The sequence below is a fragment of the Populus euphratica genome, unplaced genomic scaffold, assembly GCF_000495115.2.
Source record: "Populus euphratica unplaced genomic scaffold, PopEup_1.0 scaffold155.1, whole genome shotgun sequence".
In the NCBI taxonomy this organism is placed as follows: domain Eukaryota; kingdom Viridiplantae; phylum Streptophyta; class Magnoliopsida; order Malpighiales; family Salicaceae; genus Populus; species Populus euphratica.
The window spans coordinates 883,399-949,906 of NW_011499929.1; the positions used below are offsets into that span (position 1 = coordinate 883,399).

Below are 66,508 nucleotides of genomic sequence, written 5' to 3' on the forward strand. Positions count from 1 at the left end.
TCTCCTCCTTATGAGTGCATATTTGAGCCCTCGTCCCTCTTTAAGCTCTCATCTCTCAAATAGTGTACCTTCAAAGCCCTATATGTTTTTTCCTTTTAAATACTTTTTTGAGCTATAATCTCCTATATAATGCACCTTCGATCCCTATCTTATTGTTCCTTCAAGATATCTCTAGCCAAATCTTTTCGCCAATTAAGTTGTATTTTTCACCTAGATAAGTCGCCTAATACAATAGGATCATTTTGCAAAATTCTTGCATTTTTTTATCTAAATAAGTCACCCGTTACAATGAAACTACTTTAGAAAATCTTAATATTTTTTCCCCCAACCAGTGACCCATTACAATATGACCACTTTGAAAATTTTTATATTTTTCCATTTGGGCAAAAAATTCGTTACAATAAGACTACTTTGAAAATCTTAACAGCCAACTTTTTCAAGTCATGATAGCAACTTTAAACCAACGGCTGGATACTAGTAATGACAAGATATCCATCTTTCATCCCCTATAAATAGGGGTGGATTCATGCCCTAAGCATTAAGAAATCAAAGCCCAAATTTGATGAAGATAAACTTTTCTTCCGAGATCTTTTCTTCTTCTCCACTAACCATCTTTTTCCTCCTTTTTCATAGTGTCTTTGCCACCAGCACCGCTACCAATAACACATCAACCATCCTAGCATTGCTGACTAGCTATCCCCCATAATTGGCCACCTTTTTCTTCCCTTTTTTAAATGCAAATAGGGCAGCTATTTGAATGTAGAACATTGCTTCTATATGTAAAAATCAACCACTTCACATGGTCACTAGGTCATGGAAATGACCATGTAAAGATGGGTTATACCCTTTCTAACCCAGTCCATGAAGGCTTAACCAAGTTTAACCCAACAAAAAAAAAAATGAATGAAGGCTAGGTTTAACCAAGTTTAACCCAACAAAAAAAAAAAAAACGAATGAAGGCTAGGTCTGTTAGGCTACCTGGTGGCCTAACTTGGCTAGGTCTAACCCAGATGATTAGGTAGGGCCCAACCTAATATATATGATATTAAAAAAATCAAAAAAAAATTCAAAAGGCCTATTAAAAAATTTTGATTTTTTTGCATGTTTTTCTATCAGTTTTGCATAATATCAAACTATATAATTACATTATCTAATATAGATCTGATATTAAAATATTTGATTTTCTCTGAAAGATTTTTATATTAATTCTCTTCAAAAAAACAAAAAATATTTTGTTTTCATATATGCAACCAGATCTTAAAAGTTTTTCAAGCATGGTTTCATAAAAAAAAATTGTATTTTTCTCATGTTTTAAAATATAAAATGGCTATTATTACTAGTTTATGATTATACATTACAGTTTGGCCAAAATGTCTAAAACCTCCGCCAATCATTTTGTTCATTTTATATTATGGTTTATATGTAGACATTAATATTTAGGGGTGTAAAACTATACAGTAGAATACAACCTCAGCTATTAAAGATAAAATTTCAAAATAAATGCAATACTAAAATTTAAACTTGAGAATGGTTATGATTCAACCCTATAAGGTATACATTTCCTTACAAAGAAAAATCTACCTTAAACCTTAAACAATTCTAACAAATAGAAACTTAATTTAAAATAATAACCAAACAACAATATAGTTTAGCTAAGATAGGGTACACTGGGGATGATGTGTCTTTTCTTTGCACAACTAGCCCCTTACTCGAATTCTTACAAATCATAGGTTTTCTAGTAATTATAATATTAAGTGATGATTTCTGAACCGTAATTATAATTTTATAATTAAATCTAAAACTATATTTTTTATAACATCATCTAAAAGGCACTTCAAACATGTTGTTTGACATGACATGATCAATTAAACATGAAATAGTAATAAATAAGTAAAGAATATTGCAAATATCAAGTTTTAAAGGTTCATCTCCGGCAAAAAAAAAAAAAAAAAACAAGAAGAAGAAGAAAAATTCAGTCAAAAAAAAACAAGAAGAAGAAGAAGAAAAATTCAGTACTTAATTAAGTTTGTTTAAATCTCTAATTAAGACAACTATATGCCCATTATTTAATGTTTGACAAACAACACATGTAGAATAGGTGAAATCAAACCTATTGTACAATATTTGCATTTTTGTTGTGTATGGGAAAAAATAAATAAAATAAGAACATGGGCTGTCTCGGAAGGAGGAGGGAAATTGACCACTGTCGGTGCATTTGACGGGTGTTTTGAAATTACGACCACCATCTTTGGACCTTCGAGAAGTCAACCTTCATTTGATTTTCGACTTTATAAACACGGCTAGCCCACCGAATTTATTAGGGGAAAAGCCCATTCCGAAGATGCCAATGCCATTAGATTCTGACTGATGGCTCGCCTGTTTAATAATGTTTTAGCGGCTGACCAACCGATCCTCGACGCAGCGGATTGTGCGAAGAGTCAAATAACGACGCAGCAAAAGGTAATTAGAAGCATCTCAGGAAAGCAGAAACCAAATGGAAACTGGGTGCTCGCTACATTTCGGACTGCTCGTCAACTGTCTGTGTGCCCCTCCTTCACGTATAAATGAGCACAAGACCAACTTCTTATTCATCAACATCAAATCAGTTATCTCGAAAGCTTCTCTTTATTTCACAGAGCACATAACCAGCTCCTGATTCATCAAAATATCAAATTAGTTCTCTCTAAAGCTTCCCTTTAATTTACGGTTTTTAACCCTTTCTAGTTCTAGTTTGAGAGTAAATTGCGAGAGACCAAAAATGAGTGTGGAGATTTTGGATGGTGCCACCATTGTCAACTTTCTGGAGGACGAGGAAGCATTCAACGCTCATGTATGTGACCGCTTCGCCCACCTTTATTCAGACCATGATGGCCGGCTTTCCTACGGGGAAATGTTGAAGGAGCTGCAGTGTTTGAGGTTATTGGAAACCCACTTCGGCGTAGATGTGGAAACAGACCCGGACGAGCTTGCTCTCGTCTATGCTTCTCTTTTTGTCCAATTTGATCATGACTTGAATGGGGCAGTGGACTTAGAAGAGTTCAAGTCAGAGACCAAGCAAATGATGCTAGCCATGGCCAATGGTATGGGTTTCTTGCCTGTTCAGATGGTCCTGGAAGAAGACAGTTTCCTGAAGAAGGCTGTGGAGTGGGAAACTGCTAGACTGGTTGTCTGATTAATTCCACTTCCATTAACCCATACTATACTTGACAGGTTAATTGTCTTTGTTATTTCTTTCTTCTCCGAATGCATTCCAAGTTTAGCTGAATGTAGCAAATAAAATAAATGAAATGCTCTGTTATTGGTGCCATTTGGTATCTTAAAACTTGGTTCTCTCCTAATGCAATTTGGTCATGACCAGCCAGCCATAGTTAGTATAACAAAACGCTGACAGAAACACGAATATCTTTCCTCTTTCATGAGGGCTTCATCAACTTATAAATACATGGGTACAAGGATTGAGCTATACGCATCTCAGTCATCGTTCAAAATTTAGCTTCAAGGGAATGGAATTGGTAGAACAAAGTTGCATCAGAATGGAAAAAATACCTGCGTGTTCGGTCCAGGAGAACAGATAAAAATTAAAGAAATAACTATCCTAATATAAAGTCTAGCTAAATAAAAACTTCGAGTCAAATCTGTTGTGCAATTTAACTAGATTTTGCACTCTAAACATCTAATGCCATCATGATTTGTTTAGCATGCGAATGAAACATACTTCTCGCATTGGATCACAAAAACAGCTCAAACTGGAATACAAGAAGATGCCCATTGTTCAAGTCTTCGTTCAAACCTTATTGAGAATGTAATGCGGAACAATAAATAAATAAATTAATTAAAGCAATAAAGAACGAAGTTTTGAAGAAAAAAGTTAAAAATTAAAAGAAAAGAAAAGAAAAGAAAAGGCCAAGAAAACAAAAAAGAAAATACAAGAATAAAAGCCTGTCATTTTTATTTAATAATAAAACATTATTTCAAAAATTGAAAGAGAAACATATAAATAACAAAATCCTAAAACATCAAGCTATTAGGTTCTGAATTAAAATTTTCTAACATAAATAAATTACATAAAACAATAATATGAACCCAAATAAACTCAATCTCCCAATTAAAAAATAACTTGTTATGTCATCCTACCTATTTCTGTCTATATACTTGTATAATTTATGACATAGATCTAGTTTTCCACTAATACTACTGGTTTTTCTTAGAGATTTTCTATAAGCTTGTAGCATCCAGGGAGAATTGTTTAGAATATGTTTGGGAATACGGTAAAAATTAAGATTATATATAATTTGCATCAATAATTAATTTTTTTTTCATGTATATTTTTAAATAGATTCTAAGCATAAACTTCAACCTCTACCATGTTTTCATTCCCAGACAATCAAGATGCATCCATAATTATAATTCATTATCAGGGATAGAGATAGGTTTTCAGCAATTAAGTTTGGTGTATTAAAAAGAATCCACCATTTACGTGCCACCATGAAAACAAAATTTATTTATTTATAAGAACAGGAAAATTCCTAAACTCCTTTTTAACCATCTCGATGACAAGTTTTTCAACTACTTGTCTAGAGTATATTTGTAAACATTATATTTTAAAATATTTTTTATTTAAAAATATATTAAAATATTTTTTTCATTTTTTATTTTAATATGTAACATTATATTTTAAAATATTTTTTATTTTAATATGTTAAAACAATCTAAAAATATTAAAAAAGAATTAAATTTTAAATAAACAATGTTTTGGTCACACTGCGTACTATACGGATTTATGCAATTTTGAGGGCACTTGGTGCATGCCATGATTTTTATATATTTTAAAAAACAAAGTAAAATTGAATATTTAGAAAGGGTTTCCGAGATGATTAAAAATAGCCATTTTAGAGTGGTATTTGAATGTAAACGTCAAATCCTGAAATGAGTGGGTGAACAATGAGGGAAGGAAATTATTATACCTACTGGCTAATCATTGGATGCCATGCCCGTGGGATATCATGATCGAAGTAGTATTCTTAGCATTTTCATAATTTTTTTTTGAAAGAAATTATAAAAAAAAACTATACAAAAAAACACTAAACTGAATATTAAAAATAATTTATAGTATTTTATAAGAAAATTTATAATTATAATTTTTAACCAGCTCAATATTAAAAATAATAAAATCAATAAAGATAATTTTAAAAAAATCATAATAAAAACAAATCATGTAGGATAATATTTTAGCAATTTACAATGTATTTTTTAAAAAAAAAACTATGAATTTAAGTTCTTAATCAGCTCAATATAAAAATAAAAAATTCAACAAAGATACTTTTAGAAAAAAAAACTCATAATAAAAACCATGTGGGGAAACATTGTAGCAATTCATGGTGTTTAAAAAAAAACTAAAAAGCTAAATTCTCAACTAGGTCAATATTAAAAAAAATAAAATCAACAAAAACAATTCTAAAAAAATTTAAAAAAAATAAAAAAAGAAGAAGAAGAAGAAAATTTTGGAAAAGTTAAAGCTAGATTCTTAACCAATTCAATATTAAAAAAAAATTTAAAAAAAAACATTCAAGCGAACAATATAGCAAAATAAAAACTTTATGGGGATTCAAGCGAACAATATAGCAAAATAAAAAATTTATGGGAAACATTGTAATAATCTATAATGTTTTAAAGAAAAAAATACGAAGCAAAATTCTCAATCAACTCAATATAAAAAATATAAAATCGACAAAGATCACTTTGAAAAAAAAAATTCATAAAAAGAAAGAAAAAAAACTATATAGAAAAATATTATAGCAATCAATAATATTTTAAATAAAAAAACTATAAAATTAAATTATCAACCAGTTCAATATTAAAAAAAATAACAAAAAAAATTTGAAAAAAAAACATAAAAAAAAAAAGAAGACAATGTTGTAGGAAAAAAATGTACATGTAAAACTTAAAAAAAAAGGGGGGGGGGAGAAAATACAAAGGTGAGGAAAAGTTGAAAAAAATGTAAAACAAAAAAATAAAAATATATATAAAAAAAATTATAATATTTTCTCCATATTATTTAAAATATTATTAAAATGTAAAACAAAAAAATAAAAATATAAAAAAAAAATTATAATATTTTCTCCGCGCGATTTAAAATATTACTTAATAACAAAAGACTCACATAAACACGGATATTTTTCCTCTTTCAAGATGGCTTCATCAACTAATAGAGACATGGGCACAAGGATTGAGCTGGATACATCTCAGTCATCATTATTTTTAGCATCAAGGGAATGGAATTGGTAGAACAGAATTGCATCAGAATAGGAAAAGAACTTGCGTGTGTCAGGTCTAGGGGAATAGATAAAATTTAAAGAAATAATTGTCCTAATATAAAGTCTGGTTAAATAAAAACTTCGTGTCAAATATACGGTGTGATTTAACTAGATTTTGCATGCATATGAAACAAACTTCCCCTAGATATGCAGGAACGCAATGCAACTTAAGCAAAGAACCTGGATGCTTAAAAACAACACACTCGCGGGCTTGTAGTTCCTAATATTTTCAGTTTAGTGTGAAGATATGGACAATGATTATTGAAATTTTTTTATATTTTTTATGTGTAGATTAATTATTATAATAAGATTATTTTAAAAAAAAAATTGTTTTTTTTACTTAGATAAGTTATCCATTACAATAAAACCACTCAAAAAAAATTCTTTATATTTCTATATTTAGATAGATTATCTATTATAATAAAACTACTTTGGAAAGACGTTTAAGTTTTTTACTTTGATTGACCACCCATAAGAAATTGATTATTTCATAAATTTTGAATTCTATCAATATACAGGTTATCTAGTACTACTATATCACTTCTAAATTCTTTCATAAACATCATCTTTTTCTTTAAAAACTTTATCTGCTTTTCTTTTAAGTACACTTGCTAGCCCTTCGTTCTTCAAATAGTGTGTTTTTTATTTTTATTTATATTTTCTCTTAGTACACTTTTAATCTGTCATTGCTAATATTTTTCATAAGGATTGACTATTTCTTAATATAATGAATCCATAATCTCGTTCTTTTTCTTCTTCTTTACAAAGTTTATTGTCTAAAGTCTCTCATGAGACTTTCATTCTAAATATTATAAAGAGAAGGGTAATTGTCATAACTTATTTCTAGATTATTCTCTAAATTCACCTTTGACTTTTCAAAATAAAAGTCAAAAAAAAAAATAAAGAAAGTAAGAAAACTAGCGACTTGGAAAAGTATGCTACAGAGGATTTCAAACATATAGGAAGATCAAATTACAACTTTGAAAACCTAATTATATCTTATTCTATCCAAAACTAGAGAGACAAAGCAAATTCAAGGTCAAATTAAATTGTTATTGAATTAATCTATATAAAAATTAAACATGAGGATATAATTAAAATTTTAATTGATTAATTTAATTTAATCATTGATCAAATTGAAAATCTAATTATATTTAAGAATTAATTTGGGTTCAATTAAAAGATTTAATTAGATGCAAGGACTTAATTATATTTTAATAGGTCAAATTAATTTTATTAGAGGCTTAATTGGTGAAATCTAAAGTTTAGAAGCCCAATTTGAACTTAATTGAGAAAATTATAATTTTAGAAGACCAAATTTAATTTCTATAAAATCAATTGGTTCAAATTAGAGGTAAAATCATAAAAAAAAAAATCAAAGTTTAATGGTCAATTGATGGTCAAATTATATAAATCCAACACCAAAGATCAAATTGAAAAGGGCATTTAAATTTGGGACTCATATTGAAATTAGGAGTCAAATTGAAAGAAATCAAAAGCTGGAGGACCAAAATGAACTTTGAAAAAAAAACCCTAATTTAAGGTCCAAAATGGAGTTGTTTAGGAATAGTAAAAAAAAATGCAACCTGACGACGTGTCATCTAGTTACTGTTCATTATCTTTTAATTTTGACCCGAAAAAATTACATGGTGGTCATTTTTCAGGGACATTTAACACTTCATCTCTCAACCACACTAGATAAACCATGCACCACCATGATGACTGACATTATACTTCACCCCAAAGTAGATCTTGCCAGCTGATTGTCCCTATAGCCACCATAATGTCGCCTTAAATTGGTCAACCTAACCAACCTTTAGCAACTAATTTTTTCAAATCATGATTAGCAACTTTAAACCAATGGTTAAGATCTTTTTGTGTTCAATTAAGGGCCATGATTTAACACTAGTAAAGACAAGATGTTCATCTTTCATCATCTATAAATAGAGGTATTCCATACTCCAAGCATGAAGAAATCAGAACCCAAATTTGGTGAAAATCAGTTTTTCTTACCAAATATTTTCTTCTTCTTCAACAGCAATCTTCTTCCTCATCTTTCGCAACATCTTCACTATTAGCGATGTTGCTAACAACATGTCAGCCTTCCTAGCACTACCAATTAGCAATCCTCCATAGTTGGTAACCTTTTTCTTCACCTTTTTTTATGCAAATAAAGCAACCATTTGCAAGCGAAACATTGATTCTGCATGCAAAAATCAACCACTTCACAATGTCACTAAGTCGGGCTAATAGCCATGTGAAGATAGATTGGACCCATTCCATCCCAGTCTATGATAGTTTGGTCGAGTTTAGCCCATTAAAAAAAAAAACAAGATGAAGGCCAGGTTTGTTGGGCTGCATAGTGACCCGACCCAGCTAGGTTCGGCCTAGATGGCTAGGTAGGGCCCAGCCCAATATATATAATAATAATATATTAATAAATAATATTAATAAATTTCAAGAAAATTCAAAAGCCATATCAAAAAAAAATTATTTTCTCACATGTTTTTCTATCAATTTTGCATCATATTAGGCTATATAATTACACTATATGATACATATCCATCATTAAAATACCTAGTTTTTTCTAAAACATTTCAAAAGAAAATTTTTAAATTTTTAAATTAATTTCCTCTTTAAAAAAAAATATTTTATTTTTATGCATATAGTCAGATCCTCAAAGTTTTCCAAGTATGTTTTAATAAAAAATATATATATATTTTTATCATGTTTTAAAATGTAAAATAGATATCATAACTAATTTATAATTATCTGATAGGGTTTGGCTAAAATACCAAAAACCCTTCACCAAATTTTTTTTATTTTATATTATGGTTTAGAAGTAGAGTTAAATATTTAGGAGTGTAAAATTACACAGTAAAGTACACCCTTGGATATTAAAGATAAAAGTTCAATATAAAAGTAATACTAAAATTTAAACTTTAGAACGGTTAGGATTCAATCTTATAAGGTATAGATTTCCTCACGAAGAAAGATCTATCTTGAACATTAGACGATTCCAACAAATAAAAACTTAACTTAGAATAACAATCAAATAAAAATACATCTTATTTCAGGTAGAGTGTACTAGGAATAATGTGTTTTTTTCTTGTATATCCAGTTTTTTATTCAGACTCTTATAAACTATAGGTTTTCTAATAACTATTATATTAAGTATTAATTTCTAAATCTTAATTATAATTTTATAATTAAACTTAAAATCTTTTCTAATAATGCCTCTCAAGATCCATGTAAAACGTGTCATTTGACATCAATCGTGACATAATCCATTAAACATGAAATGGAAATAAATAAGTAAAGAATATTGCAAGTATTAAGTTCTAAAAGTCCATCTCTGAAAAAAAAAAAAAAAAAGAGCAATTCGAACCTCAATTAAGCTTGTTTAAATCTCTAAGACAACTATATGCCCATTATTTAATGTTTGACAAACAACATGTAGAATAGGTGAAATCAAACCTACAGTACAATATTTGCATTTTTGTTGTTCATTGTGGGAAAAAATAAAAAAAAAAAGAACACGGTCTGTCGCGCAAGGAGAAGGGAAATTGACCGCTGTCGGTGCTTCTTTGAAATTACCAGCGCAATCTTTGAACCTTCGAGTAAGTGAACTTTCGTTTGATTCTCGACTTTATAAACACCGCTAGCCCACGGAATTTTATTAGGGGAAAAGCCCGTTCCCAAGTTGCCGTTGCCATTGGATTACGACTTACGGCTCACCTTTTTAAGACAGCACTAATAATAATTTTTTAGTGGCTGACCGACGGATCCTCGAAGCAGCAGATTGTGCGAAGAGTTAAGTAACGATGCAGCAAAGGGTAATTAAAAGCATCTCAGGAAAGCAGAAACCAAATGGAAACTGGGTGCTAGCTATATTTCTTACTGCTCGTCACCTGTCTGTGTGCCCCTCCTTCACGTATAAATGAGCACAAGACCACCTTCTTATTCATCAACATCAAATCAGTTATCTCGAAAGCTTCTCTTTATTTCAGAGCACAGAACCAGCTCCTGATTCATCAAAATATCAAATTAGTTCTCTCTAAAGCTTCCCTTTAATTTACGGTTTTTAAACTTCTCTAGTTCTAGTTTGTGAGTAAATTGCGAGAGACCAAAAATGAGTGTGGAGATTTTGGATGGTGCCACCATTGTCAACTTTCTGGAGGACGAGGAAGCATTCAACGCGCAAATATGTGACCGCTTCGCCTACCTTGATTCAGACCATGATGGCCGGCTTTCCTACGGGGAAATGTTGAAGGAGCTGCAGTGTTTGAGGTTATTGGAAACCCACTTCGGCGTAGATGTGGAAACAGACCCGGATGAGCTTGCTCTCGTCTATGGTTCTCTTTTTGTCCAATTTGATCATGACTTGAATGGGGCAGTGGACTTAGAAGAGTTCAAGTCAGAGACCAAGCAAATGATGCTAGCCATGGCCAATGGTATGGGTTTCTTGCCTGTTCAGATGGTCCTGGAAGAAGACAGTTTCCTGAAGAAGGCTGTGGAGTGGGAATCTGCTAAATTGGTTGCCTGATTAATTACACATCCATTACCCTATACTAGACTCATTAATTGTCTTTGTGATTTCTTTCTTCTCGCAATGTATTCGAAGGTTAATTGTCTTTGTTATTTCTTTCTTCTCCGAATGCATTCCAAGTTTAGCTGAATCTAGCACAGAAAATAAATGAAACGCTCTGTTATTGGTTTAGGTGTGATTTGGTATCTTAAAACTTGGTTCTCTCCTAATGCAATTTGGTCAATGACCAGCCAGCCATAGTTAATATAACAAAAGGCTGACAGAAACACGAATATGTTTCCTCTTTCAAGAGGGCTTCATCAACTAATAGATTCATGGGCACGAGGATTGAGCTGGATGCATCTCAGTCATCGTTCAAAATATAGCTTCAGGGGAATGGAATTGGTAGATCAAAGTTGCATCAGAATGAAAAAAAAAAAAAAAACTTGCGTGTCAGGTACAAGAAAAAAAAAAAAAAAAACTTGCGTGTGTCAGGTACAGGGTAACAGATAAAAATTAAAGAAATAACTGTCCTAACATAAAGTCTAGTTAAATAAAATCTTTTTAGTCGAATCTGCGATGCGATTCAACTAGATTTTGCGCTCTAAACACCTAATTCCATCATGATTTGTTTAGCATGTGAATGAAACAAACTTCCCACATTGGATCACAAAAACAATGACATCTCAGGAGATGGAATGAAGGAGAGAGTGTTCTCGCCAAACAGCTCAAACAGGGATACCAGAATATGCCCATTATTCAAGTCATCGTTCCAAACCTGGTTGAGAATGGCTGTCATCTTCATGACCTTACTATCACCCTTGCATTTTCAATTTCTGCAGCCTGCATCACTATCATTAGGCATCTGATCAGATGGTATAGATGGTCCCATTTTAGAATCACCTGAAGGAGCCGGAGTTATTGGTTCCCATAACATGTGCAATGGTGAGGATTCTGTTGGCACTACATTGGCTGGACCATCAGTTATCGATGATCTAAATTTCATTTCCACACCATAGATACTTTGACATGGACACATCACAAACTTTAGCATCCAAGTGGTATAATTGAAGATATGTGCATATATGCATCTACCTGCTGCACAATGAAGATATGTGGTCTTGCAGCCAGTCTCCAAGGGATATAAGCATCATTTCTTTATTAAGTAGACAATAACTCACCAGCAAGGCTCCATAAACATGCCAAGCTTCATGCCTCTTCATCCCATTCTTTTGCTTCTCAAGAAGTTGGAGATATGGTTTCAGATTTGGGAGTACAAGAAGGGGAACCTGGAAAACGAGTAGAAATAGAATGCAGGAATTAGAATATAAATGACTATAATTTCCAAAGAATTTCTTGATGCCATCCCAATAAACCTCCTTGCTTGATTTAGCAGTACAGCACCTCAACTTCTATTTAGTTGGGAGTGCAAAGAAGAAACATGAGAAAAAGCTGTTAGGAAAATTAGAAACAACCGGACACTAATTTACTCGGATCAATTTAGCAGAATACAATTCACAATTCACAAGTTCCAATTCTTTCCTGCTTTGTGCAGTAAAACAAAATCAAACAATGATTAAATATAATGCAAATAATCACAAAATCAACACCAAAATTTTAACGTGGAAAACCCGATGCGGGAAAAACCACGGGATCGTAGTCCACCTAAAAACTTCCACTATCAACAAATAATGGGTTCACAATTATTCTTCCTCAGATTCAACTGAGGGATATAGCATATATATCATCAAGAACAACTTATTCTCGGATTACAACAAGATTAAAGGAGAATTATTTGAGAAAAACTCACAATACTGACAGCCCTGTTTTCTGTCAAAACAGCCAGCTTCCACACCACTAATCTTCGATCAACCGTCCAGAATGAAGATCAACGTGTCTAGAAGCTGCTGTCAAAATCTCAACCCGATCCAATAGTGAATGAGCTGGAAATCGAAGAAAGAGCATAGGCTGCTCTGCTGCCTCTTCTTCTTCTTTTTCTCTTTGTTTTTTTTTTTTTCCTTCTATTTTCAATTCTATCGTTATAATACTCGAACCACATTAATATTAATATCAAGAGATAGCTATCACATAAAAATTAATGTGATGGTCCCACCATCACATGACATGGGACCACATACAATAAAAGCATGTCGTTTTTTATTTAAACACCTTGTCTCCTAAGAACTGCAAGTACAAAATGGCACTAAATAACAGTACTGATAAGCTTCATGGGATATATGAAGGAAGAAAATATGTTGATATCAACATATTCTATATTAATGCTATTAGTCTTTAATTTTTGATAGGCTAATCAAATTCTTATTAATTTTAATATGAACATAACCTTGTTGATACTTTTAATTTTCATAATTTAGAAGAATATTATAACATATTCACATATTAATATTATTAGTCTCCAATTTGGTAGGATAATCAAATTCTCATCACAACAGCGTGTAATGCGGATATCAATATATTCTATGTTGCTATGATTAACTTTTAATTCCCTCTAGGTTAATCAAATTCTTATTAATTTTAATATTAATATAACCTTTTTGATATTTTTAATTTTTATAATGTAGAAAAATATCATAATATAATGCTGATATTAATATATTCTATATTGATATCATTAGTCTTTATTTTTAATATGCTAATTATATTCTATTTAATTTTTTTTATATATTCCTTTCTTTCCAAAAAAGACTTGAAACACTTATAACTCAAAAACATCCTTACATGAATTTTCATTCCTCACTTTTTATTATTAGAAAAATAAGTTGAGGAGAAATCCTATCTTTATGGCTTATTGATGGTGAAACTCCCGCGCCCTAAGATCTAACAAAAGCAATATCTCCTGTAATAAACCAAATATTACATTATCTCCTTTTATGTCGACTCTTAAACCCATATATAATCTACTCAATCATTCATATATAATTATTATATTTTGATGCTAAACATACAAATAACATTTATTTCTTCATTTTCCACGTTACGAACCGATTCGACTAACCTTTACAGAGGATTTCAAGAATTGTTTCTTATTTTCGGCACATCCATCTCATTATATTTATTTATTATGTATATTTTTAACACCATAACACGAAACCAATTAAAACTTAGCATTTTTTTTATTTTATTTTTTTGTCCTTTAGGCCGAGACTTAATATCAAGGAAATTATAAATTCCTTGTTGTTTTTCCTTTAAATTTTGCATAAATCCTTAACTACGGATCAACAAAATCTCACACGTGCTATAATACAAGCAATTTGAAGGAAATATTCCTCTATTTTCTTGGTACATATAGGCCGGCACCAAGATTAAGCAAAAAAAGAGCAATTAATTTTCTTAATTGCTTCAATTCTCACTTGTCCCAACATTTATTTATGCGTGATAACATAATTTCAATGTAAATGAAACAATTCAAGCTAGAATTCTTCAAATCTCTTATTTTATCTGTGAAACAATTATGTTTAATGCTCAACATACTCAATTTAAATCAATTGATTAGAAAACAACAACGGTTATTACCTTATAATATGAAGGATTCAGGAAGAAAAATGAGAAGGAATGCATGGTTTCTTCTCTCCTTTCCTTTTCCCTTCATTTTCCCCCAATTTCTTCCTTCTCCTAGCCATTAAACTCTGTAAATTGATGTAAATAACCTTCCTAGATCTTCCAAGACTCCCTATCAATCTTTTATTCAGGAGAGTTTATATGGTTTATGGAAATTTTTTCATAAACCGTTGAATTTCCCAACCCTTTTCTTTCCTCTAGTGGCCGGCTGCACTTGGCTTCCTTGAGAAGCCAAATGGCCTTTTATGTTAGAGGTGGCTAGAAAGGTGGGTGGCAACCCGAGTTCCGGAATGCTCAGTGGAAAGCTGTACTGGCAGACAACTTGAGCCAGTAAACAGCAATCACAGACTTGCATTTCGGAAGAGATTTCTGATTCAGCAGGTAGACGAGAAAGAGAGTTGCGGGTCTAATGAGGTATCTGTTCAATTTGATAGTTTATCAATTGCATCAAATAACATGGATGGCTTCAAGCGCACGAAGAGTAGGCTTAAGGCCACCATAACCATATCAAGGCGGAAAACAGCACCAAGCTATCAGTATTCGAAAGAGCAATCATTCATCACCGTCGAACAGGTAATCAAGATAGGGTGTTCAAGTCGTAATCTTCAACAAATTTCTAATCTGTAGAGGAACATCATGTCCTCCCACTTGTCCATTTCAGAAGGATTTATGGCTTCAAATTATTTAGTTTCCTGCAAATGCAATGACATAATATCGTTCGATCGAGATGAAACATCAAGCAACATTCCAAACACTTGCTAAATATGGAATAACTCGGAAAAGAGATCCTCATTCTATACCACTTGAACCGACGAAAGTCAAATAGGGCTTGGATTGAAGGAGAAGATGACTGAAACAATGTGCTGGATTGACATCAGCGACACTAGGGCATCATAAATTTGCCTGAGGCAAAGCAAAAGGGTAACCTAGTGTTTTGGAAAACAATAACTATATGCTGGAAACTCATGTCATGAAATACGCATCGTTCCCAAAAACATGCTTCCCTCTCTAGTTCCCTTGTCGATGCATAACATAGAAGCTGACAACAAACCAAAGCCCTGGAAGAGTAAATACAATCAGAACAGGGGTTTATGTTAATATACTCGGGTTATTTTATTTTTAATTTTTAAATATATTAAAATAATATTTTTTATTTTTAATATTAATACATTAAAATGATTTAAAAAAATCAAAAAAATATTAATTTAAAAAAATAAAAAAAAATTAAATTAAAAATATATATATTTGTTAACAATCTCATTCAGACATCATTTGAACAAAAAATATATATATATTTTTAACATTAAAACAACCAAACATTTCAAAAAAGCAAAAAATTGTTTCAAAGTTTTGGAAAATATGATTTTAACAAACACTGCTGGATACAAATAGCCATTACATGAAAAATGTCAAAGATCACATTTTGCACCCGTTATGCAATACCAAATCAAACCCAGGGCAGCATTCCTCTCCATTCAAAAGCCATTAAAAACATCAAGAAACCTTGAACAAACACAGAATCAGCACCGGATATCCAGACTAGCATCAACAAGAAAAGCAGTAGAATATAGGACACGGAAGATACAAATAGCCATTACATAAAAAATATAACAAGTTAACATGGCAGATTCAGGTTTACAATGCACATACCTTGTTCTAGCATTCATTATCATCACTCAGCTGTCACTCATTTTAGCACTCAATATAAAAAAGAAAAAAAGATCTAGATCTTGTCGATATCTTCATCCTCAAACTCAATGTAATCATCACCAGCACCATCATCTTCCTCATCAAGACCCCCAGCAATACCTTCATTGAGACGCGTATTCTCAGGAAGCTCGCCATACGCCTTCAGCAGCCTAGCTTCATCAGGCATATACTTCAATATAACGTCAGCCTTGTCATCCTGATAGTCACGGAGGCCAACGAGAATTATATCACCAGCAGCAATCCAGACCTTCTTGTGCATCTTCCCTCGAATATGGCAAAGACGCTTGGTCCCATCAATACACATGGCTTCGCAACGACCATTCCCGAGCATGCGAAGCACTTGGGCATACTCCTGTCCTTCTTCCTTAAAAATAAGCTCCCGCTTCTCGACAACAGCTTCGTTCTTTCCTCTCTTCCTATTCTTTCCTCCCTTTCCCTTGTTCTTCGGCATGGTTTCTGTTTCTATTTCCCACACACCAATAACAAATACCCGATCAGTTATCTAATAATTTCCAATTTTTCAATTACTTTTTTTTCCTAAATTAATTCGAACACAGTAACATAGGACCAAGGAAAAATAACATAGGAACATAGTAATTAGAAAAAAAAATACATTAAAAAAAAAAACAGGGAACAATCAGATCGGAGAAAATAAGAAAAAAATAAAAATCTGAAAATAAAGAACAAAAGTCCAAATTCAAGAACACGAATTAAGGGGAGGGGAACAGCTGAAAAATCGCTTGTGTAAGTTGAATAAGATCAGAAAAAAAATTAAAAAAAAAAAAGGAAAGAAGAACAGAGAAGTAACCTGCGCGGTGGTGCCTAAGGTGAAGACGAGCGAAGAAGCTTGAAAGAGAGCGAAAAGAAAACAACAAGTGGATTGATTCTCTCTTTGTTTATTATGTACCAATTTGATGTCGGTTCGATTAAACTTGGGGACGGTTTATGCTCGGAGGCCCAACTTGAGCCATGTTGGTCGGGCCCATTTAATTGTCCTGAGCTCAATGTAAATTCGGTTTGGTTATTAGAAGCCCAATTGTTTTGTATTGGACTTTCATCATAACACTTGTTAAACAAAGTCATTTAAAATTCGTTCTTAACTAAAATCATTTTTGTTAAGAAAATGAATAAACAAAACCTAATTCATTAATAGGAATGTAATCTATTAAGGCCATGTTTGTTCCTACAATATAGTTTTCAGGAAATCATTTTCCAAATTTTCTTGTGTTTGTTTGCTATTAGAAAAGTTGGTCAACGAAAAACACTTTCCGGTCAACGAAAAATCGGGTCAAAGGAAAACACTTTCTGGTCAACAAAAAATATTTTTTAGTCAAAGAAAAATTTGGCTTGATTTTTAGGAAAGTGTTTTTCTTTTTAACTGTGTTTGTTTTCCGGAAAGTGGTTTCCAAAAAAACACTTTCCAAACTTTCTTGTGTTTGTTTGCTGTTAGAAAAGTTGGTAAACGGAAAACACTTTCCAGTCAAAGGAAAATTTAGCTTGATTTTCAGGAAAGTGTTTTCTTGAAAAAATTTGGGAGGAAAATATTTTTTGAAAGTTGTGAAAAATTTAGAAATGTCATTATTTGCTGATTATATCAAATTTGATTCTCAAAATTTTGATTGCTATATATATTTTGTTTTGAATATTTATTTTTCAATTTTATTTTTTAAAATTTAATTTTTATATTAACTTTGGTCCTCATTTTTATAATTGTTATTTGCTTTTCTCCTGTTATTTTTTTATTGAAATTTTTTATCTATCAAATTTAGTCCTCATTGTTTTGATTGTTACTTATTTTATTTGAAATACTTTATGAAATGTTAATTATTATTATTTTAATTTCTTCATCTTTTTTTTTTAGATTTGATCTTTATTATTTTGATTATTATTTATTTTATTTGAGATAATTGATGAATTTTTTTTTTCAATTTCATTATTATTCAACTTCTTAATTTGTAAGATTTGTTTCTCATTATTTTAATAAACTTGAGAAAAATAAAACATTAATAAATTATTTTTCAGTTCATTTTCCATAACATAACCAAACACTGGAAAGTGTTTTCCAGTTTATTTTCTATAACACTACCAAATATCAGAAAATAATTTACTTTCCAGGAATTCATTTTCCCCGGAATTCACTTTTCAGGAATTCATTTTTCTCAGAATTCACTTTCCAAAAAAAAATAACTTTCCTACAAACAAACGGAGCTTAAGTAAGTCAGGTTGCAACTAGCATATGGTGATAGCATACCATTCTGTTACTTATTTTATTTGAAATACTTTATTCTATCTTAATTATTATTACTTAAATTTCTTCATTCATTTTCCCCGGAATTCACTTTTCAGGAATTCATTTTTCTCAGAATTCACTTTCCAAAAAAAATAACTTTTCTGCAAACAAACGGAGCTTAAATAAGTCAGGTTGCAACTAGCATATAGTGATAGCATACCATTTTAACTGTCACAAATACCAAGAAAAAACACCCATATCATGCTTATTAAAACATGAAAATCTATTTTTCTTTTTACAATCTTTATAAGTAAATCCATTATAAATATTGAAAATTCTACAGTCTCCTTAACATGCAAAGTAATTTTTAAAGGCCCGAAATTGATGTTGGATTTCCTACCATTCCAATATAGTATTGAATTAACACCATACTTTAATAGAAGCTCCTATATCTCATATTATTTTAAAATAGTCATATATATCCCACACTCAAACAGAACCACTCTTTAAAGAATGTATTTGGTTTTTTTAATGTAATAGAATCATCCTTTATTGATTTGTCCTCTCTATCTCTTAAAATTGTTTTTAAGTATAAGTATTGACATGGATCTGCTCCCCTTTGACATATATAAATTTCTCTAAATATAGACATCAACATAGGTCATCTTTTTTTAGATCCCTTTATCATTTTAAAATATTTTTTAAGTATCGACTCATTTTTTATGGGTTTCAACTAGCCACTTTGAAATTTGAAAAGGTTTTATGTTTTTGAAACCTAAAAGATATGGCAGATTAATGTTTTCAAATTGTTAGATTTCAAAATATGTTTGTTATGAAACTTTATCTAAGTAATGTTACATTAACATTCTACTTTTATTAATGTTTTTTTTTATGTTTGTTAAAGTGTACATAAGTATGCTTGAGTCAAGGTTCCTATATTTAGGTTTTATTGTTAAGTGTTTATGTTTTTTATGAGTTAAAGTGTGGTGCTGCCTTTTCTAAGTTTAAAAGATGGTTTTTTAGTTTTAACTTTAAATACTCTTGAACACATATTTGGATCTTCTCAGGTGTTAATGTTTTAAATTCCTTATTAAATAGCACATACATTATCATTTTACACCTTTATTTGGTTTTTTTAAAATTTATCTTGGACCAATCTATCCCTAAAACTTTTAAATGCTAGGTTTAGGGTTTTGTTGTTATTAGTGTTGGGTTGTTTATATCAAAGTTCATTTTAGTTTTTTGATGCATGATTATGTTTTAGTGTTGCATGTTGTATCTTTTTGTGTTGATGATTTAATAAAATTTGATCTTAAATCGAGTTTATATTTTTAGTTTATTTCTTCGTGTTCTTTAGTGGGATTCAAGGATTTTTCTTCTTTTGATCTTTACTCTCTTTTTTTTTTTATTTTAGGTTTCATTTTTGGGTTTAGAATTTAAACTCAAAGGCCCAGCTTATATAGCTAGACTAATTCATCAGCTTAAGTGATGTTTAATTGGTTGAAATTTTAGCAAAGAAAAAAAAAATTTCCCTTAAGACGTGTTTGACAAACACAATCTTGAGGTATTTTTTAAGACTTTTTTTATTGATAAAGACGTGTTTGGCAACATATCTTACTGATTTTTCCAAAATACTTATTTTTTTATTTTTTATGTTTTTGCTAAACAACCTCCAAATAATTTCTAAAAATTCTAAAGAAATTCAAGGACCATTTTAAAATTATTTTTGGATACCTCACTTGTTTTTAAAATACAAATATTTAGATTGCAGACTTATACTATAAAATATTGACCCAGTATTAAATATACTCGCTTTTCTTCAAAAGTTTCAGAAAATTACAAAAAAAGAAAAAGAAAAATTCTCTTATTCAAAGAAAATTAAAAAAATGTTTTTATTTTATGCGTATGACCATGTCTCTCAAAAATAAAAAATAAAAAAATTATATTTTCATAAATAATAAAAATAAAAAATATACTAGGCATGATTTAGCATTTTTTAAAAATTCAAAAAATAATTTTTCATAATTTTTTTTATTTAATAACCAATTTATTAAAGTCATGAAAACTTGGCCTACATTTCAAAAACACCAAAATATTTATTTTGTTTTCTTTTAATATACAAGATTATAAACTTATATGTAAGATATATTCCCGATATTGGATAAATTAACTCTTTTATTTATTTATTTATTTAACATTAGAATGGTTGAGTTTTTGGTGGATATTAGACAACAATATAGTGTCTTAAGCTCTCAAAAATTTGCCCCAATCTCGAATTTTTACAACTTGTTTAAAAAGAATATTGTATTATTCTGCTTTTGAAAAATTGGTTTAAATCAAAATGATATTGTTATATTTTTGTAATTTTTTTGGTGTTTTGAGAACAAAATAGTGATCTTCTTAAATAATTGTTGGCAGTGACATTATTGTCCTTACTGGAAGTGAGAGTAACGGCGATAGTTTTTGTTTGAAAACAAACCCTAATGGTAATTGAATGGGATTTTTGTTATTTATTGGGTTAAGTGGTACTTTAGACATTAAATAAAAGTAATGGTAAATTTGTAAATAAATAGATTATTTTTTTAGTCAAAAGATTTATAGGACGCAAAGTGTCATGCACGAATCCAAATATAAGTTAAAAAACATGATTATTTTTTTTTTAAATCAATGAACAAGTATCATTTGGTCAAAACCATAGGATGATAGGGTAATTTTTTCTTTTTAAAAAATGAATAATAATCTCTAATAGGACAAAGAGAAAATTTAAATTGGAGACCGTTAAATTGGCAGAGCCCACCAATTTAATAGATACAAGATTTTATTATTTTTATTCGCTTCTGTCTTCGACACCCCGCACACAATTTCCATCTCATAAGAGCAGAAAATCCTTTCGCAAAAACTAGAAAAGTCCCGGTTATAAAAGACACCATTTTCACTTAGCTATACTTCACATTCTAATGCATGAAAATCCTACACAATCAAGCATTCAATTCCAAGACTTTGAAAATTGCAACTTAATTATAAGAATATCTCGGAAAGAAGGTTTCAAATATGGCTAAATATCATAAAACCAATAGAACTTAATATAATTAAAACATTGATGCATTCAAGCATATAAAAACTAAAGGTTTTGAATAATTAAATGAAAATATATCATGTCACAAATGAATATGATCTAACAAATATTTTTATAAATCAATGAAATAAAAATAAATTTTAAAAAAAATTAATCTAGTTATATCAAATTAGCATAGCAATTAAAAATATACCATAACTTTCTATTACACACCAATGAATCAAGCTTCTTCTTCTTTTTTAGTTGAATTTTATTCAGGAGGCTCTAAAAACTCGATTCTATTGGATACTTGCTCCACTAAATCATTTCCTACATGGATTTTCTTCCTCAAAAGATAATGCTTGAATCAATTTTATTATTTTTCCTTGAGTTTTTTGGATTTCTTATATAAGATTCTGATTATTAATAGTTTGATACTAGCTGTCACACCCAGATATCGCAGCAACTGATAAAAAATCATCTTAATTGAAAAAAATAGATATCTAGCAGCTCATTTTTTGGGAAGAAAAGTTAAGAAGTCGCCACTTAGTATTATGATCACTAAAAACCCTAACTAGTTAATAGAGATTTTATGGTACGAGATTGATTACATGAAAGGAAAGATGTTATCACCCCTTAAACATCCTACCTGAAGCAGGTTGCATTGCCAATTTTATCTAAAATTGATAAAAGTTTGTTGTATTATGTTTTTCATGGTCCGCCTAGGATATTCCTGACTCTGGCATTAGTGAATACTCCAACTTTAGTGTTGGTAAATATTGCATAGCCCAGAAAGTGTGGTACTCCTATTTGTAGTACCAATAAATAAATCCATAAAATTCTATATTAAATAAAATAATTTTTTTTAATTATCTTTTTTTGGACTGGATCTAGTGGTTGGGTTTAGTGGCGGAGCTAGAATTTTTTAAATAAGAGGGCAAACTATTAACAAATAGTTGATATTGTGTATTCTGTAGGCATGCATTATATTAAAAAATCAATTTGAAATATATGTACTAACTCATATCAAACAAAATTAATTTAAAAATATTTTCAAAATAAAACAACGTACATTATAATTGTTCTTTTTGAGTTTTATATTTTAAAATTGCTTCATAATAACTTTATTATATATACAATCAAACTCTCATTCATCTATTTTTAGTTTAAGGTAGGTTCAATGCTTGTGTTTTCTAAATCTTCTAAAAAATAATGAAGTTCTTGACAATAATTTTATAATGACATATGGTAGAAAGTAACTAAAACCATAACTTAAAAGGATTGTCATGACAAATTGATATTGCTATTGTTAACTTATTGTCTTCTACACGTGGGTTAAACATAAATATTAAATATTTTTTTATTTCTCTATTATATCTTTAATTTTTTGAGTTGTCTTATACTTCATTTTTAATCACTAGTAAATTCATTACCATCCATTTTCTATATGAAATTTATAGTAAAATACTTATCAATTCATTAAAACTCATTTCAATTCAATTCATATCCATATGCATATAATATTACTCATACATATATTAATTCACAAACTCTTAAATTATTATAAATCTTAATATTTTCAATAATTAATTGTAAAGGAATAAAATTAAAATTAAACAATGAAACAAATAGAAAAGATAAAGAAAACTTACCTAAAGTATAAAAAGTTATTTACTTAATTAATTAATAACTTAGTACTTGAAGAGAAATTTTGTAAAAGAAAAGGAGACGAATAGTAGCTCAAAAGAAAAAAAAGAAGCTTTCGGTTAATTAATGAAAGAAAAAAAATAGTGAAATGTGTTATATATATATTATGTTGTAAGTTAGCAATAGCTAACTTGGGTTAATTAGTAGCTAACAAAAAAAATTAAACATGTTAAAATATTATTAACATTCTAATATAAAAAAGTATTTTTAAAAAAGAAATGTTTAAAGGGGTGATTATATATTTTAATATAAAATATGTTAAAAAAAATTAAGAAGATAATTATTCTTTTTTGACACTACTTGGTTTCGCCACTGGTCGGGTTCACCATTGGTCGGGTTGGATCTAGCCAACCCGCTAAGAACCGACTGGTCACTGTTGCGCACATGCGTAAACAATTCACGCATGCGCGCAACAATGACAGGGTAATTAAATTCGTATATACAGTGAGACAAGTGAATTATATTTGCAAAGGCAGGGAATAGGAGACTTACCTGGTTCGCTGGAGAAGAAACGGGCTGATATGGTAATGGCTGACCAATGCTACTTCTTTTCCTCCACTCTTTCTCTGATTTTTGGATCACTGGAGAAGAACTGATCGATGCTAGTTCCTCTCCGTTCTTTTTCTGGTTCCCTGTTTTGTTTGTCTTGCCTTATATTGTTCGTTCCCTCCTTGTGTTTACCTTCTGCTGGCAATGGGAACCTCTCCTGGACGCTGCTCTCGGTTGAAGATAGGATGTTGGACACTACTTCTACTACTCACGATGGTAACTTGCTGAGAAAAGGATGTCGGTTGCTCGCAGTGGCAGCTTGTTGAGAGGAGCTGCTGTCATTAGTTGCTGATGGTGCGACTGAAAGTCAAGTTGCTAAAAACAGCACTGTCGCTGCTGGGAAGAGGAGGTTGTTGTTGGTTCTACCACTGCAGCTGAGGGAAGGTGTGGCTGAGGAGCACCCGACGTTGCTGTTTCAATAAAAAAAAAGACTCCCAAGTGCTGCTGCCATCCGAAGAGAAGGGATTCAAGTTCTCTGCCAACCGGATGCTGCTGAAACAAGTCTCCTATTGTTGCTATGGCGCAAAGAAGAAGCTCTTGCTGGACTGGGAAAACAAACGAAGGCGTCTCCTGCAACACCTGCCAAAAGCCTATATGGTGGCTTTTGGAGGTTGAAAGGGGGTGGCGGCAGAGAGCAGAAAGTGGAATATCAAGAATGTTGAAACTTTGGACTCTTGCTGGTGATCACGGTTTTGAACTAAAAGATCCCTACAGTTAAAGACAAAGCTACTACTCACAATTTAAAAATCTGTTGTTGGAGGAGGAGTGCATGTTGGACGGCTTATGGTATTGCATAAAGGAAGATGATGTGCTGGAGAAGAAGAAGTAGCATTGCTGATTTACTGATGTGGTCGTCGCTAGTGCAGAAGGAGGAAACTTGCTGCTGTTACTGCAATAATTAATCCTCTTCCCTCCTTCGAAGGCCCCGTTCTCTTTCCTTCTTTGTTTGGCCATGGGGAGGGAGTCCAATATTCTTTGCAAGTAACGGCTAAGAAGGAAAAAAAAAGATGGCTTGGTGCTATTGAGCATTAACCAGGGCTGCTGGGGTAGGCTTTGCTCCGTGGAGGTTTGTGGAGGTCAGGCTAGAAAAAAAAAAAAAAAAAAAAGAGTTAAAGGTGGACGGACGGCTAGTATAGGGTTTACCATTCATCCTCTTTTTTATTTTATGTTTTTATGTTTTAGAGTTTTTGTTAATGATCTTCTTTTCTTTTGTATCCCGTTATCTATATTTATAATACAAGAATCCTATTATAGATAAAAAATAAAATTTTAGTCAAACTCATTTTTTTTTTAAAGTTTAAATTTAATTAAAAATTAAATTCAAAAACAAATAACTATTATTATCTTAAAAATAAAAATTATCTTCTTGAAGATAAAAATAGAATAATAAAAACATATTATAGCCCCTAGTTCTTATACAACTTGATAAATCATACTTTTCATCTAAATAAAACTTTAATCTTCTTATTTTATATTTAAAACCCAATAAAATTAATTTAAAATTCAATAAATTAAAATTGAATTACAACACTTGCAAAGTTGATTTTTCTTGCCTATTTAAAAAAGTTGTAAATCTCGTTGGTAGACTTTATTTCAGAAAATAAAACTTGAATTTAGATTGTGTTTGCAACCCTTTTTTGTACTCCTACTCCCGTCTGCATATAAAAACCTTCTCAAAATGCTTGGACGTTTATTTCAAAAAGTAGCAATGACATGTAGTTACCAAAAAAAAAAAAAAATCAGAGCAAATCATGGAATCAAAAGAATCCTGGAAGCAATGGGTAAATACACTTGAGCAACCCAAAGCTAACCCGCATTTTTCAATGCAAGAATCGGTAAGTCAATTTAACGAACCATGCACATCATGGAATCAAAAGAAAGGATGTCTGCATAAAAAAATCAAAAACATCCAGTAGATAATTGAAATCTATATGCCAGATCCGACAATGTCTCGGGTCAAAGAAAACCCGACCGGATATGACCTGTGTATTCTCGTCTTCACAGTTCTGACTTTTTCACCAGGGTAGATATCAAGATCATTCTTCACATTTTCTACTGGTTTCTCAACTTTATCCGACTCTTTGGTTTCAGCGATAAATTGAAGACCCTGAAACAATATGAGGGACCATGTCATGGAAAATGGAATGGGGAATAAGTGAAGAAAATGGGAGTTGACATACCTTTAGAGACCTTTCTTCATATGCCATTGCTGAAGGGTTCGCTAGCTTAGCACCAACATCCTAACAAAATCCCAAGGTAAAATAGTTCAATTAGTAATTAAGTACAACGATTGACAAGGTGCGACCAGAATCAGCCCAAGATGCCCATCCTCAACTCCTCACAGAGCAAGGGTCACAACCTGGGCATTATCCATGTAGATGCCAATAAAGTTGGCAAAGCAAGCTGGGAGAACGAAGAGGGAAGAGGCAGGTAGATAGTGGATAATTGGCAAAACGTCCATCACCTAAAATTATTATAAGCGGAAAGGAGGTTAAATCGCAGCAGATGGTTATCAGACCTGATAAACTTTTGTACCAAACCCGTCTTTAAAGCCTCCAGCAAATTGACATAGGTGCCAGAGACCAGAGTTTGTGGTATCCTGCATGGCATGGATTCAAAAATTTCTGAGCCACTGCAAATTGCTAGAAAGAACTCATTGAGTAAGAAGACGAAATGAAACCTGTTTGCTTTCTAGAAGTTCAAGCTTTCCTTCCTGTTGAGATTTTTGAGATATGAGTAGTCAACAAAGGCATCCTTCAATCAGAACTAAATTTAAGAAATAAGAAGCAGCATCACAACTCACCAGGCCAGATATCATTTGATGGATTGATTCAACATCATATCCGATTTGGGAAAGGTTTGATTTCATCTCATCTACCTGCATGCAAGTAATTGCAAGTAGAACCATAGCTGAAATACATGTCTATCTTGATATGAGATGATCTAGTTAAAATAATACCTGCTGTCTGCATATTCATTTGTGAGTGGGTATGGGAGTTCATAAGAAACAGAATCAGATGCATTGGGACACAAATTTCCACATTTTTCTTAATTTATCAGAAAGAGAATCCTTTGGGCATGGTGGATGCAGACCTTCCTTTCTGAAGATCATTACGCAGTCCTATTCTATGTAAAACAGGATTATGTGAAGAGTCACTGGGTTGAAATTGTGCTCTTCAATGCGAAGCTGCTCCGCACCCAATATTTCTACCACCACAATAAACCATGATCCCAAATTCTAATTCAAACTGTACCCAAATCAACAGATACATAGATTCTCAATATCAAACAAGGTTCTTCTTTATTAAGCCCCCCCTCGCAATCAAACAAGGTTCTTCTTTATTAAGCCCCTCTTTATTAAGCCCCCCCTCGCGGTATATATTTAAATCCATGTCACTACAGGCAAGGAATAGAGTGAGGTCACTGAGGTGAACTATTTAAGCTACACAAAAAGAAAGAAAATATTGTGCGAAAAGAAAACAGGGGAAACCTATTAATGTAGCTTATATATTACATGTTTTCTCAATCACAACTTTGAGTAATAAATTAAGCTGTTGTAACCTTTGGTTTCACCAGATTCTCAAATCCAACCTTTCGTTACTTAAGTCTATCAAACTTAACAAGCACATGATTTTTCATTTCTCAATCAAATTAAATGTCCCTCTTCTCTACCCTATTTCCTCTCTATTATTCTGCCTTTTCCCTTCTCTTTTCTACTCTGCATCATGTTGCCTTTCTGTTCTATGACCACATAACAGACCAGGTTCACAAGGTAGCTCAATCAAGTTCAAGTTCATGTTCCTACTGTGCTACAGATTTCTACAAGCTGAGCTAGACATGTTAAGTGATGGTTAGCTAAGCTTGGCTTGTATACAATTAAGCACACCTTATGCCCTAGGAAATGAAGAAAGGTGGGAAAATAAGAAAGAGAGAGAAATAATTGATATCTATCAATAGTAGAAGGAGAATATTGAAAGTACATCACTGGCAATGAGCTTAGATGTTTCTATCTGCTCCTCAATCTTCCAGTCCAGATTTTCCAGCCTTTTTGTTAGATGTCTTTTTGTTGACTGCACAAGTTCATGGCCGATTGAGAACTAAGAATACTGCAAAGGATCCAAAAAATAGAGTTGCTATATAAGACATAAGACTTATTCAAAAGAATAGCCCATACTACTTACAGCCAATGTTTCTGATACATTCTCCATTTGTTTTGACACAGTTGCAACAGCATTTGCCATATTTTTCTTTGTTACAAACATTACATCTGAAAATGACCAGTCCTGTGCCATAAAGCAAATAGATGATGCATACACACTTCAATCAGGAAGAAGCCAATGTGTTAACAAGTGCAACACCGTCAGCATTTGTGAGAAGAAATACTTTTAATTTTAAGCATTAAGAATCTTGCCTTCCACCACATGTAACAATATCCCATTGCTCCAAGAGCAGCAGCTGGCACTAGGTAAGATGAGAAACTCCCTATGTGTACAAGAGAATTTACAAGTGTTGTTACATTTTGAACTCTTCTATCAAGATTTACTAATAGAAATGTCGCAACTTGCCAAAAATATATAATAAAACTATGCATTTTTTAGAAGTCCAAATGAATCCTTTTTTTTTTTTTTGTTAGAAAGCTAAGAAAAATAACCACAACTAGCATGAAGACCATGTATTCAAAAATGAAAAAGTTACACTAATTGTGTAAGAATAAATATAGTACAAACTCAACATGGACTTTAATATTTATATTCAAGAAAGTTTTCTATTAATATATTTTAGTTAAGTTTATTTTTGCTAAAATGAAAAAGTTACACTAATTGTGTAAGAATAAATATAGTACAAACTCAACATGGACTTTAATATTTATATTCAAGAAAGTTTTCTATTAATATATTTTAGTTAAGTTTATTTTTGCTAAAATGAAAAAGTTACACTAATTGTGTAAGAATAAATATAGTACAAACTCAACATGGACTTTAATATTTATATTCAAGAAAGTTTTCTATTAATATATTTTAGTTAAGTTTATTTTTGCTAAAATGAAAAAGTTACACTAATTGTGTAAGAATAAATATAGTACAAACTCAACATGGACTTTAATATTTATATTCAAGAAAGTTTTCTATTAATATATTTTAGTTAAGTTTATTTTTGCTAAAATGAAAAAGTTACACTAATTGTGTAAGAATAAATATAGTACAAACTCAACATGGACTTTAATATTTATATTCAAGAAAGTTTTCTATTAATATATTTTAGTTAAGTTTATTTTTGCTAAAATGAAAAAGTTACACTAATTGTGTAAGAATAAATATAGTACAAACTCAACATGGACTTTAATATTTATATTCAAGAAAGTTTTCTATTAATATATTTTAGTTAAGTTTATTTTTGCTAAAATGAAAAAGTTACACTAATTGTGTAAGAATAAATATAGTACAAACTCAACATGGACTTTAATATTTATATTCAAGAAAGTTTTCTATTAATATATTTTAGTTAAGTTTATTTTTGCTAAAATGAAAAAGTTACACTAATTGTGTAAGAATAAATATAGTACAAACTCAACATGGACTTTAATATTTATATTCAAGAAAGTTTTCTATTAATATATTTTAGTTAAGTTTATTTTTGCTAAAATGAAAAAGTTACACTAATTGTGTAAGAATAAATATAGTACAAACTCAACATGGACTTTAATATTTATATTCAAGAAAGTTTTCTATTAATATATTTTAGTTAAGTTTATTTTTGCTAAAATGAAAAAGTTACACTAATTGTGTAAGAATAAATATAGTACAAACTCAACATGGACTTTAATATTTATATTCAAGAAAGTTTTCTATTAATATATTTTAGTTAAGTTTATTTTTGCTAAAATGAAAAAGTTACACTAATTGTGTAAGAATAAATATAGTACAAACTCAACATGGACTTTAATATTTATATTCAAGAAAGTTTTCTATTAATATATTTTAGTTAAGTTTATTTTTGCTAAAATGAAAAAGTTACACTAATTGTGTAAGAATAAATATAGTACAAACTCAACATGGACTTTAATATTTATATTCAAGAAAGTTTTCTATTAATATATTTTAGTTAAGTTTATTTTTGCTAAAATGAAAAAGTTACACTAATTGTGTAAGAATAAATATAGTACAAACTCAACATGGACTTTAATATTTATATTCAAGAAAGTTTTCTATTAATATATTTTAGTTAAGTTTATTTTTGCTAAAATGAAAAAGTTACACTAATTGTGTAAGAATAAATATAGTACAAACTCAACATGGACTTTAATATTTATATTCAAGAAAGTTTTCTATTAATATATTTTAGTTAAGTTTATTTTTGCTAAAATGAAAAAGTTACACTAATTGTGTAAGAATAAATATAGTACAAACTCAACATGGACTTTAATATTTATATTCAAGAAAGTTTTCTATTAATATATTTTAGTTAAGTTTATTTTTGCTAAAATGAAAAAGTTACACTAATTGTGTAAGAATAAATATAGTACAAACTCAACATGGACTTTAATATTTATATTCAAGAAAGTTTTCTATTAATATATTTTAGTTAAGTTTATTTTTGCTAAAATGAAAAAGTTACACTAATTGTGTAAGAATAAATATAGTACAAACTCAACATGGACTTTAATATTTATATTCAAGAAAGTTTTCTATTAATATATTTTAGTTAAGTTTATTTTTGCTAAAATGAAAAAGTTACACTAATTGTGTAAGAATAAATATAGTACAAACTCAACATGGACTTTAATATTTATATTCAAGAAAGTTTTCTATTAATATATTTTAGTTAAGTTTATTTTTGCTAAAATGAAAAAGTTACACTAATTGTGTAAGAATAAATATAGTACAAACTCAACATGGACTTTAATATTTATATTCAAGAAAGTTTTCTATTAATATATTTTAGTTAAGTTTATTTTTGCTAAAATGAAAAAGTTACACTAATTGTGTAAGAATAAATATAGTACAAACTCAACATGGACTTTAATATTTATATTCAAGAAAGTTTTCTATTAATATATTTTAGTTAAGTTTATTTTTGCTAAAATGAAAAAGTTACACTAATTGTGTAAGAATAAATATAGTACAAACTCAACATGGACTTTAATATTTATATTCAAGAAAGTTTTCTATTAATATATTTTAGTTAAGTTTATTTTTGCTAAAATGAAAAAGTTACACTAATTGTGTAAGAATAAATATAGTACAAACTCAACATGGACTTTAATATTTATATTCAAGAAAGTTTTCTATTAATATATTTTAGTTAAGTTTATTTTTGCTAAAATGAAAAAGTTACACTAATTGTGTAAGAATAAATATAGTACAAACTCAACATGGACTTTAATATTTATATTCAAGAAAGTTTTCTATTAATATATTTTAGTTAAGTTTATTTTTGCTAAAATGAAAAAGTTACACTAATTGTGTAAGAATAAATATAGTACAAACTCAACATGGACTTTAATATTTATATTCAAGAAAGTTTTCTATTAATATATTTTAGTTAAGTTTATTTTTGCTAAAATGAAAAAGTTACACTAATTGTGTAAGAATAAATATAGTACAAACTCAACATGGACTTTAATATTTATATTCAAGAAAGTTTTCTATTAATATATTTTAGTTAAGTTTATTTTTGCTAAAATGAAAAAGTTACACTAATTGTGTAAGAATAAATATAGTACAAACTCAACATGGACTTTAATATTTATATTCAAGAAAGTTTTCTATTAATATATTTTAGTTAAGTTTATTTTTGCTAAAATGAAAAAGTTACACTAATTGTGTAAGAATAAATATAGTACAAACTCAACATGGACTTTAATATTTATATTCAAGAAAGTTTTCTATTAATATATTTTAGTTAAGTTTATTTTTGCTAAAATGAAAAAGTTACACTAATTGTGTAAGAATAAATATAGTACAAACTCAACATGGACTTTAATATTTATATTCAAGAAAGTTTTCTATTAATATATTTTAGTTAAGTTTATTTTTGCTAAAATGAAAAAGTTACACTAATTGTGTAAGAATAAATATAGTACAAACTCAACATGGACTTTAATATTTATATTCAAGAAAGTTTTCTATTAATATATTTTAGTTAAGTTTATTTTTGCTAAAATGAAAAAGTTACACTAATTGTGTAAGAATAAATATAGTACAAACTCAACATGGACTTTAATATTTATATTCAAGAAAGTTTTCTATTAATATATTTTAGTTAAGTTTATTTTTGCTAAAATGAAAAAGTTACACTAATTGTGTAAGAATAAATATAGTACAAACTCAACATGGACTTTAATATTTATATTCAAGAAAGTTTTCTATTAATATATTTTAGTTAAGTTTATTTTTGCTAAAATGAAAAAGTTACACTAATTGTGTAAGAATAAATATAGTACAAACTCAACATGGACTTTAATATTTATATTCAAGAAAGTTTTCTATTAATATATTTTAGTTAAGTTTATTTTTGCTAAAATGAAAAAGTTACACTAATTGTGTAAGAATAAATATAGTACAAACTCAACATGGACTTTAATATTTATATTCAAGAAAGTTTTCTATTAATATATTTTAGTTAAGTTTATTTTTGCTAAAATGAAAAAGTTACACTAATTGTGTAAGAATAAATATAGTACAAACTCAACATGGACTTTAATATTTATATTCAAGAAAGTTTTCTATTAATATATTTTAGTTAAGTTTATTTTTGCTAAAATGAAAAAGTTACACTAATTATGTAAGAAAAAGAGAGAGAAATAATTGATATCTATCAATAGTAAAAGGAGAATATTGAAAGTACATCACTGGCAATGAGCTTAGATGTTTCTATCTGCTCCTCAATCTTCCAGTCCAGATTTTCCAGCCTTTTTGTTAGATGTCTTTTTGTTGACTGCACAAGTTCATGGCCGATTGAGAACTAAGAATACTGCAAAGGATCCAAAAAATAGAGTTGCTATATAAGACATAAGACTTATTCAAAAGAATAGCCCATACTACTTACAGCCAATGTTTCTGATACATTCTCCATTTGTTTTGACACAGTTGCAACAGCATTTGCCATATTTTTCTTTGTTACAAACATTACATCTGAAAATGACCAGTCCTGTGCCATAAAGCAAATAGATGATGCATACACACTTCAATCAGCAAGAAGCCAATGAGCTAACAAGTGCAACACCGTCAGCATTTATGAGAAGAAATACTTTTAATTTTAAGCATTAAGAATCTTGCCTTCCACCACATGTAACAATATCCCATTGCTCCAAGAGCAGCAGCTGGCACTAGGTAAGATGAGAAACTCCCTATGTGTACAAGAGAATTTACAAGTGTTGTTACATTTTGAACTCTTCTATCAAGATGTACTAATAGAAATGTCGCAACTTGCCAAAAATATATAATAAAACTATGCACTTATTAGAAGTCCAAATGAATCCTTTTTTTTTTTGTTAGAAAATTGAGATAAATAACCACAACTTTCATGAAAACCATGTATTCAAATCCTAATATTATCAATAATGTTTTATCCAGCTATCAAATCAATAACTAGCCACCAAATTAATAATTCTAAACTTTAGCCTATAAAAAGAGACATTTACCATACCTTTAGGCATCTGAGTTTTCAAATAAAAATATTATTCTTGCTTTTTTTTCTTTGTATTTTTGTAATATTCAAGTTTTATTTTATGTTATATTTTCATTAATCTCTTGTTTATGCTTATCATTTCTTTTACTATACTTAGTCAATTTATATCATAACTATGTTCTTATCTTGTTTATTTATGTTTTTTTTCTTCATTATATTTAGTTAAGTTTATTTTTTCCAAAGTGAAAAAGTTACACTAATTGTGTAAAAATAAATATAGTACAAACTCAACATGGACTTTAATATTTATATTCAAGAAAGTTTTCTATTAATATATTTTAGTTAAGTTTATTTTTGCTAAAATGAAAAAGTTACACTAATTATGTAAGAAAAAATATAGTACAAACTCAACATGGACTTTAATGTTTATATTCAAGAAAGTTTGCTATTAATATATTTTATAATTGTTATCTTACTCATTCTTAAAACCTTATTTGTTAAATGGTTAGTCTAGATTCATGGTATACAACTTTTGGCACAACAAATACTTGATTCTTTCATAGCCTACTGTATGGATAACTGACATTTATGTTATAAAAGAAACTCAATTTGTTGTTGAAATGAATTAGTACCATGGATACCACTGTATGGATAACTGACATTTATGTTATCAAAAGGAACTCAATTTGTTGTGGACATAAGTTAGTACCATGAATATCTAATATTACAAACATTACATCTGAAAATGACCAGTCCTGTGCCATAAAGCAAATAGATGATGCATACACACTTCAATCAGGAAGAAGCCAATGTGTTAACAAGTGCAACACCGTCAGCATTTGTGAGAAGAAATACTTTTAATTTTAAGCATTAAGAATCTTGCCTTCCACCACATGTAACAATATCCCATTGCTCCAAGAGCAGCAGCTGGCACTAGGTAAGATGAGAAACTCCCTATGTGTACAAGAGAATTTACAAGTGTTGTTACATTTTGAACTCTTCTATCAAGATGTACTAATAGAAATGTCGCAACTTGCCAAAAATATATAATAAAACTATGCATTTTTTAGAAGTCCAAATGAATCCTTTTTTTTTTTTTTGTTAGAAAGCTAAGATAAATAACCACAACTTTCATGAAGACCATGTATTCAAAACCTAATATTATCAATAATGTTTTATCCAGCTATCAAATCAATAGTTAGCCACCAAATTAATAATTCTAAACTTTATCCTATAAAAAGAGGCATTTACCATACCTTTAGGCATCTGAATTTCAAATAAAAATATTGTTCTTGCTTTTTTTTTCTTTGTATTTTTGTAATGTTCAAGTTTTATTTTATGTTATATTTTCATTAATCTCTTGTTTATGCTTATCATTTCTTTTACTATACTTAGTCAATTTATATCATAACTATGTTCTTATCTTGTTTATTTATGTTTTTTTTCTTCATTATATTTAGTTAAGTTTATTTTTTCCAAAGTGAAAAAGTTACACTAATTGTGTAAAAATAAATATAGTACAAACTCAACATGGACTTTAATATTTATATTCAAGAAAGTTTTCTATTAATATATTTTAGTTAAGTTTATTTTTGCTAAAATGAAAAAGTTACACTAATTATGTAAGAAAAAATATAGTACAAACTCAACATGGACTTTAATGTTTATATTCAAGAAAGTTTGCTATTAATATATTTTATAATTATTATCTTACTCATTCTTAAAACCTTATTTGTTAAATGGTTAGTCTAGATTCATGGTGTACAACCTTCGGCACAACAAATACTTGATTCTTTCATAGCCTACTGTATGGATAACTGACATTTATGTTATAAAAGAAACTCAATTTGTTGTTGAAATGAATTAGTACCATGGATACCTAATAACATTTACAAGTATTGGCATTACTCAAATAAGATAATTAGTATGATCATATTAATAATTTAAAATGAGTCATTAGTGATAAATCAACGATTGAAACTTTATTTGTGTGTGGTTTCTAGTTGAGTAATAAAAAAAATTTGTACTATTTTTATTTGAAATAGGTTTCCAGTTGAGTAGTAAAAAAAAATTGTACTATTCTTATTTGAAATACTATTAGTGGATCCTCTAACCTTGACAATTGTTTTATCTTTATTTAATCTTTACATTAATATCACATCTCCAAAGTTTTCGTCAACTATGTTTCTTTTATTATTTGTGGTTTTGTATAATTAACTTTCATGTGGATCGACTCCGATCTTGCCATGTTATTTAATCGACTTCGATCTTGTCAGATTATTTATTACTTTGACACTCTTGTACTTGGGAGAAGACATCAATTATTTAATCGTGTCAAGTTTTTGTCTTCTTCCAAATGCAGGAATGTCACTTTCTGACATAAGGAAAAGAACATGTTTAGAGAAAATTCTAAATCCTATAATATTTTTACCTAAAGAGTTATCTAGTCCATTGGGCTTTATTTAAAAAATAAAATTAGAAAGGAGTCTCGTGATACACTTGATATCTCAACTGCAGTTAACTTAAGATTCATGTTCTAGTCTGCAATGGTTGATCAAGGAAGAATGAAATATCCTATTAGAAAGCCACTTGGTTTCTTTGCATCTAGTTGATCCACGTATGGCCTTCAAAATAAGCATACATTGCATCTCACAGTAAAATGAACCAACAATCAATGTTTATCAAAGCCCTGAAAGGTTAACCCTCCTCATCTTTAACACACTGATTTGTTAGAGCCGGACAAAAACTTCACAGATTTGATGCACTTTAATCAACTTTAAACCTATTGGGAAGGTTGGTCTACTGCATACAAGTGTCAATAGAATATAAAAATTGAAGGACATGGCAAAAAGTGGACTATAAGAATCAATATCACTTCAAGAAAGTATAGAAACTACTTAGAATCTTAAGCTCTAAAGAAAAAATATGGTATGCTTACCATTAGAAGCTGAATTTCCATTGTAGATGGTTACAGGACTGGATAAGGTCAACTCCTTAATCTCTTGCGCCAATTGACGAATCTAAGGCACATGAGAATACAAAAAAAAAAAAACAGTCAACCTGAAGAAAAATATAATAGATTGCTGACAATCATCAAATACCCTGAGTCCAAATTTAACTAGTTACTATTCCGCACATTAATGCCCCCTTTTTAAGAAAAATGTTTGTTATCCTAAAACCAACATTTCCAAACATCAAGGTGAGTTGGCACGTTATTCATGTCAATCAGTTTGAAAAGATACAATCACCCCTTAGAAGATTCAAAAATCTTCTCAAAACTCACAGATAATAATACAACTACGACCATAAAGGAAGAAAACACGCATGGAATGCAGTCTATCACAATTTCAATGGACTTCAATTACCTAAAATTCTTTGGTTCTGGGAAGAAAACCCCCTTGATTTGATTAGAGGATTTCCTCCATGGGTTGATTTCACATAGGATCTCTAAAACTAGCAGTGCTAAACTAATGCAGAAATAAGTTATTTCAATTTATAACTAAAAAAAAAAAAGACCACATGAGCACACTTCTGCATTTCTTTAAACTGACATTGTTCAAACATAGTTGAGAAATCTGCTATTATATTTTATTTTTGTTCATGTATCAAAACAAGATGATTATCCCTTTGGGTTCTGCTTTTCTATGAAAACAAAATCCATTTCTTATTAATAAATAAATAAAAAGCAAATACCTGGGCTGCAAGAAGAGCACTATCGTATTTGTAGGGGGCGATCTCAACTTGATCAACACCCTTGAGTAATTCTTGAAGCTGCCCAATGAGTTCAGACAACCGTCCATTTTTCAAAATAATCGAACTAGTCAAACCTTAAGGGGAAAAAATAAACACACAGAGACATGATTGAAGGAATATGTTAGCATAAATAAGAACAATAAAATCCTATCAAATAACCATAGATTCGTAGATTTTTGCAACCAAACAAGAAGCAGAAAAGATAAACTCTACCAATTCAATTTATATGAGATGTTGATATTTGCAAAGCAAAAAACCAAGATTGAAAGAGATTAGATTCTTTATCGGGTCAATCATCGTAACAAAATAAATAAATTTCTATTCAAAGCTTTTATAAATATAATAGGAGAAGGGAAAGGAAGGATGAGAGAGGGGGGATCGACCTGCACCGACGAGAATGAGAACCTTGGATGTGGAGACCCCTGCCTGCAAAGCCATCGTTTTCTTCTTCCTCCTCTCGATGGAGGCTGCAGATGAGTTTTTGTGTGTATTTCTGCCGTTTTCTTTTTGCTCTGTCAAAAATCAAAAGGCTGGTTATAATTTTCGTGCTGTGTTGGACAAGGGAACCTTTCTTTGTTTTTTCCTGGGTTTTAGAAGTCAAATTCACTCCTGTGTAAAAGCTATATCAGCGACTGAGAGGTAATTATTGAAAAATAAAAAAAAAAACATATTTATTTGAATTGTTTCAGGCTTAAAATACATTTGACTTTGGATAAAATTATAATTTTTAATTATAAATCATGAAAAAAAATCATCAAAGTTATTAAATATAATTAAATTTCCTGAATTAATTAAAATTTTGAATAATAAATTTAAAAAATAATATATATTTTACGTAATATACTTAACAAATTAACTTGTAATTCAAATTGACTAATTAAAATTTTTTTTTAATTTAAAATAATATTATATTAATTTTTAAAAAAATTAAAACTATATATTATTTATTGATTTAAGTGAATTTGCCCAACATATAACATAGATGTTGTACGGAGACATGAAACGAGTTAAAAAAACTTGGTTGCCAGGAAATCTAATTTCCAAATTGCCATTGTTAAATGCAATGACTTACGGTGGGTTTACATTTTTTTTCCAAACCAAAGAAAAACCCCCTTTTTTTTTTCTTTTTTTTTTTTTGTACGTTTGCATTTTCATACTTGCATACTTGATTTTGTACTCACGTGTCATATAAAGAAGAGCCTATAGCACCAGCGTAGGGCTGAATTATTTTTTTGTGTAAAAAATTATATTTAAGTGCTGTAAATTTAGTTTTATGTTATTAAATATAATTCTAAATCACACTATTTAATTGAGTTAAAATTTTATAAGAAGATTTTATATTTTTTTATGTATATATTATATGATTTTTTTTATTTAATTCCTTTTGATTTGTGTATTTTTTATTTGGTAAAGATCTTTTTTCTACAAGGATATGGTAATTTGTTCTAAAAAAATTTTAATTCTACAAGGATTTCTAATGAGTTTCAATATAATTTTCAAGTATGGTAAAGATTTATTAATATTTTAAAATTATTTTCTCACAAGATTTTCTTATTCATCCTAGCTGTATAAGAAAAAAAGAAATGATGATTTTTAATGACAAATTAGTTTATAAGATTATTGGGCAGCATTATAGGTTATAAATAAACCTTATATCAAACTTGTATTGTTTTGTTTTCTTTTTCTCTTCTCATGGCAAAACAAGACTTAGATTTATTGGCTTTATTTTTATTTTATTAGTTACAATCCAATACTTGTTTAGATTTAATTAATATTTTGTTTTCATTTAAGATCCAATAATTGTTTTGATTAGGATTTGGACTTACTGGTAAAGGTTTTATATTAGTTTTTATAAGTGGATCAATTCAATTTTTCATAACTATCTAAACACATGTAAGTTTAAATTTCAGAACTTTTAATTAGTAATACGTCTAAACTTTTTCAATTTAACATGTTAAAGAGATTCTTGCATTTTTTGGTTTTTGAACAAATTGAAACTAACTTATCAAAGATTATCTAACTTCGTGGCATCATTCGATTTCATTCTAATAATTTTGGTGTCTTAGAACGGATTTCCATTGTGTTACACTCTTATCAGACTTGTTTTAGCTTTTCAGGATCAGATTTCAATCTTAATTGTAGGTTACATAATCAAGAGGTTCATATTATATTTTTTTATCTTTTTTAAAGAAAAACCCTTGACTTAAATTATAGATCCAATTGAGTCAAATAAGTTGATTTTATTTTAATTAGATGATAAGAAAAAAAAAAACAACAACAACAATTGGACTAAATAAAACGAAAATAAAATTTCCATGATATCACGGGAGAACAAAGCCTTTTTCTCCAAAAAAAATAATGTAACTCAATTCCTAACCAATTAAATACAAAATGATGAAATTAGGTTAAAAAATGATCTGAGTCAACCCGAGTTAACATGATAAATCTATAACTCAAGTAATAAGGGTCGAGCCAACCCAATTAATCCTCCAAACCCACAACTAAGGTAATGAAATTAAGATAACTCAATAAAAAAAATCACAGTCTCTTTTTAAAAAAAAAATTCAAATGATGAAAGCTGGAGTGAAAATAAGTAGAAACAAAAATGAAGTTAACTATGTTAACTTTTAAAACATATGATCCATTTTATTAGACTAAAAACAACATATCTAGAAAAGTCACGAGACTCAATTCTCAACTAATCAAATATTAGGATGAAATTGAAAAAATAATTCAATTAAACAAAAAGGATCTAAAACAAAAAATACCAATTAAAAAAATAAGAATCAAAATTAAAATTAAAAATAAATTAGAGGACAACTATATTTTTTTATTGAAGAGTGAAATTGAAAAGAGAAATAAATTTAACAAAATGATAAAAAAAAAATCAAAAGAATGAGGACTACATTAAAAAAATAACATTTCATAAACTATGATTGAATGGTGAAATTAAAAAAACAATTTCTTTTACAAAAAGACCAAGAACAAAAATTATAAATCAAAAGTCAAATTTAAAATATTTATAAATAAGAGGACAACTCTAAAATTTTAAATAACTAGTATGAATTTTGAAAGGATAGGAGAGAGAAAAAAAAAAAAGCACCGCCAGTGACAAATCACCTCGCCAACATCGCTAGTGCTGACTTAATAGGAAGAGGATATCACAATAATTTCAATAACAAGGAGGGAGGGGTTTTTTGCTTTTAGAGACATTGCACGCGCTGCCAAAAGATTGGGAGCACCTCCCACACGTTAACACGTGCATTGCAGTGTTAGTTACTTTTGAATTTTTTATTATATTTTATATTTATTAAAATACTAAATTATCTTCTAATCAATATAATAATAACTAAATAATAACATGAAAATGAGAGAAAAAACCTTGGACATCAATTTAAAATTATTTTCTTTTTAAAGGATAATTTAATTATTTCCCAATATTTTAGAAATGAAAAAAAACCAAGTTATTTTTTATTAATTTAATAATAATCAATTAACCTTGTGAAATGATCGCATTGCCCCAGCAGCTAGTTTAATAATTTTTTTATAAAAAAAAGCAAAACTATAATTATATTATTTTAGTTAACAATAACTCAAATGAGAAATAATGTCATTATAAATATAATGTTTTCAAATATATGAAATAATAAGATAAAGTTGACGTTATAATAAATATAAGTATTCATTAGTTTATAATCACTTGGAAACGATTTATTTAAGAATTAAATAATATATATTTATTTAAGATAACATTGTGTTCTTTAATTGAGATAATATTTAATTATTTGTAATTATGAACCGATTCATTAATTTATAAAAATTTAAAATAACTTTTTTTGTTCATTAAATAATTTTATAAAAGTTTGTAATAATTTATTTAAAATAAAATGAATAATGTGGTTGTTGTTCAGGATCTTCCTAGCTAGTTGGTCAGGGGTGTGCTGCATACTCAATTAAAATTAATTTTAAACACAAAAATAATATATGAAGGCATTGTAAGCTTGTTCTCTAGCATCGAAGGAAAAAAATTAATTGCAAACTAAAAATTGGATGCATGTATTCAATAAAAAAAAAGGACAATTACACATATTAATAAATGTTAGGAAGAGTTGTTAAAGCTAAAAAAAATAAAATTGATGTAGATTAAGATACTCAAAATCATGTTACGAAGAGCTCTTAAATTATTATTTTTTAATTATATAAACATTTTTTTTGTAAGCAAAGGAATAATATAAATTTCTTTAAAATATAATAATTTGCTAATATGGCAATCACATTCCATTGATGCAGATCAAGACAATCACCTTTTTTTTTAATAGAAATATAAATTTTTTGTTCTATGTTCTTTATTTAACAAAAACCAAAAGAAATAAGAAAAAAAATATAAAATACTTGGATGATTTGAAATAAGGATTGAAAATGTATTTCTCTAATTAAAATCACTTTATCTCATTAATTAGCTCCATTTTTTTTGGCTTTTTTACTATAATATTTGCTTTTCAAACAATATAATATATTAGTCATATAGGCAAGTTTTAATTGATAAAAAAAATAATATTATGATCATTTGGATACCAATGTATTAAAAAATATAAGAACAATACATTATTCAAGCATTGTAATAGTAAGTGTTTTGGCAATGTTATTAAAATTAGATTGGAATAACGGGTCAACTTGGAGCCTTAGCTAGGTCAACCCGTCAAATTTATAATTTAAATTATATATCTATTTAGGTTTAATAACTTTTTTTAGAATTTATTTTTCATTAACTTATACAATAATAAAATATACATGAGCAAGAAAACTTTCCATACAAGTTAAGAAACAAAAAATCACCAAGAAGAGCTATAAAAAAAATTGCATTAATGTCATAATAAAAAAATATATTATAATATTATTATTCAATTAATGCTAATACTTGTAAATGTTGTCAAACATTCATGATTATAACTTATGTTAACAACAAATCAAGTTCCTTTTATAGCATAGATGTCGGTTATACCATACAGTATGAGTTATGAAAGTGTCAAGTATTTATTGTCCAAAGTATGAGAGTTATGAAAGTGTCAAGCATTTATTGTCCAAAGTATGATGCAACATAAATCTAAATTAGTCATTTAACAAGCAAAGTATTAAAGAGTGAATAAGATAACAAATATAAAACATGTTAGTATCAAATATTAAAGTTCATGTTAAGTTTATACTATACTTATTCTTACACCATTAGTGTAACCTTTTGACCTTAATATAATAAATTTAGTTAAACATAATGAATGAGATTAAGAATATAAATAAAATAAAATTTAACTAAGTAAAGGAAAAGAAATGAAAGACATAAACAAGATATTAATGAAAACAAAACTTAAGCATTACAAAAAATACAAAGAGAGAAAGCAAAAGCATGATATTGATTTGGAAATCAAAATGCCTAAATGCATGGTAAATACTTCCTTTTATAGGTCAAAATTGAAAATGATTGATTTGATGACTAATTGATAAGTAGGCGGTTAACTCTTGACTTAATGACAATTCTTTTTTTGTCTGTCTAAAACGTCATATTTGATGACTAATTGATAAGTGGGCGGTTAACTCTTGACTTAATGACAATCCTTCTTTTGTCTGCCTAAAACGTCATTGATAACGTTAGAATTGGAACCACTTGAAAACATAAAAGTTCTAAGAAATTGTCTTAACTTTCCAGGAAAAAAAATTGAGGTATTTTGGACTTCTAGAACTCTAGATATAGGTCAAATACTGAACAATATTCTTACTATAGAACAAATTCAGACTTCTTTGTTGTTGCTATAATTTGGACTTGAAAATAGCATTTTTAAATCTCGGGCTTCATATGAAAGCTTTAGGCCTATGTCTTACCTTGGACTTGAAAATAGCATTTTTAAATCTCGAGCTTCATGAAAGTTGTAGACCTATGTCTTACCTTTCCATCCATATAAAGTAGATCTAAATCTGAGATCTACAACTCTAGATATGATCCAATTACCGAAGAGTGTTCCTGTTTGAAGTACACCAGCATGTCTTTTCTAAGTTTAATCATCTTTTTGTTATTTCAATTTCAGTTCTTAAACTCATCAATCAATCCTTTCATTTATGTGATAGGCTTGCATTTAAGATAAATATTTACTATAAATTAAAGGTATTATATGTTATTAGATATGTTATTATAAAACATGCTTTAGTTAAAAAAGTATTGATACTTCAAGTGTAAAATAATGATATAAAACCTTAATAAAAATACACTTTTAAGTACTAATCAATTTATCTTTAAATTTATTTTATTTTAGTGTTTTAAGTCTTGTTTTTTATTATTAGGTTCAATTTTCTCTAAAAATTATTGAACCCGAGTTTTTTTTAGTTCTTGATTTTGGCTTTAAATGTTTTTGAGTGCTTGATTTGAGTTTTATAGTTTTTTTTTTCTTGATTTCAGCTTTATCTTAGATTTATTTTGTTGGTTTCATAGATTAAAAAAAGTATCCATCAAACTTGAACTTTGCCATATATATATATATATATAAGAGAAAAGTCAAATGTTATTTTGTTTATGCCGAACGAAAAAAAGAAAGAAAGAAAGAAATTGCAAATCATAATTGTGAAATCAAGAGTGCTTATTGATTGAATTTATATTAATTTTAGATTCTTAAGCTTTTTTCAATTGACAAGCACTTAAATTAAATTAGATTTGTATTATTCAGGTTTGTTTTTTAAATTCTTCTAACTCTTAGTTTTTTAAAACGTGTTTCCTTAAAATTTAATTTTTTTATTAAAAATTATTTTTTTATATTTTTAAATTGGTTTAATATGCTAATCTAAAACATAATTAAAAAAATAAAAAAATCATTTAAAATATTTTAAAGTAAAAACTGCAACTACTTCTACTACAATCCTAAACATTCACTAAATATTTTTCTTATTTTTCTTGATTGTTGTTTCTTTTTCAATCCATTGGTTATGCGTTATAATGAGGTTTTTTATTGCATTGTACAAATGGAGGATCTTCCGAAATATGTTTTGAGGGGTGAAATCCCCTTTCTTAAAACCATAGAGGTGACAGTGCTGCTATCATAAATATGATACAGCAAAAACGCTGACTCTGTCAGATAAACCCTAGCCGCATTATCTGGAATGGAGTCTCAGTAAACCAAATCATTTAGCTTGAGAGAGAGGATCACGGATCCATCCACAAGCCTGAAGCTCCTTGCATATAAGGCTAAAGGTAATTGAGTCAAAAAGGGTAAATTTTAGAACGAGAAATCAAAGGCACATGAACTCAAAAACCGACTGCCTCTCCTTCCACAAACAAAAACGCAAAATATTGCTCCTAGATCGCTCCAAGTGAAATGCGAAAACAACCAGTTGCCATCCTTCAGGAAAAAAAATTGAATTGTTTAGATTTTCATGAGCTAGATGTACCTGTTCTCAAAATAAATTATTTCAGCAAACATGATCAGGCATAATGTAAAACTCGATCAAAACCCTCATTAAACTCTGCCAGAAAACAACCTTCGTATCTTTTCCTGCAGTTATTTCTGGTCAGCTCCTCTAGCAAAACTTCATTTTTGGCTTGATTTCAAAAAAAAATTGATCATAATTCCAACGTCTATGAAGAGTTGAAAGTGTAAATTTAAAGTCTATCCCCACCATTTCATTTCGTTGACTCCATATCTAGAAACCGCAGATGATGCAGATTTAGTTGATAATTGGAGAAACATACTTTTCATGCCAGCAGTTCCGATGCCAGATCATGAGTGCAGAACCAATCAATCTGTCTTACACAGAGGTGAAAAGTAGAGACGCATTTGTTCCTCCGAAGCCAAAAGAATTCGACAAAGCTGCTCTTACCAACATCTCTTTTGATGCAGTCAATGGCATAAAATTGTCTTTGAAGAGGGGATCTGGTTTATTGAGGTTAAGAGTCAATGGAGCAATTCCCTGAAACATCCACAGAAAACATTCTGTTATGATTGCAAAACCTCTCAACTATAAATTTAAAGAATATAAGGAAGCCAAGTGATTTTGTAGCTGCTGTATAAGAAGAGCAGGCAACGGACAGGAAAGCCATATATGCAAACCTCCATAGTCAGCCATATAGGTTTAGCCTTTTTCCTTAAAAGTTTGCGAGACATGTTGTCAGTTTGCTGGATCATTCACTATAAAATCACATAGGAGAAGGCATGTACAAATACGCACAGCTCTTTATTGCCTTTTTCAAAAGCCTAGATATTATGAATCTGACTCTCTTATGGTAGAGGTGTTTCAGCTGGTTCTCATTAAAGGAGCAAGCAGGCCGTATGAAATGCTTACATGATGCACTGCTAAAATTGCAAATATGGCTTCAACAGCACCAGCAGCTCCTAGTAGATGGCCAATGGCTCCCTGAAGTTATTATAAATCACAAACAAAACCATCATGAGAACTGGCTGTTGACAATAAACAAGAACAAATTTTGTTCTCTAAAGATAAAAGGCAACAGAAAAAAATCTGCAACTAGCATGCATGCTTCAATCAAGGATGAGATATAATTCCCTTTCTTCAAGTTAGCAGGGTATAATTCCTCATTCATAACCCCCGTTATTCCAGTATCAGCCCTATTCAAGACCATGCCTCTTCAAGCTCATCTCTAAAGCAAGTGGATGTTACTACTCAGCATGCAGTGATGCAAGAATGAAATAAGGGTTGTGAACACAAGTGAGAACTATTCACATAAGATTTACAAATATGCATAATTTGAGAAGTTCAATTACAAGCACCATCTTCAGTAGCACATGCTTCATCGAGTATTAGCTTTGACAATGGAATTCTATTCTGAATAATTAGGTCCCCATACATTTGAGTGACAGTGCCTGGATCAATGAGCTAATGCCAACTCACACTGTTCTTGTCTTTCTCAAAATGTAATCTGATTTGAAACTGAACATTTACCTTTGTGGAAGAGAATGCCAAAGCACCTGATGTTGCATGTTCAGAGAACACAGTTTTGATGGCAATGGCTTCTATAGCATCACCTGAATCAGATATTTCAGCATGGACCACAGATACACAAGTCATAACACAAATTGACATTCTAGAGATACAAATTGATAAGTTGAAAGGGAAGCAATGTGATACGGTCTGTCCATAAGACTTACCCAAAGGTGTAGATGTAGCATGGGCATTTATGTAATCCACTTGATTGGGATGAAGACCAGACTGTCATTGACAAAAAAACAGGGAAGTAAAAGCAACGTTTTCCATCAGAATGGTGGTATTAAAAAAATTAACACTATTAGAAAGAATTTGCTAAGCAGAGAGCCAAGTAATTAGCAGAGTATAAAAGTTGATCTAACAATTTAAACACTAGGCATTGGACATTTTGCACCTTGATGTAGTCTGCATCTCAGGTAATGATACCTTTTCAACAAGATTACAAACATTTTGACAACTAATGTCTAGTGGACAAACATGTCAAAGCCCACATATCTTAATTACCTGTTTCAAGGCACGTGTCATTGCCAGAACAGCTCCCCTTCCATCATTATGTGGTTGAGTAATGTGATATGCATCACCTAGACAATATCAACATCGCCATAAATGACATTATCTACTAAAAACAACTACCGAAAGATTTACGACTTTTTTCCCCCAAACCTGACATCCCATAGCCGCGAATCTCTGCATAAATTTTTGCTCCTCGTTCTTTTGCATGCTCAAGTTCCTTTGCAAGGTAAAAGGAGAAAAGATCATGAATATCATAGTCATGACTCAACTCATCAAATTGACAAAATTAATATGTTGAAAAGTTAACAGAGAAACAAGTCAACGTACTTCTAATACCAAGACTCCAGAGCCTTCACCTATGCTGAGCTCAAAGCATAAGATGGGAGTGAGAACAAGAAAGAACATGTGTGAAAAATGAAAATCGAAAGTTATGAAAATGTGCTTACACAAATCCATCCCGATCACAATCAAAAGGTCGAGAAGCTTCTAGAGGCATGGAATTGTGCTTTGTGGTTAATGCTCTTGATCTGGAATTAAACATGATAAAATTACCAGCTAAGAAACTTGGTAAATGTGATGAATGGCACAAGAAAGGAAGCTGAGAATAACTCCATCAAGCAGACTTTATCTGGTGACAGATCTACTCTAAGAATTGATTATCTAACTGCATTTTTAAGGTAAGGTAGAGAGAAGTAGCATAAGCACATAACCATCAAGATGATGCCAAACCCATCCCTTTGATGATTGGATGCTAAAACAGGTATTATAGTGCTCATTTCCAAAGCTTACCTTGCTTGCAGTTGGTTTCTACTTGCAGTATGGTAAGCAACGTCATTAGGGATCTAGTTATGATCCTAGGACAGGAAATCCAAAGCAGTCTGGTATTTTTCCATGAAGTAACTGCTCTCAAGCCTCAAACTTGCAATCAAGTTTCATGGGAGCTTATGATCAAGATTTGTGAACCTTAACCACAAAAAAATAATAAACTACAGTAAAACCCGAGGAAATTGCAGGCATCACCTAAGAATTTGAAGGTTTAATAGAAACCTCCATTTTTAGGAAAATCCTGCAGTTTTACTCCCAAAAGTCCTTTGTAATTTACAAAAATTATGGGCATTTTGGGTAGAAAAAAGGATCTCAGTAATATTTTCTGGAACATGGAGGAGGTTTCTGGTCAAACCTTCACTCTTTTAACAGTGCCTGTAATTTCACCATGTCTCAAGGGGGTGCTTTACCCTACCAAAAAGGAAATTATTAATAATGCTCTGAGTAACATGCATTCAGAGAAGGCATAAAATTTCTTCGAATAAATTTATCTGCAAAATAGAAATTTGATTCAATAAATTGCATTATTCTTTATATGAAATTTGATTCAATAAATTGCATTATTCATTATATATATATATAAGATTTCAGTGCCAAACAAGAAATTGCACTATTATAAAGCTCAAAGTGATAGCCAGCATTCAGAGAAGGCATAAAACTTGGTAGAGAAAATTACCTACAAAATCCTGCTATAGATAAAGCATCTATGCTGGACTCTGTTCCTCCAGCCACCATAACATCTGAATCCCCAAATTGAATCATCCTTGCAGCATCGCCAATAGAATGTGCTCCAGTAGCACAAGCTGTCACAGCAGCATGGTTTGGTCCCTGTATCCAGGGAAAAAAAAACTGACTGTAGCCAACATGTTACTTTACACATAATTGAGGACTTCATTTTGTTCAAATCTCCAAAAACAATATTGATTGGTACATTGAGCTGAAAAATAAACAAGCTGAAAACTTATAAGGAGAATTGACCATCACTAAGCACACGTTCAAATCGATTCGCCATTCTTCCTTGTCTATTGAGTCAAACCTCTCACATAACCCTAAAGAACGCTCCACCATTGTCTAATTACCTTCAAATACAACTTGCAAAATTTTATGTCTATCTTGAACCTAAACCCTAAGTACGATTCTCCCACGTAATCTACCAAAGAACCTACTAGATCTAAGAGGCGAAGCACTAACTAACAAGTTTTCATTGGTCCACCAACAAACAGCAAGACATGTTCTCATAAGGAAGTCATATGTTTCATTTATCAATAATATTAGACATGGAAGTTAAATAAACACCTGGAATCCATATTTCATGCTCACATGACCAGATGCCATGTTGATCAATATCCGTGGGATGAAAAATGGACTAAGCCGACGAAGTCGCTGCAATGAGAAAGCCTCGGTATCAGGTTAATTGTTTCAAGAGGCATAGATCACTTACAAGGATAAATGATGTTACAAAGAGAAGTTGCCATAACATGACCACAATTATACAGAAAACATAAGGTTAAATGCTTTTTCTTCATTTCTGACTACGTAGGCAGGAACATAAATTACCTTCTCACAAATCAGTTGCGAGGCTTCCAGCACATCAGTTATGCTTCCAATCCCCCCACCAATAGAGACACCCTGGTATTCTTCACGTTAAAGAAAATATATATAATCAAAGAATCAGGAAATAAGAATACATTTTTATCCTATCCACAGAATTATCAAACAGTATATACTCCAACAACAAACAACAAGTACCGTTCTTTCCTTCTGTTCCTGCTCAGTGGGCGCCCATTTTGCATCTTTAAGAGCTTCATCAGCAGCACACAGCGCATAGCCTATAAACCTTGCAACTGATCGATGCTCCTGGGAACCATAAAACCAAATCAAAACAGAAGAGAAAGTGCAAAATTGAGGGGAAAAGAAAAGAAGGAAACTTGACGGGCACCTTAGAATTAAGCCATAAATCCGCATTGAATTCGCCAGTTTTGGTGCCGCAAGGAACGACCGCAGCAACTTTAGAGGTAAGCTGATCAAAAGTGTACAGCTGAGTCTCTCTATCGAAAGAAGAATTCATTTTGAGATCCTCTAGTGTTATTGCCCGAACACCACATTCTCCCTCTATCAAGCGCTTCCACGTCGTTTGCACTCCGCAACCAAGAGGGGTCACCATGCCTATACCAGTGACGACTACTCGGCGAGGAGTGACTGGTGGAGGAGGGCCAAAGGAAGAAGATAAATGACGACGAGTCAGTTGGTAGCAAAGGGGAGATGATGATAATAATCGACGCCAACGAGAAGAGCTGGCCATGGACTTTGCTTTCTTTTAGCTTCGGTTTCAGTACAGAGCTGGAGATGCGCTGCTCGGCTTTGGCAAGAATGATTAACAGTGCTTTCTTTTAGCTTCGGTTTCAGTACAGTGCTGGAGATGCGCTGCTCTGCTCTGCTCGGCTTTGGCAAGAATGATTAACAATGACGTCTCAATTTTTCTTTTCCGGGTAATCTTGAAATGCTCTCAAATCTAAAATCATTATTTGCATCAAAATTTGTCGGAGAAAATGACTCGACAAAATGAATGAAGTTAGAAGTATATTTAATAAAATTATATTTTTATAAAGATAAGTAGTATAATTTAGAAGTTAAAAATTCAGTTTTTTGTTTCCTTTTTTAAAACAATTTTTCATTAAATTCGAAATTTATTTCCAACCAAATATATTTTTTTATTTTCTTAACTCAGAAGTTTTAAAAAATAATTATTTTGCAAAATTCATATCAAATAAAACCTATATTATTAATGAGTATTTGCATTTAATGCTGAATGGGAAAGTCTTTTTAAGATTATTGGTGAAAGTAATTAAGTATTAAATATTAAGAAAATTATTAGATGAATTTACTTCATCTTCTAATTTTTACTCTCATTTAGTAAAAAAAATCCTTTCTTGCCATCATATATATTTTTTTGTGTATTTCAAAGTTGATGTTGATAATCTATGGATTCATAATTTTAAATTCACAAAATAATTTTTATAATAATTTTCATGCTTTGAGCTTCAAGTAAGGTCCTATAGGAAATGTTGTTATTTCATTTGAAAAATACGGCAACCCACTAAGCTATATTTCAACTTTAAACATGAAATTAAATAGTTAAATGTATAATTTGAGTCATAAAATAAATCAAGTCCAACACTTTTTTTATAAATTTTTTATTTAAAATAAATATCTGAAACAACTAAATATTAAAATATTTATTTAAAATTTTAATAAATTAATAAATATAAAACCAAAATAAATTAAATTATTAAATTAAAAAATAATAAAATATCAAAGGTTGAATTTAAAAAAAAAGCTTGAAGAATCAAATTAGTTTTAAAAAATAATTAAAAAAGAAGAAGTTATAGTACTTTTACCTCGAGACAAATGGCCTAGCTTTGTAGGCATGTAATAACTGAAGCCCTTAAACCTTTTTATTTATTTATTTTTTTCAGAGGTAAATAAAATTAATTTTTTTTTTTTTTATTAGGATAGATAACTTGCTATCCTCTTTTTATTTTTTTTCCTTTTTTTTAAACAAACGACATAACACTTATTATTTTTTTAATTCTAGTAGCCAGAAGGTTGGTCATGGGTGTTTTACATCTTAAAAACCTTTAAAAAAAACCTCAACAATTTAAAAAACCTATTTATAATCTTAAAAAACTCGAAAAAATCACCTTAAACATTGAAAATCAACCTAAGATAAAATTTTTTACCAATCTCGGATCTATCATATCAAGCAAGGTTAAAAAAACAAAATAGTTAGCTAGAATAAATTTTTCTTATCGAATAGAAGTTATTAACACTAAAATCTCTCTTTTATATGATCGGAATCGATGTTAACCATTATTTTTTTTATAACAAGAATCCAACCACTTTCTTTTTTCCCTTTCAAACCAAAAAATAAATAAATAAATATATTTTGGAATCAAATTTGAATTTTGAAAATTAAAAGGGACCTAAATTTTATAATTTATAAAGTATAAGGACTAAATTAAACTATTCACCCCAAGTTTTAAACAATCACCCCTTTTCTTCACTTTTTTGCCATACTCAATAAATTTGCTTGAATTGAGAAAAAAAAATATAATGACAAGAAAAAAAATCTATGTAGCAATCAATAATGACTTGTTTTTGTGTGAATAATGTCACGGTGACCAATGATTTCACTAAGCCTTTTATTATTTTGTTTACTAGTTTTATGCCACACTACATTACAAGGATCAAAAAATTTTAAAACATTAAAAAAACTTGTTAAGGTCTAAGAAAGTTTTCTAGCATTGTTATTGAACAAAAAAGCATAATAATTTTAATTTTTTTTATTAAAATAAATTTTTTTTATTAATATATCTTATGTTTATTTTAGCAAACATAATGTTTTTAACTAGAAACTGTCAAATAAAATATTGTATGATTGTAAAAACAAGTTAACAAAAGATATCAAAATAATATGTTTATATTTTATATATGATTGAAAGCTAAAAAAATGGTAAATGTAAAATTATGTTCAAAATCTACTTAAAACTCTAAAGGAAAAAAAACAATTTGAATAGAATTTTCATGAATAATTTATTGCTAGTATTATTATTATTTTCTTATCATATACATAATAATGTTTAAAATTTTTTAAAAATAAAATAATTTTTTTTTATGATTGTTAGTTTCACTATTTCGTCAAAATGACTTCTTTTCTTTCCAATTATTCTCACTTCTTGAAGCCTGTAATTATTTGACTTAATATCCCAAGAACTAGAAACTGCATGTTTCCTTGCGCTGTTGGAATTTTCACTGATAAATGCATTAAAAGGTTTATGCCATGTGCCTGTGGTGTTAATTACTTCTCTTTACATACATATGGCTGTGAAATTGTCTGGGGCTCATAGCCAGACTCTGCTTCACTTCATTTAGACCTTGCATGCATCAGTGTTTCTAAATGCCACATCCTAGCTTTTTGCAGAGCAATGTGAGAAGGACAAGGCCCGTGTTCTTGTCCATTGCACGTCTGTGAAAAATAGTTTTGAGTTTTTTCTGCAAAGTATATTTGTTATCTTTGTTTCCTTTCTTATTTGGGGGAAACTGAAAAGTAAAACCAATGATTCTAATCCAACTTGACTTGAATGAGTAAAAACTTATAAGACCAATAATATGTAGGGTATAAGTATTATTAAATTTGACTCTAAACTCGTCCAAAACCTAAATGAAAATATATATTTATATTATTTAAATATATTTATAAAATATTTAGATTTTTTTAATACAATATAACATATACATATCTTAGTATTGATATAAAACAAACACACACACACATATATATATATATAAATGATAATTAATAAAATATAAATATTAAAAAATCCAACCCATGGATAACATCCTAGTTTGGCCTTTACTCTTTGTCATTTTATATTATATATATATGTTTGAAAGTTTAGATTTTTTTAATACAATATAACATATACATATCTTAGTATTGATATAAAACAAACACACACACACATATATATATATATAAATGATAATTAATAAAATATAAATATTAAAAAATCCAACCCATGGATAACATCCTAGTTTGGCCTTTACTCTTTGTCATTTTATATTATATATATATGTTTGAAAGTTGGTTGTAATTATTTTTTAAAATATTTTTTATTTTTTAAAAATTATTTTTATATCAATATATTAAAATAATTTTAAAACACTATAAAAATATTAATTTAAAACAAAAAATAAAAAAAATATTTTAAAAACATAAAAACAAACAGCAGCCTAATCCCGGGAAACAATATTAATTTAAAACAAAAAATAAAAAATATTTAAAAACATAAAAACAAACAACAGCGTAATCCCGGGAATCTTGTCCGTTATTGGCATGTGCTTTGGGGGATCAGCAATGTATTTTGTTATCTTGTTGATGGAAATCTTAACCTTGTTCTTGCTGACAGGTCTCCAGCTATTGTAATGGCTTGCTTGATGAAGTCCAGAGGATGGAGGTTTGCGCAATGTTACAAGTGGGTGAAAGAGAGTAGACCATCTGTTGATCTCGCTCAAGGTTTGTTCGCCTTGATGCTGATCTGCTAGCACCTTTGTAGGGTAAAACAATTGCTGTTACTGTCGATATTATACTGTTTAAATTATGATTCAGTATTTCTAGTTAGCACTCAAGACTACCGAGTTTATAACTGCTGTATTTATGTCTACAGAACAGTGCCACTTTCAGTTTTTTTAATGAATTCTAGCTGTCTACCAGCAGTTGCAGGAGCATGAACAGAAGATTTTAGGGTCAAATGATAATAGCAATCCAGCCCTGCCAGTCTTCCCTCCTGTAGGTGTGCCATCTTTTAGCTTTGGCTTCCCAAAGGCAAATGATCCAGTTCCTGTCACCGTGTTTAATGGCGTTGGTGCTCCGTCAAATTTCACGCGTCCTCTAGAATTCCTCCACAAGAATTCCAGTTTGAAGCTGGTCATCCCCAGAACAGTCTATCAGAAAGCTCCTCTGGTACCAATTTGCCGAACCCTAATGGTGCAGCAGATATATCAATGAATTCATGAATTTCTAACGCCCTCCCTGATTAATGAGCGTCAAGTGAGCTTGCAAGAGTGCAAGTCCCAAAAGTTGACACTAGAAATTATACTTTTGGTTTGAGTTTTGGCCTGTGCCTTTCTTCGTTATTCATGAGTTTATACAAGAGCGTTAATTTAGTTTTCATCATATACATGGGTGATAAAATTGTGTTATCTCCGCGGCTTCTTGCAACATTGTTTCACTGCTGAAGAAAGGGGTAACCTTCACTTGATCAACTTATCGTCAAGGCAATTTTATCACCGGTGAATAAGCTCATCCATAACTTTGCACATTGAAGAAATAGTTTTTTTCCTTAAAATTACAGAATATCATCTACAAGTAGAAGGAAAATAATGATGTATCCATATTTTGTTAATGAAAATGATTGCAAAATATTCCTTATTTAGCTACATTTGTATTGTTTCCCTTAATATTAATGAGAAAAGAGAACTATTGATCAAGTTAAAATATTTGACCTCCCGTTTGAAAGAACATGAGTGTGCAGCATAATCAAAATATAAACATCCGACATTAGTAAACTTTCTTGTTCTGACAGTCAGAATCATCTTCCAGATCAGAATGATGGTCACTTGACAAGCATAGTGCAGGGATTTGCTTAATCAAGGATCTTGGAACGGGTGATCTTAAAGATGATTATGATTTTAAACACGTGTATCTCAAGTAATACTTTGAAATCTTGAAATTAACAACTTTGTAAGTATAATACTTCAACTGATCATTTATAAAGAGCAAATTTAATCTTCAATCAGTTAATCTGCATCTCTTAGGATTCTACTACAATAATATTTCATAGGTAAGGTAGTGGTTTTTCCCAGATTTGGGTCTCATCAATCGTTGCTAATAATCCACGAAGGATGTTTCAATCAGCGGCATCATCTGATTTTAAATCCATAAAGACGATCCAGCATTATCTTATAATAGCAGTGCAATTCAATTCTGGCCATTCCACACAGAACTTCCATTCACAATTTATGTCACCCGAAAAATGCAGAGATCCAGAGCACAATCCTGTAGGTAATTTGATACACCCAACACACCATTTATACAGAGAATACACTAAACAATTTGGGCATTTTGTATGATGAATCCAGACTTCGAGGACTTCTAGGCCATGCATGCTTCAAGGGATGACTTGGAAAGCCACAACAAGCCTGGATCATTCCGCTTATCCAACATCCTCACTAAATCCAACCATAAGAAGAATTTCAACTGCATCTGTAAATCATGAGAAGCAGATATGCAAACAAATATCAGTCAGAGAAGCTGACTCTCTAGAACGTCATCCATCTATCCAATTAGTCGTTAATTAAAGACACTGTAAGACCTTGGTGATTGGCGACATTTTCTGGATTATGGGATTCAAAGGACAAGTAAAATAAGAGAATCGGAAAGCGTTCTATGACCCCGCAAGTTGTCACATAAATTAAATTAAATTAATAAAAAAAAAACTAAACTAAAAAGCCTATAACTGTAACGATGATTTTATCCTCATTTCTCTTAACAATTATCTTGGCACTAGAGTAATATAATATTTTTTATAGAATTCAAATATCATTTGAGAATTAATCATAGATAAAATTATTATTCAACTTTATAATGTACAATAAAATATTTTTTTACTCTTAAAATCTCAAAAAAGAGGTTTTTGTTAAGGGCTTTTTGATTATTTTCTTTTAATTTGCATAATAAAATAACACTTATATTCTTGGGGTGCTCCGAAAAAATAGCTTTGTGGGGAGGGGATTTTTTGTCTTTGTATTATTTTTACATAGTAAAATTATATTCTTAACCTTTAACTTTTTGAATTTAAAGGACTATTTCTGAGTGTATTTTTATCTTTGCACCATAGTTTTGTTATAATAATTGAATGTGCTCAGGTTTTTTTTTTGTAATTAAATTTTTTTATAATTTATCTTATTAAAATATTTATATATTGGTAAAATATGCTAATATATGTAATACACGCGTTAGAGTTCTTTGTGCTATATAAAAAACGCATGTGGACAATTAAAGTGGCTAAAAAAAATCAATAATCATCTCATCCAATGCACAAGGATGAGGCGTAACTGTTATAGTGGTACTTAACCAAGATGAGTGGTAGTTCGACGGCGATAAGGTTTTTTTTTTCTTTTTTCCAGCCTTTCATTTCTCTCTCTTTAATGTTCGTGTCAAGTCTTGAAAAATTTAATTTTTTTTTTACAATTTATTTTTTTTTAATTGTTATTTTTTTATCCTTTGCATTTATTTTATTTTTTTGATTTATCCTTTAGAATTTTAATTCATTTTTTTTTCAAATTTTAGTCATCATTTTTTTCATTACTTTTTTTTCTATCCTTTTCTTCATTTTTTTATTTAATTTAATCTCTAATTAATTTTTTTAATTATTTTTGGTGCAAGATTTGGTCCTCATTGTATATATTTTTTAAATTTTTTATAATTAAGGATTTTTCTTTGTGATTTTTTTTTTGTCTTTTACAGGGTTGTCTCATTTTCATGACCCGGTTCATCAATTTCAATGTTTTACTTGGTTTGGGTTTGTTTGTTTTTTTTTTTTAAAAAATCCTTTTTAGAATTTGTTTTTTTCTTTTTTCTTTTTCATTTGGCATTGACTTATCAATCTGTTTTTCTTTTTTTTTTTTCATTTGAAATTGAGTTATTAGGCTATGAGCTTTGTAATTTGTTCACCTTTTTTTTTTTTTTTTATGGAGTTATAACATCTCATATCTCGTTTCACAAGTTGCTTAAGTTAACATGGGTTGACTTAATTTTTTTTAGATTAATTTTTTGTTTGGTTTTATCCTTTGCCATTAAATTATTGACTCTTGAACGTTGTCATTGTTTCTATCTTTCTTTGCGTAGGGTTATCCCGGGTGTGGGATAGTCAGGCATCTCAACATCCCCTCCATAAATATACAATACATCTAGCTCGATAGTAACCTAATTTGAGCATGTAGCATTTTGTGTTTTTGTTTTTTGTTTTTTTTTCATTCTCTCCTACTTGATTTTTGTGGTGGCTTTAAAAAAGATCAAATCAACCCTTGAGGTTTGTTATATTTAAGATTTCATCCTTATTCTTTTTATTATAGTTTTTAAAATTTTAAAAACTTTATGGAATATAGGTTTTTTTCAATTTTACTATTGTTCTTTATATTAAATTAAGATTTTTTTAATTTCATCCAAATAGATATTTTTCACCTATCAGATTTGATTCCTGTTTTTTTTATTTTTTTATAAATGGTTTTTGCATTTTGTTTTTGACAATTTCATCATTGTTTTATTTTTTTCTTGTCAAATGTAATCTTGGTTTTATTAATGTTTTTTTTTTTTTTCTTTGTTAAATTTAGATTTTTTAAAGGAATTCTATTTTTTAATTGAATTGAATTAATTAATTTTATTATTCAATATTTAATTTTTTAAATGTTGAGCTCTAGGATTAATCTTGGTCAAAAATTTAACGGATTATGAGTTTGAGAGTTTAATCTAAATTTATAAGGTTTGTATTATTATGATATTTTTTTTTATGAAAAATATGGTTGGCTCTATTTTGTGTTTTTATTAAATGAAATTTATTGATTGCATCCCTACCATTTAATTTTGAAGCAATACTTGAAAGTATTTTGTTTTTTTTTTAAATTTTGTTTTTTAAAATTAATATTCTTTGTTTATTTTTTTTATTGAGTTATTTTAATATCATTTCTTGAATTATGGATTCAACAGATTCACTAGATTTGGCTTAATAATTTTTTTCATTGGTTTTTAATAATTTTGAATCTCGAGTCAATAATCATAATCCTTAGATTTTGTTCTTTTGTTTTAAAAATGCATTATCTTAATATTTTTTTACATCATAATCCTTAGATTTTGTTCTTTTGTTAATATTTTTTTATAATAAAAAAATTGATGGGTTTGTAGTATTGCGTGAACCACCTATAAAATAATAATTATTTGTTTAGTTTTGTTGAAGAGTTTTGACAATCTCACTTGGTTTTGTTAATACTTTATTTTTTAATATTTTTTTATTGAATTGTTTTTTAATTTGATAAAAATTAACAATCACTATTTTTTTGGCTATTTTTTTTTTTATATCGAGTCGTGGATTCTTTCCTTTTCTTTAAAATCCAATAATATAGCTTAAGCATTATTTTTTGCACTGCGATATACCTGCAGTCCCAACCGCACTAAAGAGAATAACCAAATAAATTATTAAGTCAGACAAGCTTACCCGAGTATCTTAAAAAGAGCTTGCAAACAAGTGGTTGCTTCTGTTGCCTTCAATTCAGCTCTCAGTGTCGCAATAGCCTTCTGCAGGTGGCTGCAAACAGCAGTAAAAGGATCTTGGATTCTCTGTAATTCTTGATCATCTGGATCTGGTTCATCAATTTGCATCCTAGAGACTTCATGTGACGCTGCTAAATCATCATCTAGATCAGGCTCAGCCTGAACAACTTGATTTGTTTCAGATTTATCAGGGTCGGGTTCTTTATAAGCTTTATTTGGTCGGGGTTGGTCTTTAATGGTTTCAGTTGCTAGAGAATCATCAGGATCAGGTTCATCAATGGTTTCTCCCGAGTGAACCTCACCATTCAGGTTGCCCATCATCTCACGGTGATTGACTTGAAAATCACTAGGATCAGGTCCATTCTTGCCTTGATTAAAAGAATGTTCATCAAGACCACGTCTTGCCTTGATTAAAAGAATGTTCATCAGGACCAGGCTGATGCTGAGGTTTCCACTGAGTTTTATGTGGATTTTCAAGATCTACATTTTCTTTTCTCCTCAGAATCAGGTTCATTATGCATGTTAAAAATTGAATCATCTGGGTCAGGTTCTTCATGTATTTCAGAGATTCCAGAGCTGTTGGATGAGGCATTTAATAAAAGGCGATAAGCAGCAGCCAAGGAAGATGCACGGCACTAGCCAGCTGATCTGACACAATCTCCCGAGCTTCTATTGTCTGAAACATAGAGGTCTTCGCTGTACTGGTCTGGATGATTGATAGCACTCAAGGCATGCTCCCTTGATTTACTCCAATTAAACTATTATTTTCTTGGTTCAGCTGGTAGAAAAACACGCAAATTTAGACAAGGCTATTTCTGTTGAACTTAAGCGGTAGTTACGGCCCAATCATAAACATGTGTGTGGATACACATTTGTTCCTGTTTATCCAAAGCATAAAAGTTTGCATTGTGTTCTGAGTACACCATGTGAGTCTGAAAGGAAAATAAGAGTTAAAATGAATATCTCAACAAGAATAATCTAAAAATCTTGAGAAAAAGGGGAAAGAAAAAAAATGATTATGAGGATTACAAGTTCATGCAGAAGAGTTTTCTAGATGCTTTCATATTTCCTGAAATCCTTGAGCTCATCATGAGAAGATAGTGATGATGAGAAGGCATATGTTTTTTGCATATATTATTTCATTGTAACACAAAAGGTTTTATACAGAGAATAGAACTATACCAGGAAATATACATCATGAATGCCCAATATCATGGCAGATCACTAGTAGCATATTGTTCTCCTTGAATCTCTCCAAGTCTTCATTATACCAGATCATGCTGCAATTTGTTGCCAAGTAGAGTAATGATTTGTTTCCTTTAACACTCTCCCTCGGGTTGGTGTGTGGATGTCAGAACCCCTAACTTGCTTAGATAGAATTGGAAAGTAGCTTGCCCTGAAGGTTTTGTGAACATGTCTGCTACTTGTCTTTATGTTTGTATGTATGCTGTCTTAATTTTCCCATTTTGAATCCATTCATAAATCATGTGGCAATCCAACTTAATGTGTTTAATTTGTTCATGGTATATCGAGTTTGCTGTAATATGTAGATCCGCTTGATTGTCACAGAACAACTTTGCAGGCTCATGATGATCAACACATAAATCCTTTAGAAGTATCCTAGCTAAGTGAGTTCACAAGTAACTGCTGTCATGGACCTGTATTCTGTCTATGCCGGAGATCTTGACACTATCATTTGCCTTTTGCTTTTTCGTGACACGAGCCTTGCCAAGATATATGCAGTATTCAGTGACTGATCATCCTGTTGTTGGGCATTCAACCCAATCTGCATCTATCCAACTAACTATAATTGTGCATGTAATGGGAAGAACAATCCTTGACTTGGAGCCCCTTTTAGGTATCGAAAAAGACAGGACACAACATCAGGGTGTGGTATTCTAGGTTGTTGCATGAACTAACTAAGAGTGGAAACATAGTATGTGATGTCCAGTCTTGTAATGGTGAGGTAGATCAGTTTTTCAACCAGCCTGTGATAATGAGTTAGGTCTTTGAGTGGTTCACCATCTATAGGAATCAACTTTAGATTCTGTTCCATTGGGAATTTGGCAGGTTTTGCTTTAAGTAGACCAACTTTTCCTAGTACGTATATTTTCGTTGATTAATAGCAATCAGAGCCCAGTTTAAGGTGAATGAGGGCCTTAAGCAAAACTATCAATGAAGTTTTTTCTAAAATATGTAAGAAATATTTTTTTTTATATCTAACAAATAAGGTCTTGGGCAGTCTTCATTTTATACTTGGGGCTTTTTGTTGAGTAGTAGTAATCTTTATTTCATAAAGTATAATCTTTCATAAAGTATAATCAACAAATATACTTTACTAATTCTTGTTTCTTTTGTTAAGTGGAAACTTTGGACCATTATCCATGTGACCCTTAACTTAAAGCTTTGTTAGCAATGCTAGCCTTGGATCGAGCAACTTCTACCAAAAAAAATACTTCAAAAGTCCAATATCTTTAATCTTGAAGCAAGTGTTCAAAAACTTCCTACGATTATTAATTGCTTTTTCATTGTTTCACGTGGTAACCATGTCATCAATTTAAATAGCTATGAAAGAATCACTATGAACTTTGATGAAGAGTGAATAGTCTACCTTATTAAGTCGAGAAACAATTCTCTCCTCTTATTGACAAAAACTTGGAGGAGGTTTCATATAAACTTCCTCAACAAGCTTCCAATGAATGAAAGCATTTTAAATGTTCATTTGATAGAGATTCCAATGATGGAAAACAACAACAACATTTAAAAGACAATGCATAATAATGAGTTTGGAAACTGGAGAAAATTTTTCTTTGTAGTCAATGTTGGCTTGTTGTGTGAAGCCTTTGACAACAAGGTGAGCTTTGCAGCGCTTAATGCTGTCATTAAATTGTATTTAATTTTAAATATTCATTTGCAATTAATGGCATGATGTCCAACAAATAAAGAAACCATGTCCATACATGATTATCCTCTAGTGCACATAGTTCTTCTTATATTATTTGATCTCATTTTGGATTATAACAAGCTTGCTCATAAGAGGTTGGTTCGATCAAATAAAAGATATTACTAACAATTGGTGTAGGAAGTATGCCCTAAAATAGGATGAAGAGTATTAGACATTGTAGAGAAAGGGATAACTAGATCGAGTAATGAGCCATACTGAATATGATAATCTTAGAGACGTGCTAATGGTTGTATAAAATGATGAAAAGGCTGCTGAGTATATGGTGAAATTGTTGTAATGTGACATTTACGAGGGGAGGAAATGTCAATAAATATTGATAATGAATGGGATGAAGATTCCACTAGGTTGGGAGATGAGGTGTTGGTTATGATGATTGACACGATCAAAGAGTTGATATCTTATTTCAAGTCTAGGAGTATCAAAATAATATATAACCCGGCAACACCAGGATCGATCTACAAGGAGGTTATATATATATATATATATATATTTTAACAAAAAGTTAAAGAGATCTTTAAGATATGAGATTAATGTGAGTATTAAACAATAATAAAAACAGATATTAAGATTAGAGGGTTCACTAATGGTATTAGAAATAAGTATAGTATAAATTCTTACCAATTTTATTTTACACCTAATTTTTACACCTCCGTTGTACGTGGCGTTGTTATACCAGAAATACGAGCATGAGCTCTAGTTACTAGTTTCCAGCCTATATACAACAAGCGGAATCATTTCTTATCCTCAGTTGAAGGATTATAGTCACCTATTTCTTCAGAATCATAGGCTTGAGGATCTTGGGAATCTTCTTCTAATTCCTGTATATATTTCTTAAGTTTTCTTAAGAGAGAGTTTAATAGCCTAAGTTTAAAACTTGTGCCAATATTTTGTGGTTGATTAAAATAATCATCCTCAATTTCTATGGGGATTAGATCCTCATAATATGTTATCTTAGTTTGTAAGACATCATGTATATTTCTTAAAGACTGTAGGTTTGACCAGTGTATACAATCTACAAGTTCACAGAACTTGGTTCCTATATCTTTGAAGATATTAGACATACCTGTACTTTAAGTGATCAATACTCTTGCAACTCCACCTTTGTTCTTTCGCAACTTTCCCATGCTTTAACACCAACACTGCCCTTCTTCATCTCTTTAACGGGTCTTAGGTGCTATTCAAGTGCTATTCAGAAGACTTACTGCTACTAGGCTACTTACAGCCGATGGAGGAGTATCTTTTATCACTTCTGGGACTGTGGTCCCACGAAAGCTTCCTATAATCTAATAATTTGTTTCCTATTATATAGAATTTGCTAACTGTTGTACATACAATATATAATGAGAATCAATCACCTTTGCATCATTGAGGGATTATAGCTATTCTTAAAACCTTGTTACCTTCAATTAGAACCTTCTTTATGTGTGGTTTCCAATTGAGTAATAAAATATAACAAAATATGTATCCTATAAGATATGTATATAAAAACAATTCATCTAAAATCAAGGAATAGAATCAGATTCCTTATCAGGATAATTTATCCTTAATAGTTCATTATAAATTTTTGACATGATCATATTAATTATTTTATTTTATTAATATCATACTTTTAAATATTGTTAGTAATTCATGATGCTAACTTATGTTAATAATAAATCAAGTTCTTTTCATAACAATGATATCGATCGAAGATTATAAAGGATCAAGCATTTGATGAACCAAGTATTATACAACACAAATCCATATTAATCATTTAATAAGAAATGTATTAAGAATTAATAAGATAAAAAGATAAGATATATTAATAATAAACTTTTTTTTTATACAAATATTAAGTTCATGTTGAGTTTATATTATATATATTCTAACATCATTAGTGAAACTTTTTCACCTTGATATAATTAACTTAGCTAGACATAATGAAGAAAATAAGTATAAATAAACAAGATAAGAATATAATTATGATATAAGTTAACTAAGATTAGTAAAGGAAATGAAAATCATAAATAAGAGATTAGTGAAAATAAAACATAAAATAAAACTTGAACATTATAAATAGAGAAAGCAAGTAAGAAAATGATCTTGATCTGAAAACTAAGATGTCTAAATGAATGATAAATGCCTCATTTTATAGCCTAAAATTCAGAACTATTCATTTGATAATTGATTATTGATGTAGTTGCTAACTATTAATTTAGTGGACTTGGTGAATAGCAACACTCAAACATTTTAGCTAGATAAAATGACATTGATGCAATCAAAATTTGACAAAATGTTCTTCATGGAAGTTGTTGGGAATCATCTCCTTTTACCACCTACAAAATGTTAGAGCATTTGGATCACTAAAGCACTAGATATGACTAAAATACTGAGTAGTGCTTCTTGTGGACGGGGTGGATAGCCCTCTTACTCTTGTCTGGGTGAATGGCATTGCTAACATTAGAATTTGAGCAGGTGGTCTTCATAAAAGTTGTTAAAAACTGTCTTATCTTTCCACCTACCAAATTTGATGTCATTTTGCCTTTTATAACTCCAGCTATGTATAAAATTTTGACCAGTGTTTGGGCTGGATTGCAAGATAAATTTTGACTTCTCTTTTGTGGCTAAACTTTGAATTTGAAAACAACAGATTTGAGTCTTCCACTCTTCATGAACGTTGAAGGCCTATTTCCTAGCTTTCTAGCCATATAGGTCAAACAAAAATATAAGATGTATAGATCTAGGTATGACCCAATGACTGAATTATGTTTTAATTTGAATTGAATTAGCCTCTTTTTTTTTTTAAGCTTAACCTTTTCTTTATTTTTTCACTTTCAATAGTTAATCACATCAATTAATCCCTTGAATTGTGAGATATATCTGCATTTAAAATGAACATTTACCATAAATTAAAGCTATCTTATATTATCAGACTTGTTATTATATTATCAGACTTTAATTGTGAGATATACCTGCATTTAAAATGAGCATTTACCATAAATTAAAGCTATCTTATATTATCAGACTTGTTATTATATTATCAGACTTTAATTGTGAGATATACCTGCATTTAAAATGAGCATTTACCATAAATTAAAGCTATCTTATATTATCAGACTTGTTATTATATTATCAGACTTTAATTGTGAGATATACCTGCATTTAAAATGAGCATTTACCATAAATTAAAGCTATCTTATATTATCAGACTTGTTATTATAAAACATGCTCTAGGTAAGGAGTTATTGATACTTCAAGTGCAAAATGATGATATAAAATCTTGATAAAAATATATTTTTAAATACTAATCAATGATATATGTGACATTAGAAGTAAGAGGAAGAGAGGTTATGATGTTATCAAGTGGTATAGGTATAATATGATAATCATCTTGAGTGCCAAGCATTATCGAGTAGGATAAACATCTCAAAAGGTGAAAAACCTTCATATTTTAAAAAACCTTTATATTTTAAGAACATATACCCTACATCCTTCTTAACTAATAAAGATACATCTTCAAAATTGTGATTGGGTGTGAGATTAATTGCATAACATAAATAACTAAAACCTCCAAAGTGTAAGTAATTTGAAACTTGGCAATGAAAAGTTTCATATGGTGATTTATGAGACAACAAAGGTATAACACCCAACCTCATTAGCAAGATATTGTCTACTTTGGCCCATGTACCTCATGGATTTGTTCTTGGCAGCCATACGACCCTAAAAAGCATCTTAATAGTCAAGGTGAGCATGCTCATATAAGGCCCTCCCCCAAGTCCTTATTAATGTGGGATATTACAATCCACGCCCTTTAAGGAGCCCAACAACCCCGTCTGCACCATCGGACAACTAGTGAGCTGAGCTCTGATACCAAATGTAACACCCCACTCCAGTAGCAAGATATTGTTTGCTTTGGTCCACGGGCCTCACAGATTTGTTCTTGGCTGCTACGCATGGCCCCAAAATATGTCTTGCTAGTCAAGGTGAACATGCTTATATAAGGCCCTTCCCTAATTCCTCACCCGTCAATGTGGGATATTTCAAAAGAAGTTAACATGCAGTTAATCAAATAACATGCGATCTGGACACTTTCACCCAAAAAATTAAAGGTCGATTTGCTTGAAGTCAAAGAGCATGATTTATATTCAAAAGATCATAAGATGACTTTGTTCTACGATCCTATTTTATTAAGGCATGGAGAGACACTAATGTTGAAATATTGTTCCATGATCACAAAAAAAGGAACGCATATACACCAACTCACTTCTATTATCAATACATAAGGCTTTAACCCTTCATAGAAATGTGAAACCAATCTCCATGTTTCAAAACCATGATGGGGGCAAGTACTAAGCAAATCTCGATACCTATCCCAACATTTGTAAAATGTTTCTCCTGGTTTTTGAGTGAAAGTGGTGATTTGTCTCTTGAAAGAATTTGTTCTATGAGATGGGAAAAACTTCTTTAAAAATTATTGTTGCATTTCATCCCAAGCACGAATGGATCCTGGTCTTAAATTTTGTAGCCATGTTTTAGCTTTATCTTTTAATGAAAAAGGAAAAAGCTTTAATCTGATGGTGTTCATGCTACAATTTAAATTATTATATGTGTTGCACACCTCCTCAAATTCCCTTAAATGCAAGTATGGATTTTCCAATTCTAAACCATGAAAAGAAGGTAAAAGTTGAATAATACCTGGTTTAAAATTAAAATGAGATGCATCGAGAGGAAAAATTATGCATGATGGTGCACTTGTTCTTGTGGGATTCATGTGGTCTCTAAGTGTTCTAGCACGGTTATTCTCATTATTCTCATTATGAAGTGATTGATTATCTTCTTCGGCCATATTTTCTGAAAATGATGAGGATACCCTACAAAGTCTACCACTTGATGTACGTGACCACACTCTCATGCACGTGTAGGAATAAAATAAAAAGAAGAACAAGAAAGCAAAAGAAGGAGGAAGAAAACAAAATAAAAAGAAACAAAAGAAAAGAAACAAAGTTATATACAAGAAAAGTGAAAAGAGAAAATAAAATAAATACTATAATTTATACAAGAACTTACCTCCCCGGCAACGGCGCCAAAAACTTGACACGACTAAAAGATTGATGTCTTCTCCCAAGTGCAGGAGTGTCGAAGTAATAAATAACCCGGCAAGACCGGGGTCGAACCACAGGGAGGTTAATTGTACAAATTATAAACAACAATTATAAAACAACAATAACAACAACAACAATAGTAATAATAATAATAATAATAATAATAATAATAATAGTAGTAGTAGTAGTAGTAGTAGTAGTA

At 29.9% G+C, this 66,508-nt stretch overlaps 6 protein-coding genes and 1 pseudogene across 11 annotated transcripts; 3 read left to right on the plus strand and 4 right to left on the minus strand.

The window, feature by feature from the left end:
* The first annotated feature begins 2,583 nt into the window (after positions 1-2,583).
* On the plus strand, positions 2,584-3,307 carry LOC105135941 (uncharacterized). Its single transcript, XM_011041052.1, has one exon. It carries the CDS (start codon positions 2,759-2,761, stop codon positions 3,170-3,172), a length of 414 nt encoding a protein of 137 aa, XP_011039354.1. The 5' UTR covers positions 2,584-2,758; the 3' UTR covers positions 3,173-3,307.
* A 6,776-nt stretch (positions 3,308-10,083) lies between these two features.
* On the plus strand, positions 10,084-11,034 carry LOC105135942 (uncharacterized). The gene has a single exon (XM_011041053.1). The coding sequence runs from the start codon at positions 10,447-10,449 to the stop codon at positions 10,858-10,860; it is 414 nt and encodes a 137-aa protein (XP_011039355.1). The 5' UTR covers positions 10,084-10,446; the 3' UTR covers positions 10,861-11,034.
* A 4,967-nt stretch (positions 11,035-16,001) lies between these two features.
* LOC105135944 (eukaryotic translation initiation factor 1A) lies at positions 16,002-17,047 on the minus strand. Of its 2 annotated transcripts, none has more exons than XM_011041054.1 (2): positions 16,940-17,047; positions 16,002-16,593 (listed from the first exon to the last, which is right to left on the minus strand). In XM_011041054.1, exon 2 carries the CDS (start codon positions 16,580-16,582, stop codon positions 16,145-16,147), a length of 438 nt encoding a protein of 145 aa, XP_011039356.1. In that variant the 5' UTR covers positions 16,583-16,593; positions 16,940-17,047; the 3' UTR covers positions 16,002-16,144. The 2 variants fall into 2 exon arrangements, with proteins under 2 accessions (XP_011039356.1, XP_011039357.1); XM_011041055.1 differs by having other exon boundaries at positions 16,002-16,587; positions 16,940-17,039.
* An 8,281-nt stretch (positions 17,048-25,328) lies between these two features.
* LOC105135945 (uncharacterized) lies at positions 25,329-37,606 on the minus strand. The gene is made up of 11 exons (XM_011041056.1): positions 37,439-37,606; positions 36,996-37,129; positions 36,241-36,322; positions 34,186-34,256; positions 32,721-32,822; positions 32,520-32,609; positions 26,476-26,550; positions 26,353-26,385; positions 26,191-26,271; positions 25,853-25,912; positions 25,329-25,779 (listed from the first exon to the last, which is right to left on the minus strand). Exons 1-11 carry the CDS (start codon positions 37,491-37,493, stop codon positions 25,600-25,602), a joined length of 963 nt encoding a protein of 320 aa, XP_011039358.1. The 5' UTR covers positions 37,494-37,606; the 3' UTR covers positions 25,329-25,599.
* A 6,729-nt stretch (positions 37,607-44,335) lies between these two features.
* On the minus strand, positions 44,336-49,916 carry LOC105135946 (Beta-ketoacyl synthase). Of its 5 annotated transcripts, none has more exons than XR_844281.1 (14): positions 49,312-49,749; positions 49,122-49,229; positions 48,930-49,001; positions 48,669-48,755; positions 48,049-48,200; positions 46,994-47,074; positions 46,875-46,908; positions 46,698-46,764; positions 46,539-46,615; positions 46,199-46,259; positions 45,993-46,075; positions 45,375-45,446; positions 44,781-45,002; positions 44,336-44,743 (listed from the first exon to the last, which is right to left on the minus strand). XR_844281.1 is itself a non-coding variant. In XM_011041060.1 (14 exons), the coding sequence occupies exons 2-14, from the start codon at positions 49,672-49,674 to the stop codon at positions 44,841-44,843; spliced, it is 1,419 nt and encodes a 472-aa protein (XP_011039362.1). In that variant the 5' UTR covers positions 49,675-49,718; positions 49,797-49,916; the 3' UTR covers positions 44,336-44,840. The 5 variants fall into 5 exon arrangements, 4 of the variants coding, with proteins under 4 accessions (XP_011039362.1, XP_011039361.1, XP_011039363.1 ...); XM_011041060.1 differs by adding an exon at positions 49,797-49,916 and having other exon boundaries at positions 44,336-45,002; positions 49,312-49,718; XM_011041059.1 differs by adding an exon at positions 49,781-49,916 and having other exon boundaries at positions 44,336-45,002; positions 49,312-49,708.
* Positions 49,917-52,075: 2,159 nt separating this feature from the next.
* On the plus strand, positions 52,076-53,948 carry LOC105135952 (protein-tyrosine-phosphatase IBR5-like; annotated as a pseudogene).
* A 4,252-nt stretch (positions 53,949-58,200) lies between these two features.
* Positions 58,201-58,686, minus strand: LOC105135953 (uncharacterized). The gene has a single exon (XM_011041068.1). It carries the CDS (start codon positions 58,684-58,686, stop codon positions 58,201-58,203), a length of 486 nt encoding a protein of 161 aa, XP_011039370.1.
* Between the last annotated feature and the right edge of the window lie 7,822 nt (positions 58,687-66,508).

Coding starts and splice junctions, on each gene's coding strand:
- LOC105135942 (XM_011041053.1), top strand. CDS start 10,447: ATGAGTGTGGAGATTTTGGATGGTGCCACCATTGTCAACTTTCTGGAG.
- LOC105135953 (XM_011041068.1), bottom strand. CDS start 58,686: ATGAACATTCTTTTAATCAAGGCAAGACGTGGTCTTGATGAACATTCT.
- LOC105135941 (XM_011041052.1), top strand. CDS start 2,759: ATGAGTGTGGAGATTTTGGATGGTGCCACCATTGTCAACTTTCTGGAG.
- LOC105135946 (XM_011041060.1), bottom strand. CDS start 49,674: ATGGCCAGCTCTTCTCGTTGGCGTCGATTATTATCATCATCTCCCCTT. Junction 46,616..46,697: donor TCGCGGCTATGGGATGTCAG/GTTTGGGGGAAA, acceptor GATATTGTCTAG/GTGATGCATATCACATTACT. Junction 45,003..45,374: donor CAATTTTAGCAGTGCATCAT/GTAAGCATTTCA, acceptor TGGATGTTTCAG/GGAATTGCTCCATTGACTCT.
- LOC105135945 (XM_011041056.1), bottom strand. CDS start 37,493: ATGGCTTTGCAGGCAGGGGTCTCCACATCCAAGGTTCTCATTCTCGTC. Junction 37,130..37,438: donor TCTCATTCTCGTCGGTGCAG/GTCGATCCCCCC, acceptor TTTCCCCTTAAG/GTTTGACTAGTTCGATTATT. Junction 34,257..36,240: donor TGGAAATTCAGCTTCTAATG/GTAAGCATACCA, acceptor TTGTACACATAG/GGAGTTTCTCATCTTACCTA.
- LOC105135944 (XM_011041054.1), bottom strand. CDS start 16,582: ATGCCGAAGAACAAGGGAAAGGGAGGAAAGAATAGGAAGAGAGGAAAG.